The 59,867-nt window shown below is 31.7% G+C and overlaps 5 protein-coding genes across 8 annotated transcripts; 3 read left to right on the forward strand and 2 right to left on the reverse strand.

Annotated features, from left to right (window-relative positions):
• Nucleotides 1–2,698: 2,698 nt before the first annotated feature.
• Nucleotides 2,699–5,139, forward strand: LOC21406297 (alanine--tRNA ligase). 2 transcript variants are annotated; one of them, XM_010099988.1, is made up of 8 exons: nt 2,699–2,782; nt 2,959–3,105; nt 3,636–3,748; nt 3,846–3,938; nt 4,415–4,508; nt 4,595–4,669; nt 4,787–4,882; nt 5,080–5,139. In XM_010099988.1, the coding sequence occupies exons 1-8, from the start codon at nt 2,699–2,701 to the stop codon at nt 5,137–5,139; spliced, it is 762 nt and encodes a 253-aa protein (XP_010098290.1). The 2 variants fall into 2 exon arrangements, with proteins under 2 accessions (XP_010098290.1, XP_024022653.1); XM_024166885.1 differs by having other exon boundaries at nt 4,787–4,876.
• A 6,962-nt stretch (nt 5,140–12,101) lies between these two features.
• On the forward strand, nt 12,102–16,593 carry LOC21406298 (probable protein phosphatase 2C 40). 3 transcript variants are annotated; one of them, XM_024166859.1, is made up of 4 exons: nt 12,102–12,592; nt 13,769–14,962; nt 15,200–15,464; nt 16,289–16,593. In XM_024166859.1, the coding sequence occupies exons 2-4, from the start codon at nt 13,811–13,813 to the stop codon at nt 16,414–16,416; spliced, it is 1,545 nt and encodes a 514-aa protein (XP_024022627.1). In that variant the 5' UTR covers nt 12,102–12,592; nt 13,769–13,810; the 3' UTR covers nt 16,417–16,593. The 3 variants fall into 3 exon arrangements, with proteins under 3 accessions (XP_024022627.1, XP_024022625.1, XP_010098291.1); XM_024166857.1 differs by having other exon boundaries at nt 13,784–14,962; XM_010099989.2 differs by having other exon boundaries at nt 13,787–14,962.
• A 3,455-nt stretch (nt 16,594–20,048) lies between these two features.
• On the reverse strand, nt 20,049–21,570 carry LOC21406299 (heavy metal-associated isoprenylated plant protein 35). Its single transcript, XM_010099990.2, has 3 exons — nt 21,472–21,570; nt 21,307–21,382; nt 20,049–20,944 (listed from the first exon to the last, which is right to left on the reverse strand). Exons 1-3 carry the CDS (start codon nt 21,517–21,519, stop codon nt 20,121–20,123), a joined length of 948 nt encoding a protein of 315 aa, XP_010098292.1. The 5' UTR covers nt 21,520–21,570; the 3' UTR covers nt 20,049–20,120.
• A 12,053-nt stretch (nt 21,571–33,623) lies between these two features.
• Nucleotides 33,624–37,106, reverse strand: LOC21406300 (ankycorbin). Its single transcript, XM_024166872.1, has 9 exons — nt 36,737–37,106; nt 36,569–36,607; nt 36,426–36,485; nt 36,261–36,296; nt 36,085–36,138; nt 35,891–35,944; nt 34,270–34,323; nt 34,113–34,184; nt 33,624–33,981 (listed from the first exon to the last, which is right to left on the reverse strand). Exons 1-9 carry the CDS (start codon nt 36,773–36,775, stop codon nt 33,856–33,858), a joined length of 534 nt encoding a protein of 177 aa, XP_024022640.1. The 5' UTR covers nt 36,776–37,106; the 3' UTR covers nt 33,624–33,855.
• Nucleotides 37,107–41,059: 3,953 nt separating this feature from the next.
• LOC21406301 (vesicle-associated membrane protein 724) lies at nt 41,060–45,182 on the forward strand. Its single transcript, XM_024166867.1, has 5 exons — nt 41,060–41,404; nt 42,620–42,761; nt 42,862–42,982; nt 44,246–44,308; nt 44,832–45,182. Exons 1-5 carry the CDS (start codon nt 41,215–41,217, stop codon nt 44,979–44,981), a joined length of 666 nt encoding a protein of 221 aa, XP_024022635.1. The 5' UTR covers nt 41,060–41,214; the 3' UTR covers nt 44,982–45,182.
• The last annotated feature ends 14,685 nt before the right edge of the window (nt 45,183–59,867 follow it).

Genomic DNA, 59,867 nt, shown 5'->3' on the forward strand with positions numbered 1-59,867 from the left:
AAATAAAAATATTGGGCTTGGAATTTGCCCCAAAAAAAAAAAAAAAAAAAAAAACCTAGTATTTGCCTAGCGAAAAGACCACGTGTCCATTTAGTTTATTAATTGAGTTTGAAAAAATACCAAGTGTCTGTTTAATTTATTAATTTGAGTTTGAAAAAAGACTAAATGTTCGTTTAGTTTGTTGATTTGAGTTGAGATGTGATTTTATGTGAGTTTTTTACTGTAGAGAAAAAAAAAAATTAAATGTGATTATTTTTTAGAGTTTTTTACTGTAATAAAATTTAGAATTTTATATTCAAATCGGTGAAATAAAAATAGAAATAAACGCAATGAATACTGCTGCATATTGTGTTTCTACTATCATACGAAGAAAAAATAGAAATAAACGCAATGAATGCTGCTGCATATTATTTGGCTATTGAATTATCAGTTTTCTTGCCTTAACTAACACTTGTTAGCTGTTTTATTTTGATCTAAAATGGGTACACTTGGTTCTCCCACTTGTCGTTTTTAGCCAATTTTGTCGTTTGCGGGAAAATGTATACCTGTTGAGACTCATTTTAATGTTGTCGTTTCTATTTTATTATCGTTTAAATTGTGTCGTCGTTCATTTCTCCATCTGTACTATTTTGTCGTTTCTTAATTATTATCGTTTTAAAACAGAAACCTATATGATGTTGCCAATTGCGTTTATGAGCTTTCGTCATTTATACTGTCTATTGTCGTTTTCTCGTTTTTCAATGATACTAATATCAATATGTAACAAGTAATGTTCATGGAGATTTCTAAATTTTTTTCTGAAGCATTGTCGTAAATATCCTCTTGAAACCTACCGTCGTTGTCGTTTTTTGGAGAATTCTTGTCTGATGATCCTATAAATCGGTTGTCATTTGAAAGATATCTAGTTTCATAAAGTTGCAGTTGTTTGAATGAGAAGCTGTCGTTTCAGATCCTGTCGTCTTCCTCTTGTGAGACAAAGGGTGTGTTGGGCAGCCTCAAAATTAAAAAAAAAAATGCAATTCAAGTTCCAACTTTATTTAAGTTTATGTTCTTTTAAGTTTGAACTCGAGTTTAGGACTAAAACTCAAGTTCAAGTTTCATTTTCAACTCGAGTTCAAATTAATGAACAATATTTTTATATTCTTAAAAATGTTATAACTTTTTCGTTTTAATCATGATTGAGATGATTTTTTTCTACACAAGCCTTTTCTTTCTATGGACCTATTCTGATCTTTTTTCTATATAGAAGGCCTGGGGTCTTGGAACAGTGCCGAATTGTAGTCAGGCTGACTTCGTGAGTCTTGTTGTGATGATGGAGGAATAGAGGCGAATGTTGGTGTGATTGATGGAGGAGTTGTGTCTTGCTCGAAATAGCGACTGTTGCTGATAGTGAAAATGTTGTATGGTTCATAGATCTGAGTGGGTGGAGCTATCGCAGAACTGGTGCATGGTTGTAGAGGAGGATCGGGCTTGTGTCCGATTGACTGAAGACCTTCATACATCCTTCGTACTTCTGCACCAAGACTGTCAAGCCTCTTGTCAGCAAGGCTGGCTTGAGCTATGCCTTTGTCAACCTTTGTCTTGATCTTCTGTAGGACCTAGTTTTGTGCCCTGTCATTTTGAGTCTGACAGTTTAGAACTTCTTCTGCCTAAGTTGGTTGCTTGGTTCTTTTGTCTGGTTGAATTTCTGTTGGCTGCACGTATGGTCTGGTAACCATTTTAGTTGTCTGGTTCACATGTCTTTCAAGAACTGGGAAGTCTTGATCGTACGATGAGAACATCATGCATGGTGTAAGGTTTTGGGCGGATGAACTTTCAGGGTTTTTCTTAAGAACCCATGGACTATCCGGATCATCCGAATGGTGCTGTCTTCTTCAGCACTGTTCCAAGACTGACAAGACCCAGACTACCTTCCAGATGGCCTCAAAGAATACATACCACCTTCCACTAAAAGACATAAAGTGTGGTACCCACATGATAAGCCATACGAGCAAGGTTCAACGAACACAAGCTCATCCTTGTCAGACTATACTTCCATCTGCAATGACTAGACTCTCCCAGCTGTCCACTCTGTACAAAAGTTTGTTCTCTTTCGTCTTAATCAAAAGTAGAATAGTAGCTTGTCTACCACTCCATTGAAAGTGACCTTATATTTGTTTAATTAGTCACAAGCGGAATAGTTAGGAATCCGCTCGACCTAAAATCTTTTGTTTTCTTGTAACATAAGTCAAAAGGTTAATAATGTAATTTTTATCTTGTCAGATAAGATCAGAGTATTTTGTGTGCAGCCTCAGCTATATAAGGCAAGGTCATTCTCTTGAGGAGGCAGAAGTTCTCCAACCAAGAGAACTTACAAATTCAAGTTTTGATTCACTCAAATGCAAACTCAAAAAGATTATTATCTTAAATCATAACTCAAATATACATAATTAAACACAAATTCAAGTTATAACTTCAACTCAAATTATAACTCAAATTTAACTAAAGAACTATACTCAAGTCACACTCCAAAACAACATGTCCAAAGTTTCGGTTACTCTCTTTCGTCTGTACAGTTTCGCGCCAAAAATATCTCATCACACTCGCTCACTCTCTGCAGCGATCGCCCTGCAAAACCCTAATACTCGAGAAAAGTTGTCTGGAAGATTCTTCCGAGTTACGAACGAGTTAACTCAGCGCTTTGAAGTCACTGGAAGCCATGGACGTAGGCCCCACGAAGCTCGATTACTACGAAGACATGTTCAAGCTCCAATCCGAGGCCACGATCCTCTCTTACGTCAAAGTCAGCACTCTGCTCTTTGAAACCTTACAGTAAATCTGAGCTTCCATAGTTTACCGATTCATCTCCGTTTGGTTTACGAGAAAATGGAGGAAAATTATCTTCAATCTGCAATTAAACTCCTCCAGGTCCTCCATTTTGCCCTAATTTTCTTTTCCTTAAATTTTCTTTTTCTGAAGGGCGATGATGGTAGGCACGCTTTGGTATTAGATCGTACGGTGTTTCACCCGCAAGGTGGAGGTCAACCTGCGGATTTAGGGTTCATCGCCATTGCTGATTCCGACTTCAAGTTCGTCGTCCAAGATGTACGGTCCAAAGACGGCATTGTAAGTTGATCAAATTAATTAAGTTCACTATTTCTTTTATTTTATGATTTTAAGGATGTTTTCTCTCATAAAAATTTAAATTTAATTTTTTTATTATAGTATTTTTTTTCGGATTTAAGTTATGACTTGAGTTTTGTAAATACACGTACCCTAAACTTTGCTAGTATTTTGTTCTTATTTTGAAATAAATTTGTGTCTGTGGAAACAACGGTTTTTATAATTTATAAATTGCGTCAGAAAATTCTTGTGGGTTCATATCTGAGTATCTTTTTCGTATTTTGTTTTGTTTATTGGTTCTTACTTTCTTTGTTTTTGTTTTTTTCTTCCTTTCTTGTTTTGAGTATTTTGTAAATAAATAAATAAAACTCTATTTGAACATGGATTTATTTTGATGTAATTTATTATTCAAAAGGGTTGTATTGTTATTCTAAGAGGACAGAGTTATAAACAAGGGAAAAACACGTGGGGTTATTGTTATTTAACCAAATTTTTATTTATTTATTTTTTTTTTCCACGCCGATTTTTCTAAGTTATTTCACTACGGGTTCATCAAAAATTCGACCGAGGAAGCAGATTCTATGTTTGAGAAGGGGAAGGAAGGTCTGTTGTATGTTGATGAGTCAAGGAGAAAGCTAAATTCCAGGTTCATAATATTGAAACAAAAGGGACTTTATTATGTAATGACTTTTGGGAGCTTTATATTGATTACAACTTGCATATTTTTTGTCCTGGTTTTGCAGGCTACACTCAGCAGGTCATTTGTTGGATGTGTGTATGAAAAATGTGGGATTAGGACATTTAGAGCCAGGAAAAGGCTATCATTTCCCTGATGGGTATAATTTTTCATATCAAATTAAGATTCTTGGGGCTTATTTTTAGGCTTATTTTTATTCTTTATATGTTTCGTGATCAGGAATGTAATGCCTTCACTTGCTAATCATATATACAAAATGCTTTTAGAAACTGGAATTGCCAGTGATGAGATATGAATTTTAGTGGTAACTTACACTAAAAGCTAAAAGAAGGTTTGGGAAGAAAAGATTACTCTTTTGTATTTTGTTTTTTTTTTTGTTGTGATGAGCCTTCACTTGCTAATTGCTATCATATCTGAAGTTATTTGCTAGTGATGAAGTATGGTACTAATCAAATGATTTTATTGAAAGATCAGAAAACTTTAAGCTAAATAAGTCGTTTGGTTATTGAAGTTATCAGATATTGCAATTTTACCTTGGTTATATGTTCAAGACTACGCACACTTTTGCCGTGGAAAGTTGTATGCAAAGGCACTGATATATTCATTTGTTGGCAGGCCTTTTGTCGAATACAAAGGCACGGTTCCACAGACTGAATTACAGAAGGAACTGGAGCTAGACATTAATAAATTAATATCAAGAGGAGGGAAAGTGAGTTCTAACATTTTGCATTTTTGCTCTCTTATATAATGTCAAAAACTAGAAAAGCTGAAGTGATTTTGGCATGTTTGTAATAGGTTTGTGCTGCTGTTTTACCATATGAAGAAGCTGCTGAAATGTGTGGTGGTTGCCTTCCTGATTACATTCCAAAGGTCTGTCTTCATATTAGTCTAGTTTCCTTTATATGCCTATACAGGCTGTTTCATTTTTCAGCTCTAGTATTAGATAATCTAATGGTTCCACTCTCTTTTTTCGGCTACCTCTTGCAGGGCAGCACGCCTCGCATTCTGAGGCTTGGAGACTACCCCGGCTGCCCGTGTGGCGGCACCCATGTTTCTGATATTTCAGACATCATAAGTGTTACAGTAAGAAACGTTTTGCTTCAACTTCCCTAAGTTCATTGTTAGAGAACTTTGATTACTTGATGTAAAAAATGTTCATTTATATGATGTCCTGATTTCAGTTTGTTTCATTTACTTCATTGTAGTGAAGCCATGTTTTTGTTTTTGCGAGTTTTGGTAAGGATTTGCGGATCTGATTTTATTGTTTTATTATCCATCAGGTATCTCAAATTCGAACGAAGAAAGGACTTACAAAGGTCTTTTACAATGTTGGATCGTAAGTCCTTTGGTGCTTTGATTGATATGTGAAAAAGAACTGTTGTACTATTAAGATTCATTAATTGAGTATGAGTAATAATTATGGCACTTGCTTATCCTATGAAGATAAAGTAATTTTGTGGATATGTATTGTCATCTTGTGGAGAATGGATGCATAGACATGACTGAATTATAATGCCTATGGATTTTGGATTTGTGTTTACTTGTTGGTATTTATACATGACATCTATTTCAGAATAGTGGTAACAAAAAATGCTCATTTTCATGCTTTTGAATGCGTGTGAGGCTGTGAGCTGCTTGGTGCCACCTGTCCGTCTCGCATAATGCCCCGCCCCACCCCGCATAAGCACCGGCACTGCAATAACCTAAAAATGTTCATTTTCAGAATATTGATAATAAAAAGTTACTGGTTAGGTGTTGGTTGGAATGATCATACCTTTGGTTTGCTCTATAAGGTCTGGGGTTTGAACCGCCTAATGGACACCTACATGACAAAAGTCAATAGTTTTTTGCCTCCCAAAAATTATATGATTTGGTGGAGAGCTCCAGTTTTTAATTCGGATTCACAAAGTGGCTTCTGGAGATTTGTGGGTATAAAAAAAAAAAGTTCGTAGTTATATAATTAATCGCTAGATCAGGACACCTTTGAACTTTGCATATGATTTGTAGACGTTTGGTTTATAGGTTCAGAATTATGATTTATAATTATTCTCAGTTTACGTGTATTTTTTATGAGAGAAAATAATGTAGCGAGTCACGAACCATAATCTGAATCATGACACAAATTCTTACTCCAAACACAATTTTCAAATAAACATAAGCTTTTGTGGTGTGGGATTGTTATATTTTAAGTCGTTCCCTTTATAGCAGATCAATTCAGATTGGATTTAGAATATTTGTCAATTCTTCCATTCCACTCAGAATCAAATGGACAGTATTAAATTTGCAGCTCAGACGCAACTTGTGAAGAATATGATTATATTGTAAAGATTTGTGTGTATTTGGGTAATGTCAAGATTTGTGTTTATGTCATGTTAATGAATTGTATATGATGCTTTTATTGAAGAACTCACTGTTGGGGCAAGTGAAGACATAGAATGGTTGACCGAAGATATCTTGTAAGCATCACAATCCTTGTTATTTTTTTATTTTTTATTTTTTATTTTTGGTAAATGGCGTCACAATCATGGTCGATTGAATATTGTTGTTGCTTAAATCAAATGGGTAGCAAACAAATAGTCATGTCTTGGATTGAGACAGAAATGTTTACTATTACCCTCACACGTGTCATTAAATTTTAAGGTTATTTCTATTTTATTTGTTGAATTTTAAAAATTTTTGTTTTATTTTTTTAATTTTGAATTAGTTTCATATAACCCTTTTGAGTTATATATACACGGAGTCTTCTTGTTATAATTTCTATCAAGAAAAAATAAAAAAGACCACATAAACGCACTTCTTTTATTTGATATGTGTTTAATAAAAGTTTTAACAAAAGAGATTAAGTAAAATTAGAGATTTTTTCTGATAGTCTCTATAAAAGTAGACTATCGGTATTTTTTTATATTTCAGCCGTTAAATTTATATTAAAACTTTTCATTTTATGTACTTTTTTAATTTAATATGATTTTAATAAATTTAACGGTCAAAAATTGACACTATTAATAAGGTGGACTACTGAAAAAACTCCCATAAAATTAATGAATTGTATATAATGCTTTTTATTGAAGAACTCACTGTTGGGGCAAGTGAAGACATAGAATGGTTGACCGAAGATATCTTGTAAGCATCACAATCCTTGTTATTTTGTTATTTTTTATTTTTGATAAATGGCGTCACAATCATGGTCGATTGAATATTGTTGTTGCTTAAATCAAATGGGTAGCAAACAAGTAGTAATGTCTTGGATTGAGACAGAAATGTTTACTATTACCCTCACATGTGTCATTAAATTTTAAGGTCGTTTTTATTTTATTTGTTAAATTTTAAAAATTTTTGTTTTATTTTTTTAATTTTGAATTAGTTTCATATAACCCTTTTGAGTTATATATACACGGAGTCTTCTTGTTATAATTTCTATCAAGAACAAATAGAAAAGATCACATAAACGCACTTCTCAAAAGTTTTAACAAAAAAGATTAAGTAAAATTAGGGATTTTTTTATAATCTCTGTAAAAGTAGACTACCGGTATTTTTTTACATTTCAACTGTTAAATCTGTATTAAAATTTTTCATTCTGTGTACTTTTTTAATCTGATGTGATTTTAATAAATCTAACGGTAAAAAATTGACACTATTAATAGAGTGGACTACTGAAAAAACTCCTATAAAATTAATTTAAATTCAAAGAGATGAATAATTTTTAAAATTTGAGAGATAAATTAAAAATGACCTAAAAATTTTGAGACAGAGTGAGATTTATCTGATATATGCTTGCTTGTATCGATGTGGTCCACATATAATCTGCATGAAGGGTATAGTTTTGGGCTCCCCTCGAACGCAATTTTCAAACACTCGCCCAATTTTGTCTACAAAAGTTAGGCAACTTTCGTTATATTCAATGTGGAATTTTTGAGGAACCTTTAAAAATACAAAAATATCACGTAATATATTCACACTTCAGACTTTTAGCCACTAATTAACAAGATAAGATAAGCTAACTACGTTCTACCCATCTTCCGGTTACAATTCAAAAGACCAATTCAAAATAAAAAAAAATAATAATGACACTTGCCATGAAATCAATAGTTTGGCGTTATCCTTTGTTTTGATCTAGAAACATGTAATCAATATATCATAATTGTGGTTGCAGAAATAGTTTTAAGGAAATAATCCCACACTCCATTTGTGCCTTAAAAATTAAGAAATTTTTTCTAGTGTTCTTTTTTTTTTTTAGAACACCAATATTTTTTTTAACTGTTGAATTTGTATTATTTATTTAATTTGATTTGATTTTTAATCAGATTTAATACAAATCTAACGGCTGATAAATAGAAAATACTGTTGTTCTTAAAAAAAAGAACATCAAAGAAAGTCCCAAAAGTTAAATTCCCGAATAAAAAAAGAGAGTTTTTATGGTGTTCTCTTTTTTTTGAGAGTACCAGTGTTTCAAGTTAAATTCCCAAATAAAAAAAAGAATTTTTATGGTGTTCTCTCTTTTTTAAAAATATTAGTGTTTATTATTTATTTAGCCGTTAAATTTAATCAAAATTATATTAAATTAAAAAATATGTAAAATATATAAATTTAAGGATTAAAAAATAGAAAATACAGGAGAAAGTCTAAAAAAATATATTATCATGCTAAATTACGTCAAATATTGTCCATATCGCAACACCAAAGCAAAAACAACATCATTAGCCAGGTCATTAATGAATAAATATCTATCAGCCCTTTCAGCTAAACTTCTACTCCTAGCCTATCTGAAAGGGCATTTTTTTTTTTATAATAAAGCAAAGATAATATCCTATTCACTTTGCTTGCGGCGAAAAGAAAAGTGAGCAAATATATATATATATATATATATATATATTTTTTTTTTTTTTGCTTGGCATGTGATATACATGAAGGAACCTTAGAAGGGTCAAATCTCTTAGGACGGGTAATTTTAGACATGATATAATAAAATGATATGAAAATGACACAAAATAAATGAGTTTAGATCGCACAATTATTAATTAGATCGTTACAGATTGACACGAATAACTAAAAAAAAAAATAGGTTGAATTCGTGCCAGACCATTTAACACACTTAACCTGTTTAGTTATACGAGGCGTTATCGAGCCGACCCGTCACGGCCCGGCCCGACCCGTTTATTAAGCCCATTTATATATATTGAGTCTCTGAAGGCTTCTTTTTCTCTCATTCTCTCACCCGCCGCTGTTTCTTCTCTAGAGTGTTATCTCCCTTCTCATTCTGCAATATCCTGTCAAATTGGGAAAGTCTTGCGCTTCTCATTTCTTTGTCAGATCGGCCTTCGTGAAGTCTTTTTCTTCTTCGTCAAATTCGGCCTTTGGAAAGTGAGATTCTCATCTCCGTTTCAAGTATTTCTCATTTCTTTAGTAAATAAATTTTTTTCCTCATGTTCAGAAAATCCACTTCTGTGTGAATTTTTGATTTATGTGTATATGGTTTGATTTATGAACTTCACATGATATATGTATGCTAATTCTTTGCTATGCTAACTAACTAAATTTATTATTTTAGTTAGTTAGTTACTGACTTGCTATGCTAACGTTCTAATATTATTTCTAACTTGCTTGGTTTGGAGTCGTGAAAAGTAAATATATAGCTTCAATTGTGAAATAACTTTTAACTTTATAATTTTCTGATTTTCTAGGATGACATTTGTGATGTCGTTCTGCTTGTTTTTGCTAAGAACCAAGATGATCTTCCTACTGCAATGATTGTTGTAGTTGGGTATAATATGTTTTTCCATTTATTTTCTAGAGTTTGACATGCATTATTTTCTAGAATTTTTTGCTCTTAGATTTGTCTGATTGATTCTTTGTTTTTTTCCTCAAATTTTAGATGGATGATATGTAAAATGGTGTTGAATTAACTCTAGAGTCATCGCTACTTGAATTTGAGTTTTTAGAGTTTTTGTGTCTATATCATAACCCAAATAGAAGTCTGATTAATTCTTTATTTTTTTCTTCCACTTGGAAGCTGTGGATGAAATTACTGAAGACGTTTTTACTTTGACTATCAACGAGCCCACTTCTGGTTCATCTCAAAATTCTCACAACCTCAACATCTCAAATGCAATGTAAGGTAACATGAATTTCCTTGTGACATGCTCAAGCTATAAATTTCCTTTCATTAATAAAATATTTTCTTTTTCTATGACTAGGTTAAAGCAACTGGAAACTAATTTTAGTTTTTAGAGCGTAGTTGGGCATTCAACCTCAAGGCTCAAAGAAGACATTTTCCTATATTTATTTTATGTTTTATGCACTTAAACATTCAAATGTTTAGTTATGTTTTCAAACTTCTTTGGATGTTTGGTAATTGGTATGTTTTGAAACATATTACTTGATAATCTAGTAGTATCATGTGTGTGTGTGTGTGTGTGTGTGTGTTTGATATTTGGATATTTTAATATGTGTTGGCTATTATGCATGATTTTAACTGTAAGTGATATTAAGTAGTCAATTAATATAGTTTTGAATACAATATAAAATTCCACTATTTTTGTTAGTTGGGTCATAAACGTGTTTTTTTTCGTGTCTTACGGTACGTTTAGTAATCGTGTTCACGTGTTGTCTTAACCATGTTATTAGCGTTTCGTGTTCATATTTGAGTTTCTGACACGTTTATTAATCGTATTGTGTTCGTGTTTACTATAATTGTGTCGGCTCAAACACGACACATAAATCTCTCAATTATCACCTAAAAAAAAATCTCTCAATAGATTTTCAAGGAAGAGGGAACAGAACCGTGGGAAAAAGTAGAAGGAATCGCATGAAAAAAAGAAAAAAAAAGTTATTTGCCACTTCATACCTTATATTTTGAGTTTATAAAAGAGTACAATCTATTAAATATTTTTTTAATTTTTCTGGTAGAAAAATATTTTTAATATTGTAATAGCTTAAATCTGTAGAAATGTTTACCTTTTTAAATCAATAACAGATGGCAGGATTTACAAAAGTTACCATTTATAGTTTATAGATAGACGTATAACCAAAGATTAATTAGGTGATGTATTATGTCTAATTTGAAAAGGATAAATTAGGTAAGAAAGAACAAAAGGAGAACAACAAAAATTTATTATTTTGAAACAATGACAATATTTTCAAGCTAATTTGAAAAGGATAAATTATTTTATTAGTATTTCATTATAGATTTATTCATAATAAAAATCGAGTAATTTCATCAAAATTCATAGATTACGATCACTTTTTATCTAAGAAAATTACAAATTTTACATTAAAATTTACTTCAGATAAATTTAAACACTCTCCTCTAAAATATAACGTATAATTAGAGGTAAAAGTTCGAGCCGTCCTATCTGAATAGAAATTTTAGGCTGGACTGCCTAAATGAAATAATGAAGAATTTATCCTTGAGAGTTCATAAGTCTGGATCTTTATCTCTTACTCTTGATAAATACCCTTTTGTTAATGTAATTATTTGACTAAAAAAGTTACAATCAATAGTAAAAAATAAAAATCCTGACCCATGTATTTCAAGGGGCATTTGTCAAGATTACTGCAGAGAGAGACGGCCTGGCCCAATTGAAATTGATAAGGTATTTTATTAAAAAAATCTTTAAAAAGAGGACGTTTGGACCGGGTTGGCTCGGTCTGAATAAACTTTTAGGCTCGAAACTTTGGCTCGTCGTAATCTGATTCAGAAGTTAAGACTGAACTCGGACTAATAGTGACGGGCCCAGACTAACAGTAACAGATCTCAGACCTGCTCATTTTGTCCGGTCTAAACTTATAATACTACTAACAGTGACGTGCCTAAACCAACAGTGATAGATCTCAAACCAACTTGTTTTACCCCGTCTAAACTTACAGTTTTACTACGTATGTCCACTCAAAAGGTAAAATATAGGGTGCGTTTGAAACTTATTTCAAAATGATTTTATTTTTTGTATGAAAATGTAAATGAAAATGTTTTCAATCTCATATAGAAATCATTTTTAAAAATGCGTTTGGTAGTTTTATTAACAGATTATTTTCAGTATAAAAAATCCATTAATGTCTCTCTCTGTACTCGAGAGAGGAAAAAATAAAAAATAAAAAATGAAAAACAACTAAAAATCGTTTTTTATTTCTCTACTATTTTATACTAAACTAAAAAATCATTTTAATTTTAATTTTTTATTTTTAATTTATACCAAACACTATTTTTCTCATATTTTTATTTTTTCTTTCTCTAAAAACATGAAAAACAAAACCGACTACAAAGACAAAGACGGTCATAAACTTTTACTTTAAAAAAACAAGGCAAAAATACCCAAAAAAAAAAAAGAAAAAAAAAAAGCTCAAGTGGGATGATGGAAAACGGCTATACCGATAACAGTGAAGAGTGAAGAGGGACGAACGAGGAAAGAAAGAAAGGCCAATCGAAGCAAAAATTCCTCCGAGCTTAGCAAAAACCCTTCCTAACCATCCATTTATTTTCGCCTTTTTCACGTACCACCCAGATACAGATTCTCCACTAAAATCTCTCTCTCTCTCTCTCTCATTTTTTTTTTTTGCCCTCTAAGATCCGCTCTTTGCTTGTCCTGTTGTGCCTTTTTAGCTTTTTTGCTGTTCCAAAAGTCGTACATTCACCCCCTCTGGCTCTCGGCTCTCCCCCACAACACAACACAAAAACCCCATCAAAATAATATCATTTTTTTTTATTTTTTCAATTTTTTTTACATATAATTCTGTATTGGGTCGGCGACATTCTACGATAATTTGTTTGTGGTTGTTGGTAGAAAACACCGGAAAACTGAGGTGGGTTTTCGAAATTTTCAATCTTTCTCTTCTGGTTTGGTGCGGTAACGTTATGGGTTTTCTGTTTTTCGTTGTTTTCGTCGACTTCTTTTGGCTTGTTTTACTGATTGCCTGTGTGGGTTTTAAGTGTTTTTTATTTTTAAAGCTTCTTTTAAATGCTTTCTGTGTCGTGATTCTTCATTTCCTTGTATCTGGACATAATTTGATTGTTTGAAAAGAGTAATTTTGGCACCATAAAAATTTGCATCTCTGAATAGTGGCTTGATCACCTTTGTTGGGCTCATGTTGTTATTTCTTTTCATTTCTTCTCTATTCATATTATACAAACTTAAATTGTATTTCAGTAGCTTCACGTTATCATTTGACTTCCCAAATTTTTTTTAATGGACTCACCAATGTTCTGAAGAATCCTGAAATTATATGGAACTTGGAAATGATGAAACATAATTCTAGATTACGATGTTTCCAAATTTTGTTACATTATTTGGAAGATTTAAGTTGTTTTTTTATTTGTTAAAGTTGTCATTCGCTGAAGTACTGATTTATTCAACATTGTAGTTGTTTGAGTGATGTAGGACAACATGTTAGCATAGGATTCTATGTATTATTAAGATTTATTTATTATGTTTTAATCTTTATACTTTTGTTTTAGTTGGCGTTTTACTTGGATTAGGACCCTTTTATTGTATGGTTTTTAAGAGTTTGAATATCACTAAGAATAAAATACATATGATGGTAAAATTAGCTTTGTTGAGATTTTTCAGAACTAATAGAAACTTAAATTTGGTGTTACTTTTCTGCTTCCCACTTCCCTGCTGCATCACTGAGGGCCTGAATTTGTAATGTACTATTCTTGTTATCTATCTATAAAAACTCTTAATTTGGTTTATATGATTTTTATTTTCTCTGTGTACTGTGCATAATAAGGTTTACACTTATAATTTTTTTACTATACGTTGGGACTTGAACCTGTAACTCAATACGTTGAAAACAACTCAAACACTCACTGAACACCAATTCAGTTATTGCTTCACAACTATAATTTTTCAATCTTTTTATACCCCATTCATCTGTAGTGTTAGTACCATCACGAAACATTGAAATCTTAAAGTAAATGACTTCCCTAGGCGTGTTCAATGATTTACATCCATGCTATATGGTATTTATGTATAACAGACATTTTTGTTGTAGAAGGCAATAATTTTGTAAGTAAAAGCGATGATCAAGCCGGAGGGAGAACTCAAAGTAAGCTTTGGCTATCAATGCAATGGTAACGTAGGCAGCTCTGGCGAGGTCTCCAGTGGATCTTGTTTCACGGCTGGAATACAAAGGGCTAGTAGTTTCTCTTGCTTGTCTGGTGCTGCTATAAGCGCCAATTGTACGCTTGTGAATACAAATATTTGCAATGGCTTAATAGGAGCAGAAATACTTCCTAGCTTGGACTCCCCTACTTCTTTTCGCAAAGTTTTCTCTTCGCCAAGCCTTTCAAAGTTGGATTTATTATCATCTTCTCTCCAAAATAGTATGTCGAACTTGTGTTGTAGCCCATCTACACCAAGCGATTTGGCTGACTACGATTCGTATCTGTTGAACTCCTCGAGTGCTCCATCAAGAAGTGAAGGTTTTCTCAATTCTATGGAAGTACAGGTGGCTGGAGGAGCTGCTGGTGAAGATAGGGTTCAAGCCGTTTGTTCTGAAGAAAATGGATGGCTCTTTTGTGCCATTTACGACGGTTTTAATGGACGTGATGCAGCTGATTTTCTTGCGGGGACCCTGTATGATACCTTCATGTATTACTTCAACTCATTAGACTGGGTACAAAATCAAAAGTTTGGTGTTGAATGTTCAGATGGTCTGGGTGATAGTAAAATTGTAAACGAGGAAAAATATCCTTTTGAAGTCAACTCTAACAAGGGTACATCTTATGATATTTCCAAGAATAGGCCATATGCTAGAATACAAAAGTCACCTGATTCATATAGGCAAGAAGTGCTTGATAGCCTCGAACGAGCGCTTTCTCAGGCTGAGAGTGACTTTCTCTACATGGTTGAACAGGAAATGGAGGATCGCCCTGATTTGGTTTCTATAGGGTCTTGTGTTCTGATTGTGCTTCTTCACGGAGAAGATTTATATTCGTTAAATTTAGGCGACAGCAGAGCTGTTCTGGCAACAGATGGCGACAGCGCTGATGGGAATGGGCGTGAGAAACTGAAAGCTGTCCAGCTTACCGAAAGTCATACAGTCGACGATGAAGGTGAAAGAGCTCGAATTTTGCATGAGCATCCGGATGACCCTAAGACCATTGTAGCTGGAAAAGTGAAAGGGAAATTGAAGGTCGCTCGTGCATTTGGAGTTGGTTACTTGAAAAAGGTCATTACTCTTTGTCAATACAACTCTCTTATTATTCTTTTTTGTTTGGAGGTTTATATCTCACGCATGGTTCACTAAATGGAGAAATTAACAAATGAATGAGAATAAGTTATAACTTGACATGCTGGAGATGATCAGTAGCTTGGCATGTTTCATCTTTTATGTATTTATTCTTTACTGTCAATATCCTTGTTTTCTTAAGTAAGGATTCTAATTCTATTTCCTTCTCTCCTATAGAAAAATCTGAATGATGCGCTTATGGGAATACTTCGGGTTCAAAATCTTATAAGCCCCCCATATGTTTCCACACAACCATCACTAAATGTGCGTACGATTTCACCACGCGACCGTTTCGTTATAGTTGGGAGTGACGGTTTGTTCGACTTCTTTAGCAACAATGAGGCAGTAGAGCTTGTGCATTCCTACATCTTGAGCCACCCTTACGGTGACCCGGCTAAGTTTCTAGTAGAGCAGCTTGTGAATAAAGCAGCAAAGTGTGCAGGTAAATCCTTGGTGGTTAGATTGATATTCATAAGAAGCAAAGCAACTCATGATTAAAGTAGAAGTATATCTTAGACTGATTAACATTTCTCCATTATTTGCTCTGGTTTCTAATTTCATTTTTTTTATGTTTTCAACTTTTCATCTATCAGAAATGAGTCTTTTCATTTTCAGATGATTTTCATTTAGAACTTGCTTGGTAGGAGGGAAAAGTGGAAGGAGGGAGAGGGGTGAGGGAATTAGTGGAAGGATTTTGGGACCTCTGTTTGGTAGGAGGGAAAGGAGGAGGGAATGGATTGGGTGAGGCAATCAAATCCTTCGAACAACCCCAATTTTAGAGCTCATTTGGCTCATTGGTTCAAATGAACCAGCGTTTGACAATATTTTTGAGGTTTGTTTTAAAAGTTAAAACCAAAAAAGTACAAACCACCATGTTTCGAACCAACGAGTCAAATGGGCCCTTCATCGCTCGAAATTTAAAGAGATTAGAGTAGGAAATCTATACCGAACACAGTAAGAGAGTGGTCTTCTCCTCCCTTTTTTATTTTCTTTGCCTAGGCTGTTCGTCTTTCTTTCTTTCTCACCGAACATAGCCTTACTGTCCACAAGATGTCTTCCATTGAGGTCTATGAAGGAAATTTAGGGAGTGGTCTGTACAATACTTCTTTTTTTTTTGGGGGGGGGGGGGTGAAATATCATGTTATGCCAAATAGTCTCCAACATTAACACTGACACATTAAGTTGTTTTCTGTAGCCAATAATTTCTTTAAAAAAGACATCTTTAATCATATCCATACATCTTAAACATAACTTTTATAACTTCAGGCTTCAGTATGGAAGAGTTGATGGATATTCCAGCAGGTAGGAGGAGAAAATATCATGATGATGTAACTGTAATGGTGATCATCCTTGGTTCACACCAGCGCACCACAAAGGCATCAACCTGCATATGATTTTTTTTTTTTTGTCATTTCAGTAAAAAAAAAAAAAGTAGCTATTTTTTTTTTTTTTTTTTCCCCTAGTTTCAGGTTTTGTACATAATGCAGTTTCAGGTTTAGCACATTTTATTATGCTTGTAGCCTTCTGGTTTTAGTTATCCAATTGTATATAATAACAGATGAATTGAAACACTTGCTTTTGTTCCTTCCATAAATTCATCACAACCCATTTGTTATTACTCGCATGATTGCCGCGCTGCAATGTAGCTTGTGCTTTATTACCCTTCAATAGAAAATCTTAATGAAGTGTGATGATATTTGTTACTAACCCGTAATATAATATATTATTATTTAAATAGAAAATGAGATAAGAGAATTTACGTGTCAAATAGTAAATTCAAAAAGTGATAGAGTGATACTAGCGTTTCTCTTTGAGGGAACCTCGACCTCCATAGATAAAGGTTTTCTAGCCAAAAGTTCAGACGTCAAAAAATCAAAGACAAGTTCAACCAAAAATTAGAAAAGAAATTAATATTACACATAAAATAACAAGGTTCATGTTAAATCAAGATCAATAATGTGAGTTAATCTGGCGATTTAAAGATTTTCTTGTGAATGTTTAAGGGGTTGTTCTTTTACATTCTTGAGTTAGGGTGATTTGAATGATGATTTTAAGTTGAGTTTGAGTTATAACTTGAGTTGAAGTTGTAACTTGAGTTTGTGTTTGGATGTGCACATTTGAGTTATGATTTGAATTGAGAATCTTTTTGAGTTTGTATTTGGGTGGATCAAAACTTAAATTTGTATTTAGATAGTATTTTAATAAAAACTCAATGGTGATGAAAAATTTGAGTAGGGTATATGGGTGTGATTTTATTCATCTTTTCGTTGTGAATACATAGAAAAAAAATCATCTCAATCAGAATTAAAATGAAAAAGTTATGACATTTTTAAGAATAGAAAAAATATTATTCATTAATTTGAGTTCGAGTTTCTGAACTCGAATTGAAGGGAAAAGGCCTCGTTCGTTTCGCTGATTCGAGTTGAGATGTGATTGTATGTGAGAGCTTTTTACTGTAGTAAAAAAGTTAGATGTGATTGTTTGTGAGAGCTTTTTACTGTAGTAAAATTCGAATTCTAAACTTGAATCAGCGAAACGAAAAACTCGAATTTAATCTCAAACTCGAGTTTAAATTCGAGTTCAAACTTAAATTTTACAAAAGAACATGAACTTGAATAAAGTTGTAACTCGAGTTTAAATTTTTTCTAAGTTTTGTCTCAAAAGAACAACCCATAAATCTCCCAAACAAACGAACGGAACGAGATATGCAAAATTGTTCTGCTTTTCTTAAGATGATTAAAAAAAGAAAAAAATCTCTTCCTTGACCGAGTAGTCCAACAACCATATTGCGTCCCGCCTTTTAAATTGTCATTCCACTTATTGGCTTATCAGCCTCAAAAGCTTCTGAAAGTGGACATATAATTGAAACATAGCTTATTCTTTTGTGCTTTTCTGTTCCCTAATTGATTTATGCTTTCAAGATTTTGGTCCACAAGCAAACGTTTGCACCTCATGAGCACACTACGTGCTCAAGATTCTTACATTAATTATTTGTAAATCTTTGGATAGATATAAGCAATAAAATCACATGTATGAAACTCTATTCACATAAAATATGAAAAGAGCTTTACAGGACATTGATGGCTTTGTCTTGCACTAGGAGAGATGGCCCCTTAGATTGAAATTTTGTGTGCCAATATGAGTGGCCTTTAATCTAACATAGAATTGGCAAAAGGGTAATAATCTTTTATAAATTTTAGCAAAAATCATATCATATTACTTTGATATTACAAGGGTCCACAATACCATAATTGCATTTGACACAAAATTATGTCTCATGTGCCAAATGATTCATTAGTGGAAACATAAATAAATAACATAAATAAATATACATATGCTCATGTGTGTGTGTATATATATATATATATATATGTATGTATGTATATGCATACTATGATGAAACAAACAGCAAGTACTAAACACATTAGTCGTGGTGTTGTTCTCCTGTGAGGCTGGTTTAAGATGCTGAATGGGTTTTCAGATTGAATAACTATTTGTTTTGAAGCAAACCTCTAAGGCGAGTTTGGTTTTTAGTGATCAAAAGAAAGCAAGATAATGACAAGGCAGAACTACAACATCAACAGAGGAAACAAACAAAAAGACAGCTAAACAAAAGCTGAAAAGTAACAACAATTACTGAAGGGTCGCTAGTATATTCTTTAGTTCTTACAGCAGATTTTGCCCCTGTCAATATCCTTCACAGGGAAAAGGTGAAATGAAGCAGAAGAAAGATTCCATTTTCTTCTAAATTATAGTCTACACTATATACAAATATATGTTTCTGAATCATTTGTCATCGATGGCTTTTTAAAATTAAACAAGAGAGTGGACCTTGAAACTTTAGGTTGGTAGTCTAGGGGTTGGAAAAAAGTTGAGTAAAAAAGTTTGAGTAAAAAAGTTGTCATCTAATCGATCTAATCAATCCAACCAACAAAAATTGGATATTGAAAGATGGTGGGGTTGAATTTGATTTCATCCAATTTGATTGGATTCAATGTTGAATCTAATAGTAACCAAACCGCTCCAATGTATTTTTTTTATGTGCATACATAGTATATAAAGAAACCAATAGAGCTCTTGGATTAATGGTTGGATTTGAATGAATTTGTACATGATTGGGTTGGATGATGAACGATGCAAAATTATTGGTTTTGATCAAATGCCCACCCTATTAGGTACCATGAGCTAATTTCAAAACGTTTTCTCAATACTTTCCTTTAGGACTTAATGCACGCAATGAAGATGCTCTTCTTCCTAACAAGTTCATTTCTCCTTTACTTGACCACCAAACCATTCTAAGCATATGATTATAGATCAGTCTTAACTTAGGAGTCGTTTGGTTGGAGAGTTCAAAAGGTTTAAACTCATATTCGGATTCAAATCAGTGTTTGTTTTGCCAAAAGTAAAAAGGATTTAAACTTGATGTGATGTTTAAACCCTTAAAATAAGGATTTTTAAACCCAAATTCTCTTAGGTTCTCAAACCGTACAGTTCAAAACCCTCATGGCTCAAACTCAAGGTTTAAACTCACCTGATTTGAATCCTCTTACTAAACGGATCCTTAAGTTTTTCTTTGAAATTTATTGACACTGGTGTTAATATAGTGCAGGAACCTTCAGTCACAGGCTTATATAAGCATGTTACAGAAGGTTGCCTTTTCAAAACAAAATCCACTTGACAAGAAGCTTATAAATTGCTTATTTCTTTGTGTATTTTGTTTTAAGTGTCATATATATATATATGTATGTATATTTGTAATGAGATATAATTTTGACGTGATCTAAAGATTTAAAATTATTTCTTGTTGAAAGGATTTTATTTTTACCCAACCAGGAAATTGTCAGTTTATTTTAATAGAAACAAGGGAAAAAAATAGATTCTACTATTCAAAAATGCCCTTTTTCATAAGAAAATTCTTACTAGCATCCAAAGAGCACCAACAGAGTCATATTCACACAACACGCTCTTGTGAGCTGCGACTTGATTTTTAACAAAACTATACAACAAGCATTCTAGGCCTCGCCTTTCTTGTGTCACTTTTGCAAATAAGATCCCCTATTTTCCATGCACTATTACAAGCAAACATTTTGTACTCAATTCACATGATAAAACACCCATTTGCATTTTCATCACTGAAGATCTCAAAAGAACCCAAAGACATTGCTTGCAAACCATAAATCTCGTGGTGGCCATTCGCACACGTGTACGGTGGAGATGGGACGTAGAGGAACGGGCCCGGGGCTATGCTAGGATGTGCTGTGCTGTAACTTGAAGCGTACACAAGAGGAGGGTAATACTCATGTGGATAAGGGTATGAATAACGTAATGTATGGCTGAGATTAACCGAACCACCACCTTGATTTTGACCGTGATCATTAGTCTCCGATCCTCTGCATGCCGGTGCACCAGTATTCCCTGTACCCAAACCACCATTACTGCTTTTCTCATTACCTTTTTGCCCTTTTCTTTTCTTCTTTTTACTTCCACCACCACTACCCCTTTTGATCTCTCCACCAGTCTCCTTCTCTACAGAATCCTCGCCGGCGGGTGACTCCTCCGGCGAATTTTCCTTGACCGTTGACCGTTGACTTTCCTCTTTTTTGTCAAACTTTTCAGTGGAGGTGTTTATGTGACGATCAGAAGTAGAAGTAGTAGAACTAACCTCATTAACTTCCATATTTTTGGCACTTGGATTAGTAGCAGCAGCAGTAGTAATATTTCCCATATTGCTTTCTGGGTCTTTGTCTTTGTTCTTTGCTTTTCCGTTCATGATCATTGCTTTCTCTTTTCCTTGGAGATTTTCTTGCCAAATCTCTGCGTGTTTTCCAGTCTTTATCAGCTTCTTGATGAGAATCTGAACGTCCACGTTTGCAGTGACTGTGACTCTTTGTTGTTGTGAATCTATAGTTGTGGTATAAACACCTATATATACAGAAACAAAAATAATGTAAAAAAAAAAAGGAAGATATATATACACACACATATATATATATACACACACACATACTTTTAGGTGTAAAAAATAGTGCATGGGACAAAGGTGGTGCATGAAAATATGGAATGAACGAAATCTTTGTTTATTTGCCACTAGAAAACAACATTGTGTATCGTTTAGTTTGGTTTGGGAAATTAACTTGTGTTTTCTTTTTTTTTTTTTGGTTAGCTTTTGCTTGGCCTTTTTAATATTTCACAAGATTTTCTCTGCAACCAAATGTACGGTTAAGTATATGTAGATATTTTGTTTATTCTTCAAGTACGCTAAAAGTTTTAAATGATATAATTACCATCTATTTTCTGCAGAACTTTCTTCACTTTTCTCTTGCAACCTTCGCAGTGGATGGAAACTTTCAGCACCCATGTCTGAGGGGAAAAAAAAAAAGGTTGAAAAGTCCAAATTAAAAAAGAAGAAGAAGAAGAAGAATATATAGTACCATTGAACTAGAACTGACCTGGTATTTGAGTGATTCTTGGGATTCTTCAGTTGACATTGAAGCCATTATAGAGAGAATAAGCAAAGGTTAAGGAAGGTTAATTTCAAAGGAGGAGAAAAAGTTAGCAGCTTTGAATTTTTTTTTTTTTTTTGGAACTAGGAAAGAGATGAGAGGGATTTGATTGAGAATATGAGTGAGAGTGAAGAGTAGTAAAAGAGCAAGCCAAGCAAGTACTGAATATAGTCAGCAGTATGTGTACACTCTATGAGGTGCAAAGTGCCAAGGGCAACCATCAAAGCATAATGTGGTAATGACAAAAGAAAGGGCGTGTGATGATAAAGAAACGGTGCGTTTGGAACTCGTTTTAAAATAATTTTATTTTTTTATATAAAAATAAAAATAAAAATATTTGCAAAGTGCCAAGGGCAACCATCAAAGCATAATGTGGTAATGACAAAAGAAAGGGCGTGTGATGATAAAGAAACGGTGCGTTTGGAACTCGTTTTAAAATAATTTTATTTTTTTATATAAAAATAAAAATAAAAATATTTTTAATTTTAAATATAAATTATTTTTAAAAATGTGTTTGGTAGTTTTATTAAGAGATTGTTTTCAATGTAAAAAAATTCATTTATGTCTTTCTTTTCTCTTTGATCGAGAGAGAAGAAAATGAAAGCAAGAAATGAAAATAAAAACGTTTTTCATTTATCTCTCATTTTACACTAAATTAAAAAATCATTTTCATTTTTATTTTTATTTTTATTCTGCCAAACGTCATTTTGAAAACGTTTTCATTTTTTTTTTTAAAATGTGAAAAATAAAAACGAGATCAATTTCAAACACGGCCAAACTTGCACTCTTGTTTTGTCCTTAAATTTTTTAAATTCATACAACAAGGAAAAAAAAAAAGAAATGAAAATCAAGAGAAAACAAACACATGTGCTCCTTGCATTTCTTTTGAAAATGTATTTCTAAACGATAGATCATCATAATATATTGAATTAAAAAAATATATAAATTTAACAGAATTGCTAAGATTTAACAGTCCTAATAAATAATATAAGATTACCATAAAAAAATCCTTATATTTATAATATATGCATGCGGAAGTTTGATTTTAGTGGACGTTTAGTTCATGAATTTAGAATCATGATTTAAAATTATTCTCAATTTATGTGTATTTTTTATGAGAAAAAATACAATAACAAATTACAAATCATGACACAAATTTATCAATCAAACGCACACTTAATCTCATAGGATATTCATATACACAAGATGTACAGTTAAGTGAATCAAACATTCGTACAAATATGTTGTCGCCCCAATATGGACCACACTCGTGTCAAGGCTGACCTGAAAACGACAACATATACTGTTAGATCTGCATATTTCATTCCTTTTTCTTTTTCTCTTTTCACTTTTCCATTGTTCATTTGCCTTCCTTTTAATATGATTTCCTTTTTTTACTTGTTAGCCTCATCAAGAAAGATTGGTAAAGCTCTGAGTAAGGCCTATTTCCTTACACTAGTTGTCATTTAATGCAATGAAATTAGGTAAAAAGAAAAGGAAAGACAAAGCTCATAATTAATCTCATTTCTCTCAAAACGAAGAAAGATTTTCCATTATTGTAGAATACAAATTGAAAAAGAGAGAAAGCGAAAGGCTGACCGCGTTTCGCACATTCAAGTTAAGAATTTGAGTAAAAAAATTAATTTATGTAAAAAAAATAAAGTAATAAAAAAAGTTAAATTTGAAATTCTAAAGAAAAGATACTGTAAAAAGAACCTATTTTGTAATTTAAACTAGCGAAATGAACGGGACTCTAAACTTACGTCAGAGTACAAATAAGGCTTAGTTTCTCTCTCTCCATGCCCAAGATTTTAATGGCAGTGGGCAAGTATTACATTTATGGCATGTTTACTTACCGGGAGTGGGGAATGAGAATTAAGAATCAGAATTAACCCCATGTTTACTTATCCATTTTTATCTTGGAATGAGAGTGAAAATGTATGGATCCCACACCAATTTGGGGTTGAGGAATGTGATTGGCACTCCTCTCACTCCCCATCGGATTGGCACTCCCCATCCTAATAGTAAATGTTAATTACGATTTTACTCTTAATTCTACTAACAAATTTGTGAATAGAAAAGTAAAAAGTAAAAAATTAAAAAATATCCTAATTTACTTTCACACATCTCATATCTTCTTGCTCACTTCCTATGATGTATATATTTTTTTTCTTTTCTATCTTTCTTACTAGTGCCATGGATGAATTCATATCAATGCAAATAATTAAATGAAACTAAGATAGTTTTTTTTTCCATGCTTATAATTTGATTCTTGTATTATGCCTATTGCTTTTCATTTTTCAATCTATATCCTAAGCTGATTTATGTTTTCTATAATATGCAATGTAATGCTAAATTTAATTTTATATGTTGATAATGTAGAGTAATCATGTCTCAACTTTTAGCACGAAAGAAGAGAGTAATTAATAAAATCTAATTACTAATTAGTTATTCTAATTATTTAGATGATTAATTAGGTGTGATTAAAAAATCTAATTACTATTAGTTATCATAATATTAAGATAGTTAGCATAATACACAATTTTTTTTAAGTTCAACACACAAAAATCTACTAAAAGGATATGTAAGTAAATTTATAACAGTTTATTCCGATTCTAGGCGTACGTAAACGCATGAATGAGATTGGGACTGATTTCGACTCTAATTCCTGAAACTTAAGTAAACAGTTTATTCTAATTTTAATTCCTGTCCACTCTAAATCTTGTCCACTCTGAATCTTGTCCACTTCGATTCATGTCTACTCCGATTACGGATAAGTAAACATGCCATTAGTAACAACTCAAGCATTGGTCAGAAAGAGTGCAAAAACTGTGAGTCCATCTTCTTGAATATGAAATCCAAGTCCCTTGATGAACCATGACATAAATCAAACCAACAGCCTTTTTTTTTTTCTTTTCTTTTGGGAAGATAATTTCTTGGAAAATGTAGTTATGAATGCAAATGAGAGGCATACATCACAACACAACTCCATTAATGATGAAAGACGTTGCATGTCATAGCATTAACACATTACCAATGTCACAAGCACCAACGTCACAAGCACCAACAATATTAATTGCATCAAGAGCTACATCTACCAACCGACCCCAACCCATCCACTTGTTTCCCCGGAGTCAAATGCTAGTGTTAAACAGCTCAACTCACTCCTTTTACCAAAAAAAGAAAAATAAATAATAAAATAAAATAAATAAAATCAAACTAAATAGTGTTTTCTAAAACGTGAAAATAGTATTTGTTATATCAGTTATAAGTGTACCAATTTAAATAACCACAAAAATGTTCACAAGGAAAATGAGAATTTACACCATTAATAAGGTAGTGGTAAGATTTACAACAATGCTAATACTAATAGGTTAGTGCTATATACATTCTGCAACACCCATTTTTCTAACTGACAAAATTTTTAAAAATAAATATTAGGAATTAACTTGAATCATGGTGTATATTTAGGGAATTCTAACATCAAGTTGAGTTATTTGTTATGGATGCACGCGATGAGGACTCGAGGTGCTGAGAACAAATTCATGTCATTTTATAGAAGTTATATATATGTTCATTTTTTTATGATTTGATAAATGTATATATGTTCATGATATGATGTACTTCATGTTATAATGCATGGAATTAAGTGTCTTAGAAAAATTTTAAGTTTTCCTTGATTTTTCTTGTTAGACAACATGACTATTTCTATATCATTAATTTCCAGCTCTATTTTGGACCCTTTAAATTCTGAAATTATTCCTTTGGTTTATACAAAGCCATAGATGCTTTCAAAAGCTTTCCAACGCCTTCTCATTTGCACAAATCGGACATTGGAGTAAGAAGATGTGGCCAGTATACCATTCGGATACCCAGAAGTGTCCGATCACGTTACTGCATGTGAACAAGAATGGAAATTCTAGAAGTTGACATAACTCTTTTATTTGTCTTCCACACAATTTTACACCATAATGACAACCATTCTCCCAGCTGTTGGTCATTTAATCATAGAATTAAACCTTAATTAAACCTAAATCAATCATATTAATTTTTATACACATTAAAGAGCCATTCAATTCTCCTTCTCTCCCTCCATCTTCCTCCTTATTTCTCACGTTCAAGAACATTAGAGAAAAACTCCAACCAGCCATCAAACCTCACCTCTTGACTCTTTTTGGATTCTTCATTCATTAGAGGCAAAATAAAGATTGTCGAGGTATGATTCTTTCTTGTTATTTGGTTTGAATTTCTATGAGAGTTTGGATGATTTTACTTTGGGTTTGATTATAATGGGTTGAGAGAAGGAGGGAGGATAGGTATGGGTTGATGAGTGAGGGAGGAGATATGTGATTCCTCTTCTTGCTAATTTCATTAATATTATCGGCCATCGCAAAATTACCTAACCTAGGTTGAGATAGTAGTTTGGGTGGAATATTTCAGAAAGGAATAAAGAGACGAGAAATTGTTTTGGTATGGGGGGGGTGTTTGTGGGTTGTTTCCGCGTTGCTTCTGGTCAAGTATAAATGAAGTCACTATTTGTCGTTGGGTTCAATCATCTCCTCTATTGTTATCAGGGAGAAAGATAAAAATAGGTTAAGATTTGAGATGAATTAAAATTAATAGGTTAATAGTTTACACAAGTTAATAAATATGTCAAATTATTATTTTTGTCAATAACTTGTCTGGTTATGAATCATAACTTAATAAGTTATTATCCATAATTCACGATTTTTGTCTATAACTTGTCTGGTTATGAACCATAACTTGACAAGTTTGTCCATAATTTATCTACTTATGAACCATAACTTGACAAATTATAGCTTATTAATTTCTATAACTAAAAATTAGCCTATATACTTTCTTAAACTTTTCATATTGGCATATTTTTTACTATTTTTGTTGTTATTATTATATTGGGGTTTCTCCTGTCAGACAAAAAAATAAAAGTCATTGATACTTTTATTTTTTTAATTGTTTTTAATTGTTAAATTTATATTAAAATTACATATTTTGTATATTTTTTTAATTTTATTTTATTTTTATCGGATTTAATCATCAAAAAATTAATCTGATTGATAGCACGGTATTTTTCTTTATCTTTTAGGTTTTTTGTCAAATGACCAAGCTGTCATGCCCTTAGCTTCGGTTTATTTTTCGAGCCCATTTATTTTACCGATTTAAATTTAAAATTTAAGTTATATTATAATAAAAATTTTTAAAAATAATCATATTTAATTTTTTTATTATAATAAAAAATTTTCACATAAAATTAAATCAATATTATTCTCACCAAGTCCCCAGATTAAAAGGTGTTTTAGGGAATTTATGTTAGGTAGGGAAGAATCAGTGACGTCAACTGATGACCCTCCTATGCGAATCTGCATTTGCGTCATCCACATGTAACTTGGGCGCTGTTTTCGTTCTTTGTTTTTGGGAAAATATTATACAAAAGTTAACTTCGTACATTCGGGGTTCTCTCTTTATTCTAGCTTTATTTTATTTATCAGAATAATTAAGAAATTATGGTACACCTCTACCAAAGAAACATTTTGTACGCGTGTCAAGTAAAAGAATTATTTTTTTTTATATTTACAACTTTATACACGTGTTGTATTTGTAATATTTTTTCCCTAATTTATATTTCTCTAAGATTTCTCTTTCCTTAGTTTTTTTTTTCTACCTTTCTTTTCTTTTCCACAGGTTTCCGTGTACTGGATTCTATTCAGCAAAAGATGATATGGACTGGATTCCAGCCAAAAAAGGAAAAAAAAAAGATTTGTACTGAAAATGTATAATATTGATCTCCTACCTCATCTCAATTAAATATTTTAAGAGAATATAAGAGAATTAGAAGAAAATAATGGTTTCTTTGAAACTCATTTTAAAATAATTTTATTTTTTATACAAAAATAAAAATAAAAATATTTTTAATTTTAAATATAAATTATTTTTAAAAATGTGTTTGGTAGTTTTATTAAGAGATTGTTTTCAATGTAAAAAAATTCATTTATGTCTTTCTTTTCTCTTTGATCGAGAGAGAAGAAAATGAAAGCAAGAAATGAAAATAAAAACGTTTTTCATTTATCTCTCATTTTACACTAAATTAAAAAATCATTTTCATTTTTATTTTTATTTTTATTCTGCCAAACGTCATTTTGAAAACGTTTTCATTTTTTTTTTTAAAATGTGAAAAATAAAAACGAGATCAATTTCAAACACGGCCAAACTTGCACTCTTGTTTTGTCCTTAAATTTTTTAAATTCATACAACAAGGAAAAAAAAAAAGAAATGAAAATCAAGAGAAAACAAACACATGTGCTCCTTGCATTTCTTTTGAAAATGTATTTCTAAACGATAGATCATCATAATATATTGAATTAAAAAAATATATAAATTTAACAGAATTGCTAAGATTTAACAGTCCTAATAAATAATATAAGATTACCATAAAAAAATCCTTATATTTATAATATATGCATGCGGAAGTTTGATTTTAGTGGACGTTTAGTTCATGAATTTAGAATCATGATTTAAAATTATTCTCAATTTATGTGTATTTTTTATGAGAAAAAATACAATAACAAATTACAAATCATGACACAAATTTATCAATCAAACGCACACTTAATCTCATAGGATATTCATATACACAAGATGTACAGTTAAGTGAATCAAACATTCGTACAAATATGTTGTCGCCCCAATATGGACCACACTCGTGTCAAGGCTGACCTGAAAACGACAACATATACTGTTAGATCTGCATATTTCATTCCTTTTTCTTTTTCTCTTTTCACTTTTCCATTGTTCATTTGCCTTCCTTTTAATATGATTTCCTTTTTTTACTTGTTAGCCTCATCAAGAAAGATTGGTAAAGCTCTGAGTAAGGCCTATTTCCTTACACTAGTTGTCATTTAATGCAATGAAATTAGGTAAAAAGAAAAGGAAAGACAAAGCTCATAATTAATCTCATTTCTCTCAAAACGAAGAAAGATTTTCCATTATTGTAGAATACAAATTGAAAAAGAGAGAAAGCGAAAGGCTGACCGCGTTTCGCACATTCAAGTTAAGAATTTGAGTAAAAAAATTAATTTATGTAAAAAAAATAAAGTAATAAAAAAAGTTAAATTTGAAATTCTAAAGAAAAGATACTGTAAAAAGAACCTATTTTGTAATTTAAACTAGCGAAATGAACGGGACTCTAAACTTACGTCAGAGTACAAATAAGGCTTAGTTTCTCTCTCTCCATGCCCAAGATTTTAATGGCAGTGGGCAAGTATTACATTTATGGCATGTTTACTTACCGGGAGTGGGGAATGAGAATTAAGAATCAGAATTAACCCCATGTTTACTTATCCATTTTTATCTTGGAATGAGAGTGAAAATGTATGGATCCCACACCAATTTGGGGTTGAGGAATGTGATTGGCACTCCTCTCACTCCCCATCGGATTGGCACTCCCCATCCTAATAGTAAATGTTAATTACGATTTTACTCTTAATTCTACTAACAAATTTGTGAATAGAAAAGTAAAAAGTAAAAAATTAAAAAATATCCTAATTTACTTTCACACATCTCATATCTTCTTGCTCACTTCCTCTGATGTATATATTTTTTTTCTTTTCTATCTTTCTTACTAGTGCCATGGATGAATTCATATCAATGCAAATAATTAAATGAAACTAAGATAGTTTTTTTTTCCATGCTTATAATTTGATTCTTGTATTATGCCTATTGCTTTTCATTTTTCAATCTATATCCTAAGCTGATTTATGTTTTCTATAATATGCAATGTAATGCTAAATTTAATTTTATATGTTGATAATGTAGAGTAATCATGTCTCAACTTTTAGCACGAAAGAAGAGAGTAATTAATAAAATCTAATTACTAATTAGTTATTCTAATTATTTAGATGATTAATTAGGTGTGATTAAAAAATCTAATTACTATTAGTTATCATAATATTAAGATAGTTAGCATAATACACAATTTTTTTTAAGTTCAACACACAAAAATCTACTAAAAGGATATGTAAGTAAATTTATAACAGTTTATTCCGATTCTAGGCGTACGTAAACGCATGAATGAGATTGGGACTGATTTCGACTCTAATTCCTGAAACTTAAGTAAACAGTTTATTCTAATTTTAATTCCTGTCCACTCTAAATCTTGTCCACTCTGAATCTTGTCCACTTCGATTCATGTCTACTCCGATTACGGATAAGTAAACATGCCATTAGTAACAACTCAAGCATTGGTCAGAAAGAGTGCAAAAACTGTGAGTCCATCTTCTTGAATATGAAATCCAAGTCCCTTGATGAACCATGACATAAATCAAACCAACAGCCTTTTTTTTTTTCTTTTCTTTTGGGAAGATAATTTCTTGGAAAATGTAGTTATGAATGCAAATGAGAGGCATACATCACAACACAACTCCATTAATGATGAAAGACGTTGCATGTCATAGCATTAACACATTACCAATGTCACAAGCACCAACGTCACAAGCACCAACAATATTAATTGCATCAAGAGCTACATCTACCAACCGACCCCAACCCATCCACTTGTTTCCCCGGAGTCAAATGCTAGTGTTAAACAGCTCAACTCACTCCTTTTACCAAAAAAAGAAAAATAAATAATAAAATAAAATAAATAAAATCAAACTAAATAGTGTTTTCTAAAACGTGAAAATAGTATTTGTTATATCAGTTATAAGTGTACCAATTTAAATAACCACAAAAATGTTCACAAGGAAAATGAGAATTTACACCATTAATAAGGTAGTGGTAAGATTTACAACAATGCTAATACTAATAGGTTAGTGCTATATACATTCTGCAACACCCATTTTTCTAACTGACAAAATTTTTAAAAATAAATATTAGGAATTAACTTGAATCATGGTGTATATTTAGGGAATTCTAACATCAAGTTGAGTTATTTGTTATGGATGCACGCGATGAGGACTCGAGGTGCTGAGAACAAATTCATGTCATTTTATAGAAGTTATATATATGTTCATTTTTTTATGATTTGATAAATGTATATATGTTCATGATATGATGTACTTCATGTTATAATGCATGGAATTAAGTGTCTTAGAAAAATTTTAAGTTTTCCTTGATTTTTCTTGTTAGACAACATGACTATTTCTATATCATTAATTTCCAGCTCTATTTTGGACCCTTTAAATTCTGAAATTATTCCTTTGGTTTATACAAAGCCATAGATGCTTTCAAAAGCTTTCCAACGCCTTCTCATTTGCACAAATCGGACATTGGAGTAAGAAGATGTGGCCAGTATACCATTCGGATACCCAGAAGTGTCCGATCACGTTACTGCATGTGAACAAGAATGGAAATTCTAGAAGTTGACATAACTCTTTTATTTGTCTTCCACACAATTTTACACCATAATGACAACCATTCTCCCAGCTGTTGGTCATTTAATCATAGAATTAAACCTTAATTAAACCTAAATCAATCATATTAATTTTTATACACATTAAAGAGCCATTCAATTCTCCTTCTCTCCCTCCATCTTCCTCCTTATTTCTCACGTTCAAGAACATTAGAGAAAAACTCCAACCAGCCATCAAACCTCACCTCTTGACTCTTTTTGGATTCTTCATTCATTAGAGGCAAAATAAAGATTGTCGAGGTATGATTCTTTCTTGTTATTTGGTTTGAATTTCTATGAGAGTTTGGATGATTTTACTTTGGGTTTGATTATAATGGTTTGAGAGAATGATGGAGGATATTTATTGGTTGATGATTGAGGGAGGATATATGTGATTTAGTTGATGTTTAATGTCCATGGCTGCAAGTTTTTATTTTGGATTGGAATACATGACCCGGTTATTGTTTTGAGTGTTTTGATGTCTTCATAATTTGATAAATTCTAGAGAGCCATGTTAAGAATTATGTTATTTTCTTATATTGTTGTTTCTTCTATGTTGTAAATTGTGATTTCATAGAAACATGAGTTAGGATGGTGTGAATTTTGATGGTCATATTGATGTTTCTAACATGCTTTGCCACGAGGATTTTTATTGAATGTATGATTTGAATGTTTTAGGAACATATCTTAGGGCTAGTTAAAGTATGCATGTGGTTGGAGTTGATTTTATCTTTAATGAATTTATTTTTGTATTTTCAGAATTTACTAGTGCTAGAATTTTTCAGCTTATGTGATCTGACTTTAAAATAGTGTTTGCGGGACCAAACGAATTCCGTTTTTAGCAAATTAGATACCGTTGGAAAAATCTGGATGTCTATTTTCAATTGGAACTAGTCTCAATTCATTTTGACTTCGGTGTAATTTGTTATGAATTTTTAAAGGGATAAAGGTCAGGTTTGCCAGTTTTTGTTAAGTTTTGTAATTTTCTATAATTTATGGGTTTTTATGTCTTGACGTTAATGAATGATGAGAATAGTATATTAGACGTTGTTTTAACGTGATTAATGTGTTTGATGAGTTGTTAAGGGTTTTTAGTAATTTTATTTATGATTTATGGCATGACCGGTTCTAGAGGGGAGCACCTAAGGACCTCATTCGTCGCGTCACCGTTGAAAAATTTAAAAAGGTTAATTAATGCGTTTATGTACACATGCAACATGAATTGAATAATTGAGAAGTATATGATTTCGATGTTTATGACGATGTTATGAAACTTTTAATGTTTCTCTTATGATGACGTTTTCTAGAAAAATGTATATATGCATTTTTATGTTTTTAAATGACGTTGTACACTCTTGATGGTGACCAGTGAATGGATTTATTATTACGGTTGATATGGGATTTGCTACCCCATGTTTTCCATGGCTAGCGCGCTATGATGGTGCAACGTCAGGCCTAATATATGATGGATTTATGGATTTTAAAGTTAAAATATGTTCAAAATAATTGTTCTCATGATGACGTTTATTGTTGATGAATAAAAATGTTCATTTACGTTTGTGAGATTTAAGTGTCTTACTAAGCCTTTACTTATATAAGTTATTTCATGTTGCAGACGAACTAAAGGGTAAGATGTCGCCATGGAACTTTAGTTTAGAGTGGTTTTGACTTGACGAATACTTTAGACTTTTTTTAAGTTTATTTCACAGTATAAATTTTAATAATTAAGTTGAACCTAAAGGTTATTTTTCTTTGACGAAGTTTAAAATTTTTAAAAGTTATAATAAAAAAAAAATTCTAAGATTTCTTTAAGTTATTCAAAGTAAAGTGTTTTAAGTTTAACTATTTTCTATATTCTTTAAGAGGCAAATGTTTAAAATTTAAGACAACTGTGACGGCCTGAGGAATCGTTACACATTCCCTAACTTCAAAAATTTACAAATGAGATTGACAAGAAGGAAAATGAGAATTCAGTTGGTAATGATGCAAACAAAAATCCCATTAGATGGATACAACATAGATAATGGTTTAAAAGCGTAACTTTCAGAACGGAACTGCAAGGACGAAAAAAGTATGTCAAAGTTAGATTCCAAATGTAACCAAGTGCACAACAAGATAAACCCCGGAGAAAATTCGATGTAGGTTGTAAATCTCCATAGAATTGTAATCTTCCTAATTTTCTAATTTGAGGAAGATGAACAAATATATTATCATTTGAGGAGGGTCCATGATGATCGACCGTGGACTTCATTTGAAAAGGATTGTTGGCTTTAGCCTTAAAGAGTTCGTTCATTTTGCTTATTTGAGTAAAAAACTTGACTTAAAAATGAATGTGTTAAACAAAATACTGTAACAGAAAAAGTTAAATTTGATTTTTTATAAGAAAATACTATAATAAAAACTTAACGAACGAGCCTAAAATACTTAAACTACTACTAATTGGTTAATCTTTTATGATTAAATCCTAAGGACTCGATCAACAAACTAGTTATAAGCTTCTCTGCTTTTAAACCAAGTCCTTTTTATTGATTATTCTGTTTTCAAACCGTGGAAAGTCTTGCATTGTAGGTTAAAGTAATACCGGGAATCAATATACGAACAACTGAAAATTGCCAAGAACGATGCTTTCACTGAAATAAGAGGAAAAGTTCTCCAAAAATTGCTTTAGACAAGAGTCCAATGATTTGGAAGACAACAAGGTTGTGGCTTTGAATAAACTGAAAAATGACTCAAAAGAAGCTCATTAACTCTCGAGGCATCAATTGAAAACTGCGTAGAAAGATAGTTTAATTGAAATAAGAGGAAGAGTAATACACAAATCCCTTTAGATAAGAGTTTTATGTTCTGCAAGACAACAAGGTCGTGGCCTCTTCTAACTGGAAAATAACTTAAAAAAGCTCATTAACTCTCAATGGCATAAACCATACTCATGCATGTTCCACATTGTGGCCCGTCAAGTCTTCGGCTTCTTCGCCATTCTCCTTAGGCAATTCATTTTCTTCTTTGTCGCCGTTCCCTTCAACCTTGGAAACATCTTCTGAGACATCTTGTAGCTACAGAATTGATGATAAATCAATCAAGCATCTCCTTTTTGATTTCTCATATTTAAGTATGTTGCCAAGGGACAATATGATAGTAATACTTTCAAGTTAAGCAAAGGGCAATTATTTAGATCAAAACATACCCCCAAGTTTCTGAGGCTGGCAGTAACATCCTCTTGTTGCTGTTGAAGAGTGGTCCTCAAATCTTTGAACTCCTAGAGGATATTAATAATAAGTATTTTGTAATAATCACTTCAAAAGATAAGAGTAGAAACGATTGGAGAATGGAGCACCACTTACACTTCGGAGTTGGTCCACTTCAGTGTTGAGTGATTTCTTGAGTTCTGAAAGTTCCTGCATATACGATGAGAAATTTCCATTAATAGCTCATATAGCAAGATTCGTAGCACGCATAAGGTGGAGGCAATTTAAGGAAAAAAGACATAAAACTGGTACATCAAACCAAGGGTCCAACACATACAAGAAAGACAGAAATAAAGCAAATTCTCATACGAGTAAGTTGCAAAAATTACAAGATGGAACGCGCTTCAGTTAACCGCTCTAAAAGGCAAAGCCTTTACTAGCTTTATTTGGTTGTCTTATTACTATATATATATATATATATAGAACTTGCCAGCATTCAATCAGAAGTTCCAGATCCCAATTTATGCTTATACAAATCCTTGCTATCAGAACTCTACTTAAAAAACAAAAAATCCAACATGAACATCATTCATGATTATGAAAATCCCGTGCCTCACAGTTAAAACCAACTTCACAACAGTCATCATCATACTCACTTCCAAAATAACAATTCTGAGCAAGCTTGAAAATCATACAACTTAAGCTGCTTGCAGTCACGAGGTTTCCAAAATAATAACGGCAAACCTAAAGTCTAATGCTTTTGTCAAAGCATGATAGTTGTACACTTCAGCAAACTAACAACAAAGTTTCCTCTAGGAGAATGCAGCTCAAGCTGACTTTTGTACTCGACCTAGCTCTCAACTCGCAAACACTAGCTTACTCACGCATTACCGCTCTTGAATTGACTTCAAAGTGGTAGTATTTATACGCCAAATATGCTTGGACTACAACATTAAAAGATCAAGTGGCTCCCACCCTAGCTATAAGTCATCTGCACGCCAAGCCTAACTCCAAAGATCTTCCAAAGGGTGAACCCGTAACTTTTCAAACTTCCGTGTTATCTCATTCAATACTCCCCCTCAACACTAACTTATCTTGCCACGGAACAAATTGAGTTACTGTTCAAATCTTGCATATTCAACTGTATTGTGTGCCTTAGTGAATATGTTGTGAATTAAGTGTTAGCATAAACAGAGTAGAAGTCAACAAAATCGGATTCACCTATTTTGTCAATGTTGAAGGGTGGAGTTGAGCAATACAACACAACCCCTTGAGAAGTTTCGAGATTGAATTGCGCCTTGGAAGAACTTGGCAGCCACCTAAATTGCCCCTTTGTAGGAACACATTAGCCACCAGGTTTGAGGCAAGTTTTAATGGCTGATCACTTCGTTTTCAAGCCTGACACAATCTATAGGCACTTGGAGTCTAAGCACAGTTGACCTATTAATACAAACCACTTCCTCCCATTTGGAGCACATAACACGTGTAGTGTGAAGTGCAAGCGGGCCCTTTTTTCGCATGATTTTTAGCTCGTATCCAACAAGTATAAGTAAACTAGTTGTGGGTCTTCTTCCAAGAGTCTTGAGTTTATTTTCTTTCTTTTAGGGCAATTGGGGTCTTGATTTCTCTATTCATACACTTTGTACTCAACAGTAAACACATTTGAAAAGTGGAATGAGAAAGAAAATACCATATAACGAGCGCCTAAACATCACATTATGCTATATAAGGTGATAAATGAGCAAGAACTAATTACAACAAAGGAAGCTACACTTACATCGCGATAGACCTTCACTTGGGTATCCAGTTTTGACCTCCAACTTTGCAAATCCTAACACAAATTGAATAATTTTTTGAAAAAAGAACCTTTTTTTTTTTTTTTTTTTATGGTTTTCTTTTCAAGAGGAAACACTTTGTAGTCCAACTTTAAAAAATAAAAAATAATTAGCGAAAGTCACAAAGAAATAAAACCTGTTTCAGCCCTTGAATCCTATTAAGGAGCTCAGATCTCGATTCGTTTAATTCCTTGACAATAAAAAATCATAAAACTGGAGTTAATAGCAATTAATTAAACAACATTCTAAGTTATTTTCCCCTAATATTCTCAACATCCAAATATAGATAGGAAAAAAAATTCACAAAAATACCGCGATCTTTGAGGCAACCGGAGTCAAGTTCTCCTTCTGCAAACATCAAATGAAGAACACAATAACACATTTGCAATAACAATTATAGGAAAAAAAAAACAAAAGCAAAATCGAGCAACAAAATCACAGATTAAAAGAAAAGGGTATTTGAAAATGAGAGGTTACGGATGAAGAGGGAGGAGTGGAGGAATCTTTGTTGGCCATTTCCGATGAAATTTCCAAAATCTAGAGAGAGAGAGAGAGGATTTGAAATGGGTATTAACGATTAGTTAAGAGAGCTTCGTTGAAAAAAAAAATCACAAAAATACCGCTATCTTTGAGGCAACCGGAGTCAAGTTCTCCTTCTTCTGCAAACATCAAATGAGAACACAATAACACATTTGCAATAACAATTATAGGAAAACAAAAAACAAAAGCAAAATCGAGCAACAAAATCACAGATGAAAAGAAAAGGGTATTTGAAAATGAGAGGTTACGGATGAAGAGGGAGGAGTGGAGGAATCTTTGTTGGCCATTTCCGATGAAAGAGAGTGATCCGATGAAATTTCCAAAATCTAGAGAGAGAGAGAGAGAGAGAAGAGGATTTGAATTGGGTATTAATGATTAGTTAAGAGAGCTTCGTTGAAGTGGTGGGTTTTGTTGTGTTGTGTTCATTCACTGTGGCTGGCAGCTGTTGAGTTGAGACCTGCGAGAGTCGGAGGCAAAGGAAACAAAAACTTAAAATTTGATTTTTTTTTTTTTTTTTTTTTTGTGTGGTTTAAAAGTTTGTGTTTGGGCGGGTTATGGGGAAATAATGAGGAGAGTTTTTTGCTAAGCTCTGGTGGGGATCTTATGTAGATGTATGATTGAGATACGAGAACTAGGATCTTCTTCTTTTATTTCATTTTATTTCTTATATTGTTGTTAATAATAATTATGTTATTTAAAATAATAAAAAAAGTAATCTCGATGAGTGTGGATTTGGTGGAGGGGTAATTTGGGTTTAGAAGATATGCTTGGAGCTACTAACGAGCTGAGACTTAGCCCTGTTTGTTTTATTGATTTAGTTCAATTTAATTCAGTTTAAACAGTGAGCACAGTTTAAATTAGTGTTTGGCAAGCATGCAGTTATTTTCGGTTTGAACTGAGAGTTAAATGGTCCAATTAGAGTTTAGCTCTCATTTCAAGTTTAACCGTTCAAATCATTTTTAAATAGTAAAAAATGTGTCCACTCTCTCTGTTTTTCACTATTACCAAACACAAATTTAAATTCGAAAATAGTAGAAAATAGGCCAATATGAAAAGCTTAAGAAAATATATAGGCTAATTTTTAGTTATATAAATTAATAGGGCATAACTTGTCAAGTTATGGTTCATAACTAGATAAGTTATGGACAAACTTGTCAAGTTATGGTTCATAGTCATACAAGTTATGGATAAAAACCGTGAATTATAGACAATAACTTGTCAAGTTATGGTTCATAATCAGACAAGTTATGGACAAAAACATTAATTTGGCCTATTTATTAACTTATGTAAATTATTGGCCTATTAATTTTAATTCATTTCAAGTCTTGGCTTATTTCCCTCTTTCTCCCATTTAAATTTTATTTCATGTTTAAATTAAAACTTTAACTACACATCCAAACATTAATTCAAACTACAATTTAAACCACACAATTTGAATTTTTCTATTCAAATTAAAAAGTATAAATTAATTAAATTTAAACTAGCGAACTAAACGGGGGCTTAGTTACTCTTGTAGAGAAAATTATCAATATTTATGAGTCTAAATTTTTATCCATTTTTTATTAATACCCTTTTAACAAATATATAGTTACGTAATAAAAAAAAGATATTAATCAGTAGTGAAAGATAAAAATTTCTTTTTTCCTAAAGTGATTGAACAGGCTTGCGGCTTAACTCTAGTGAAATAATTAATTCTATTTTTCAAGGGATGAAAAAAAAATTGTGCATAAGTTGTAATATTTATACATAAGTTTGTAAATTAAACCGTAATGACATTTTTATCTCTTGTCAACTACTTTTAAAATTAGTTATACAAATCCATAACCACGCATATGAATAAGGGTACATTGGAAATTATATTATATCAATAATTAAGATGTTAAAACAAGTCGGGCCTAAATGACACGTTAAAAAGTGGCACGACGCATCACGACATTATTATTAAATGGGCTTAGCCCATCCCGTTTATTAAATGAGCTAGGTTTGACGTAACTTTTAGGCATAAAACACGCTAAGAGCACAACACGAGCATGAACACGTGCACGTTAAAAGCATGATAAAGGCCCAATTAATAGGATGAAGTATAAAACTAATTTTATTAATATATTTGTACACGTCATAAAAATATTTATTTTATTAAGAAGTTTATAAAAATGAAAATAATAATTAAGTTAATAATAATTTAGGAAGATTTTTTAATTAATTGTATGCTTTCTAAAGTTTAATGTTTTCATTATGTTAAAAGTTTATTTCCTTGTATTTGTTATAAATATGCTATTTGGTATGATAAAGGCAGGTTAAAAGCACGACAAAAATACGAGCACGATCCAAGCACGTTAATGACATAGCCTACATATAAATGAGTTATGGACTAAGCTTGACGCCATAAAAATTAAATGGGTCAAGCCTAACACGACACGATAAAAAATGGGCCCGTCTAGTCACGCTTAGACAATCTAAATAGGTCGGGCCAAGCTGGGCCGACACAATTGACATCTCTAATAAAAAACTATAAAATAGACATATTGATAATATTATTAAATTAAAGACATATTCTAAACATGGAGTTTAAAAATTATCATTTTGTGTAATTACTTCTTGAAATCTTATAATAATAACAAAATATAATATAATTAAAATAATGACGAAATAATAGGTACTATATCCTTTTTATTATTTTTCTAATATTTGAAAAATTTTACTAAATATCAACTCAAGGCATTACATTTTGTCATATAGGGTATCTCAAAACTTTTTAAGTAAAAAAATTAAAATATAACAATTTTTGGAAGTATTTTAAAAATGGAAAATATTTATATCAAAATAATTACAATATAATTATAAAATACAAAATGTGACATAATTACAATAATCATTGAATGTTTTTTTTTTTTACTATTTTTAAATATTTTAAAAATTTTACTAAATTTAATTTCAGACATGAGGCCTCGTTCATTTCATCGATTCGAGTTTTTAGTTTTAAGTTTTTACAGTAAAAAACTCTCAGACAATATCACATCTAATTTTTTTTACTACAGTGAAAAGCTCTCAGAAAATGTCACATCTCAACTCGAATTAAAAACTCAAATCCGCAAAGTGAACGAGCTTATATAGTATATCGGCATCTTTTTTTATTTATGTTACAATTTATTTTTGTTATTCAGGTTTATGGGACGTTATATTGATTTTTTTAATATAAAACGAAATTGAACCCACAATTTTTCCTTAAACTGCACCTCATTCGAACACCGCGGTGTCATTAGATCACGAGGCTTTACTGGACCTTTAATTTATCCATTTACATGGGGTTAATTTTTAAAGTTTCCAAAAGTTCAATTGAATACGAGCAAAATAAAAAATAAATACAAGCATGCAATTAACAAAAACTGCTCGACGGAGATTACCCTAAAAAAAAAAAAAAAAAAAAAAAAAAAGAAGAAGGAGGGGCAAAACATAAATCCGCATTCTGCGGTTATTGTTGACTCCTTTATTTCTGTTTAATAATTGTTAATTATTTAAAACCCTGACTTCCAACAGTGCCCTTTCGCAACAAGCAATAGAGAGGTTCTGATCGACCAAACCAATCGTCCACTTGCGGAAAATCGGGGACCTTGTTGTAATTTCATTGGAAAAAGTACTAGAGGCTAATGATTCTGGCTCTCTTTTTGGTCTCTTAGTCAACAGGAATTTCATTATTATTTATAATCACTTCCATCAACTTTTTTTTATGTTCTTAAATCAACTTTTGTAATTGAACTTTAATTAATCGCCGGCATGAGAAAATTACCGATCGTATTTAGAATTGATTTTATTTTTATTTTTCACATTTTTTAAAAGAAAAATGAAAACGTTTCGTTTGACGTAATAAAAATAAAAAATAAAAAAAAATGATTTATTAATTTAATATAAAATAAAAGATAAATAAAAAATAATTTTTTATTTGTATTTTTTCATCTCTAAAAAAAAAATATTAATGAGATTTTTTATACTGAAAAAATCTCTTGATAAAACTATCAAACATATTTTTAAAAATAATTTCTGTTTGAGATTAAAAACGTTTTCATTTTTATTTTCATTTTAAAACGAGTTATCTCTATCTTTCAGTTTAGCCTAAAATATAAATAAAGCTTCAATTAAAATTATTGTGTATTATTTTTGTGATAGGATTATAAATGCATTATTAAAATGTAACCATTAACGGCACAAATTTTGTTTTTAAATGTAATCTAAGTAGAGCTATATGTTTATCTTTAGTAACCTTAGAAAGACTAAAGATAATACTAGGTAATGATCCTTTAATTTAAGAGCTCTTTTATAATTATAATATTAGTTTAAAAATAACATTATAAATTAATTGGAATAGAGAATGGGAAAAAAATACTTAATATTAATGCATTCATATTTAATTAATTTAATTATTATAAAGCACTATTAAATAACAAATCTCGATTAATTTCTTTTTAAGGAATCGAAGTAATGAGCTTAAGTACGAAGATAATAAACAAACAAATTCTTTCTTCATAACAAAGGAATAAAAGAAAAACAGCCATATGTATTAGCAGTAGCGCCTAGAAATTGCTAACGTACAACCAGAGCAAGCTCTCTCTCTCTCTCTCTCTCTCTCTCCTCCACTATCTCTCTCTAGTTTCCGAGCTTGCCAATCTCTCCTCTTTCGTCTCAACTGAATTAAGAGAGAGAGAGAGAGAGAAAGAAAAGGGAAAAAAAAATGAGTCAAGAAGCGTTCATATACAGCTTCGTGGCAAGAGGGACAATGATATTAGCAGAATACACAGAATTCACAGGCAATTTTCCGGCGATTGCGGCTCAGTGCCTTCAGAAGCTTCCTTCTTCCAACAACAAGTTCACCTACAACTGCGACCACCACACTTTCAATTTCCTTGTCGAGGATGGCTATGGTAATGCTCTGATCTCTTCGGTTAAGTATATTTTCCTTCTTGTTTTCTCGGAAAACAAACGGGGTGAGAGATTTTCAATTGCATGTGGAGGTTGTTGGATCTGGTTTAAAACACTGAGATATGAGCTGGGTTGTGCTTAGTTCGAGCTGAGAACCCCAAAAATGACGAATTTTTTTACCGGGCTTGGATTAGCTTTTGGAGATTTTTTTTGACTTATTTGTAAGGAACAATGGAATAAAAAAGGGCAAAAACCTAAACTTTATTATTGATTTTCATATTGATGGAGCTCATTGATACTCAAGCATTCGATATAGCTGGCTTTAGCTCAATTGATTTGTGATTATGTTTTTCAAGTAAGCTAGAAAATTAGCTGAAAAGTGGTTATTGTTGCTGGAATGGTGTTTATTGGACAATTGAAGTCCCAATTATTGCATAACTAGTTATTTCCGTGCTTGAGCATAGTCAATAATCTTATTTTGTTTTGTTTGTTTGGTAATCCTTTGATGGGTTGATCTTTGATTAGCATTATTACCTTTCCTTTTCTGCTTATTTAGTAGAATGATCTCTTACACTTGATTGTATTAGTGTAGTTTATTTGTTTAGGTGCTGCCCTGATTCTGTCATACTTGCATAAATAGAAAAACTGACCTAATAAAATGATGCTCAATATAGTAATTCTGTTGCTGTTTCGAAGTAATTAACTGGACAAGGTTGTGGCTGGTTTGGCACAGCTTCTTAGAAGCTGTTTTCGGCTTCATGGGTACAAAAGATGCTTCTTATGTTTGAATGATCTCTCAGAAGGTGAAAGTCACATAATGCGGCTTGATACTGTTAGGTTCAAACATAAAAGTTTGAATATAAATTTAAATTTTGTAAGAGAAAATATTGTAGCAAAAAAGTTTGAACAGTAATTTGAACCTGTGAAACAAACAGCTTGATTTTAGAATTTCTCTTCTTCTATTCTCAAAAGCAAAAGCAAAAGCAAAAGCAAAAACTATGCGATACTGGCTTTTAAATATGCGGGCAATTGTTTCTTTAGTTCCAGTTCTTAATGACTGATATTGGATGATTACTGAGGAAAGTGGTAATACAATGCTAATTTTCTGTTATTGCTCATGTACATGTTTTTAAAAGTCTTATTTTGAACAGTATAATTTTGAAATTTCTTGTGACTAGACCTCATGCCAATCATCAATTGCTTTATGAAATCTACAGCTTACTGTGTCGTTGCGAAAGAAGCTGTAAGCAAGTACATATCAATCGCATTTTTAGAACGAGTGAAAGTAGACTTTAAAAAGAGATATGGAGGAGGTAAAGCAGATACAGCTGTTGCAAAAAGTCTTAACAAGGAATTCGGGTATGTGTGTTTCTCCTTGATAGACGCTTTGGATGTGCAAATTTTCCCTTTTGTTTGTTTGTCACCGAGTCTCAAACAACATAAGTTTTTAAAATTGCAGACCAATAATGAAAGAGCACATGAAGTATATAATTGATCATGCTGAAGAGATAGAGAAGTTATTGAAAGTGAAGGCACAAGTTTCAGAAGTTAAAGGCATAATGTTGGAGAATATTGACAAGGTAATCAGCTGTCTTGAAGAAAAAATATGCCTCCTAGTTTTTTAGATGACATTTTCACTACTGATTTGACCATCTACCTCTCTACAGATTTGATATTTTTTACAATATTTTGGCTAACAATAAACATTGATTTTTGACTGCTGAAGTCACCACTAGGAATTTGTGTTTTGCGCTTTGTTGTTGGTTTATTTGACATGGATTGGCTGGGAAACCATATTAGACACGGACATTTTCCTTTTAACTTTATGAACAGAGTTTTTTAGATAATAAAATGAATAAAAAGGGAAGTCTTCTTGGATGAGCTTTATTATAGTAGTAGACTATTCGGTCTCAATGATAGAGGCATCAAGAGTTCTGATATTAAGGTGCTTCCTCTTACTTGGGAAACAAATTTGCAAGAGCATACTATGAAAAAAATGAAGCAGGAATGGGTGCAGAAACATATCTCTTTTTATATCCTTTTAAGGTTGCAAACTTTTGGTACTTATAAGAATAGACCATCTTTCTAGAAACCTCAAACTTCTCCCAACTTGTCACTGTTTCATGTGAAATCAATTTGCATTTTCATGTCGGTGTTGATGAACTAAATGGCTGATGGAAACCTCAACTAATTGACAAAGAACAGGACAGATGAATATGAATTTTATTCAAATGCAATCGATCACTATAACAATGGTGATATTCGAGAGATCACCGACTCTCCTCTCTAAACTCTATACATCCAAAAAGCTGCCTAACCTCTCGAGCCCCCTCTTATTTATAAGCCACTCAATCCCATTCACAACCCACCCTCTCATGCTAACAAACTAACTCTCATGCTAACAAACTAACTGAATTCAGTTACAAGCCACATCAGCCTAATTACTAACGTAGCATTTCTTCTTTTTGCTACCCCTGGCTCTGGTTCTTATCAATGGCTTTAATATTTCAAAACATTGGCCAAGTTATTTATGGCCTGTTTAGTTCACTGATTCAAGTTTTTAATTTGAGTTGAGATGTGACTTTATGTGAGAGCCTTTTACTGTAGTAAAAAAGTTAAATGTGACTATTTCTGAGAGCTTTTTACTGTAGCAAAACTCGAATTCTAAACTCAAATCGATGAAATAAATGGGGCCTTACAGACTAATGTAAAGCTTGTTTCACTTTTAAACTTCTCCAGTTAAATGTATATTAGCATCCATGAATTCCTTGAAATCACTTGCGTGTATAGGCTATAAATGTTGCAATTTACTCATATTAATTCCATAACAACTTGCTTTTCAGGCTATTGATAGAGGGGAAAACCTTACCATTCTTGTTGACAAGACCGAAGACCTGCGTTCTCAAGTAAGTTTAGGAAAGAAAAACTATTTTCTTCACAGAATTCCACAAGGGAAAAAAAAAAAAAAAAAACCTACATGTAGTGATCTGAACCATCATATCTTCTTCAAGTTCCATTAGATTTTCGTACTTTCATTTGTCTAATCTAATATGCCGGTGAAAAAACCGCAGTAGTAGTAGGGTATTTTGCCATAGTCTAGTGCAAAATTCTTCATTAAAGTTTTTGAGATGTTGTATTTACACTTGTTTTTTCAGAAATACTACACCTATCCCCTATGTTGTACAAATCGTGTTAAAAGTTGTCTCCTATAATTTACAAATCATGTTAAAATTCTCACTTATCTTTTACAAACTGTGTTAAAAACCTCGACATGGTCTATAGAATAAGGGGATAAGGAGAACATTTCTGAAAGCATTAGGTGTACTGCAACATTTCGATAAAATACAAAGTAGGTTTTTGTTATTATCCCTTTTCTTTTTTCTTCTCTTAATAACTACTGTTCACAACTTGCTTCTTTGCAACATTTAGGCCCAACAGTACAAAAGCAAAGGGACGCAAATCAGAAGGAAGATGTGGTATCAGAACATGAAAATAAAGCTGGTTGTGTTTGGAATCTTGTTACTTCTAGTACTCATAATCTGGCTCTCTATTTGTCACGGATTTGACTGCACAAACTAGCAGTAAATTTTTACATTTTAGACCAGAGAAGAAGAGTAGTTGTTTCAATATATACAAAACCATGGGCTTGAATTTTATAGCTTGTGCTGAGGAGAGAGAGAGAGAGAGAGAGAGAGAGAGAGAGAGAGAGAGAGATTTCTTACGTTCTGGTGTTTGTTAAATTGAACTGTAACATAGATTCTTGTGTCAATTTCAATATAGCAGCAATTGGTTTACGTTGAGGATTTTTTTTCCCCCCCCTTCCCCAAACCCGACTGCTAGATGATTTGAGAGACACTGAGACAGGACCTGCTCCTTCCAGCCGAGTTAAACTACAATTTTACGTGCAGTAAACTAATTAGATTTAGTTTACTACACGTAAATTGAACTCGTGTTTGAGAAAAGTTATAGCATGCCATGAGAAAATTGAACTCGTGCACATTTAATACATTCACTTAGGCACTTAATACTATGTATCTAAGGTCTCGTTCATTTCATCTATTTGAGTTTTCAGTTTTAGATTTTTACAGTTAAAAGTTCTCAGAAAATGTCACATTTAATTTTTTCTGTTACAGTTAAAAGCTCTAAAATGTCATATTTCAGCTTGAATTAAAAACTCGAATCTGCGAAGCGAATGAGGCCTAAATGTCTAATCACTTTACTCTAATAACAACTAAATAGTTACTATTTTATAATAACAACTAAATAGTTACTATTTTATATTCATGATTAATCAAACAACTAAAAATTTACTCATTTTAGTAACCAACCACACCCTTAGTTTCTTGGGCATCACAATTATTTATCACTTTCTCACTCAAGACAAAGTTTTCCCACCCTTATGGTTCTCTCTATTAAAGCTGTGTTGAGAACTTAAAGCTTTTTACATTCCACAATCGTATACTTTCCTTTCTTATTGTTTTGAAAAGGATATAAGGGTAAGTATATACTTGAGGAGGCCGAAAAAGGGAGTAGAAACTTACCCTCTGCTATTCTTTCCTTTTATTATATTTATACCTCGTTCATTTCACCGATTTAAATTTTCAGTTCTAGGTTTTCACAGTAAAAAACTCTAAAAAAATATCACATCTAATTTTTTTTGCTACAGTGAAAAGCTCTTTAAAAATATCACATCTCAATTCGAATTAAAAATTTGAATCCGTGAAATGAACGAGGCCTTATTCTTGTTTTTTTACAGTTTAGACCTGTTGCCATTCAAATAATGATATAACAATCAAAAGCAAAGTATATATTTAGCTTGAATTTGTTTGTCTTTTAACTCCAGAAACCGTAATAAGCCTGGAAAGTTCTTTTTATTAATTCGAGAAAACAGGAATTGTACTACGAGCTATGTTCAGTTGTATCAGTTAGCAGAGTCCACAAGAACTTAAACAGAATGTTGCAAGGTTTGGCTGCCAAAACGATGTTTATTTTGGGTCGCATTATCCGGCATTCTACTGCTGCAACTTAGAGGAGGCTTTTCTGAGCCGCAACATGCTTCCAAATTTCTGCGTCTTCTCAAATTTTCTTTTTCGGTGATTCCATTGTACTAGTCATGTGAACCGCCCTCTCCTGAAACAAAGACAAGTCACGTATACAAACATAAGTTGTAAAGACCTGGTTCAGAATCGATTTCGTTTTTGTTTTTTTTATTTTTTTAAAAAATAAAAACGTTTAAAAAACAGCGTTTGACGTAATAAAAATAAAAAATAAAAATAAAAATAATTTTTTTATTTAGTGTAAAATAAGAGAGAAATGAAAAACGATTTTTTTTTTATTTTCATTTTCTCATCTCTCGAGCAGAAAGAGAGAGAAAGAGAGACATTAATGAGTTTTTTTACATTAAAAATAATATCTTAATAAAATGACCAAACGCATTTTTTAAAATAATTTATGTCTGAGATTAAAAACGTTTTCATTTTCATTTTAATACAAAAAATAAAATCATTTTGAAACGAGTTCTAAACGCACCCTAGGCCTCGTTCACTTCGCGGATTCGAGTTTTCAATTCGAGCTGAGATGTGGCATTTTCAGAAAGCTTTTCACTGTAGCAGAAAAAGTTAGATGTGACATTTTCTGAAAGTTTTTTACTGTAAAAACTTAAAACTGAAAACTCGAATCGGTGAAATGAACGAGGTCTAAATAACTTTGGTTACATTTTCAAACTCTTCCCTCAGCAACGATATGGGATAAAACTTATGGCTAATATAGCAGCAATTGGTTCACATTAAGGTTCTTAAACTGTGTGTCCTCGAGAGTCTTGTAGTTTGGTACTTTAGATCCCTGAATTTAAGGACTTAATTGCCGGGAAAAAAATTGAAGGATGAAAGTTATAAACCATGAAAAGTTATGGGAAACAAGTACTTAAAACCTAAAAAGAAAAAAAAAATCTGAAAAAAACCTAAAAGAAAACATGCTGTGTGAGAGCGACATGTCGTTTTATTTGCTGTGAAATACAGGCTTGGGCCCTTACAGGCCCACTCCTCTAAAAAGCCATGTCGTTAATTACTCAACGCCAATTACATGTCGTTTATCCTCAACTACATGTCCTTAAATAAAATGACGGGTTGTTAAGGATGACTGTCCTTTTTTGCTGTAAACATGCCGTTTCATGTATTAGCCGTAAGTTTTTATAGGTAATTTCTTCCCCTTTGGAATTGGAGGTATTGGATGATCAATTGATCTGTATTCTTTCCATCTCTTTTTTATTCTCTCAAATCTCTCTCCATTGTCAATGTTGATGATTAATGACTACGTTCGTCTATAATAAGAGATTCAATTAAGAATGTGTACGATGTTTTAGTTTTAGTTTGGTGGGGGGTTGCAAAATACTCAGACGAACAAGTAAACTGGAAACGACAATAAGACGCAAACCACAACAAGCTCGAGAATGAGAGCAAAAACGACGACAAACTCAGAAATGACATTTGAAAGAAAACAATAACAAAAAGTGAACGCCAATAATTCACTATTGGCTAGAGGTGTAAGTTTGGGCTACCGGGCATTCACTATTAGCTAGAGATGTAAGTTTGGGCCACTCGGCCTGTGTTTGACGGCCCAAAAAAGGAATTTCAGGCCGGCCGGCCGGCCCTAAAAGAGAAAGGGTCAAGCTGGCCCAAAAAGTTTAGCGCCTGCCGTGAGACGATCCTAACTAACTAGTCGTCACTTAAACTCACTAAACATATAATCGCTTAAAATACTTGAATTATTTAAACTAAGTTTGCGGAATATATATATATATATATATATATATATATATATATATATATATATATATATATATATATATATATATATATATATATATCATATATAACAAAGGAAAATAAACTTAACTTTAATATTAATTAACATATATTAGTTTTTAAATTATATAAGAATTCTCACTCTTCTTAAAACCATACTGCATACATATAATTAAAAAGTCTTATCATAACAAACATATTGCGGAATTAAAATGTGAGCGGTATCCATTTCTCATTCTCTACACTGTCCGCCTGCCGCTTGCGCACAACCCATCATTCACCTTTCATCGGTTATTTTCTTACAGTATAAAATACATCCTAGGGATGAGTTTATACTCAGTAAGTAGGAATTAAGTCTCACTAATTAAAATAGAGCACTTAAAGTATATGAGTAATGCATGTACCAATTATGCTCTTTTATGAACCTGTTTTATTATTCTTTTGGGCCGAGTGTATGTACCAAGATGTGCACACGATCAGCAGGTAGAGAGGGTTTACAAGGTCTCCAACTACACCATGACCCTAATTTACCTCTTCAGGTACTGAATGATTGCCCTTAGGCCTTAAATCCTCCCCACAGGTCAAGAGGTTGCTACGACACTCTTAAATATTCTTATTAGTCATATAGATCTTAATAGCGAGCATGCGATATGTCATGGCATAGTATACTATAACTTTAAGCATAAACATGTACATAAAACATGTATAACATTATGTTATTAAACTTATTCATACTATAGATTCTCACTTACCTACTATCAGCCAAGGTCGGAACTATATTACTCGTCGATGTTAACCTCTATTGTTGTGTTCTGTAAAGAAACCCCACTGAGGATGTGAGTTTGACTTATTATAAGCTAGTCTATTAAGCTTAGTCTATTTAGGAATTTATTCTAATACTTAGCAAAATATTTTCTTTTTAAATAAGGACTGTTTCACTTCTTACATCTTACATATTATAAGGATTATTTTAATAAATCCTTATCGTATAATTTTCCTTATTTGCCTTTGCTTATTCGGTCCTAGGTTGATAACTTTAATCTTTTAATTAGTTATCTAAACCATTATTTATCTCTAAGTTACCAATTCATATTATTGCTTAGTTTGGGCTTAAAATTGTATTAAGGCCTATTAGTCTACAACATGTCTACAACGCTCCTAGACACAAATTTGTCAAACTTAGGCTCAAAAAGTTGCGGGCCTAGTACGGTGTTGGGCTTGTATCTAGTGTCGCAACGTTTTTGAAATTCTCAATCCATTTCTATTTGGAAACTATTATAGTAAACTGCATTTTACTGTTACTCATAATGTTGGTTACTTAAAATTAGTGCCGAAAAACAAATAAAGATTAAAAAAATTACCGTAAACTTGTAAAACGTTATTAAAATACTTTTTTAGGCATCGTTTACTAGATAGTATATTAAACACTCATCTTTTGAACAACTTTAATTAAAATTTAGAATCATTTATAAACTTTACAGGTTAAGTTGACTGATTTTCTTAATTTGTAAATAACTCTGTCATAGAGTTGAATTCTTAAAATCTGAGCTCTATGAAGTTTTTTCATCTCATCACGATCTAAAAATTTCGTGTTTTGCATAAAAGAGGTTCAGCCTCAGAACGGCCTAAAATCTTAAAAATAGTGGTTGCACAAATATTATTTTACACAATTTTAAAAAAACGGTCCTAAAACGTGTCCTAGATTAGGAATTGTGATTTTTTACGGTCATGGAAATTTGTCCATAACATCTAAACCTTTAAGATTTGTGCCTCGAAAATCCCAAATTGACAGTTTTGGACAGTTGTTATGAAATTTTGGGCAGTTTTAGAAAAAACATCTAAAAACACATTTTAGAGGAAGAATTGAGATTTTTCTCAGTCATTATGAAATTTTCAGCACAGTGAGATCTATAACTTTTGTGAAATAGTATTTTTCTCAATTTGGACATTAACAAAGTCAAAGTGGACTAAAATTTTTAAACCAAAAACAGACTCTTGTCAACTTAATTTTTTTTTTTTTTTGGCATCTTTAACCTCTTAAAATTAACTTGTAAAGCTTAGATCTTGTTATAAACACACAAAATAGCAACCTTGGACCATAAAATACAAATTCAAAAATATAGATCTAACATTAAAACTCCATGCATGTGAAGATCTAACCTTTTAACACACATAAAAACAAACCAAACTTTGTTCTTAAAGTTGAAATGATCAAGATAAGTTTTAAAGAATCTTACCACAAACCTTAGGAGAGGAATTGTTTTAACCACCAAAGTGAGAAATTCTTACAAAGATAAGGGTGTGCTTAGAACTCGTTTCAAAATGATTTTGTTTTTTTGTATGATAATGGAAATGAAAACGTTTTCAATCTTAGACAGAAATCATTTTTAAAAATAAGTTTGGTAGTTTTATCAAAAGACTATTTTCAGTATAAAAATCTCATTAATGTCGCTCTCTCTCTCTGCTCGAGAGAGGAGAAAATGAAAACAACTAAAAGTCATTTTTCATTTCTCTCCCATTTCACACTAAACTAAAAAATTATTTTCATTTCCGTTTTTTATCTTTAATTGTGCAAAACGTTATTTTGGAATCGTTTTCATTTTTTTTCTCAAAAAACATGAAAAATAAAAATAAAAATAATTCCAAACACGGCATAAACTTTTAAGAAAAAGTTAGAACTTTGAACAAAGAAAAATCAAAGAAGAAAAGGTTTGATCTTTACCCATGAAAGTGTTAAGAAAATCCACACAACTCCTTCTCCTCCTTCTTGATTATGGCTTGAAGATCTCTTAGTGTGAGGAAAAGAAAAAAATTGAGAGAGAGAGAGCTAGAGGGGTTCGGCCAAGAGAGGGGAAAAGAGAGAGAAAGTGTAGGAAATTTTGAGAGTAAAATGGTGAAAAATAAGCTCAACTTTAAATGGTGGTATATATAGACAATTGAGTAATTATACTTAATTATAATTCTTAAGCTTCTTAGACTCACTAATTGGACTAAAAAAATTGATTAACCATGCTAATATTAGGCTGCCCATGGTTAGGAGAAAATGAGAGAGGAATCTTCTTAATCATGACTTGTATTACTTTTCAACACAAAGTCAAATCTAGTTTCATCCTTGTCTCCTACTAAAGTATTTTTTTATTAAATTAAGCTTGTACTGACAGTAATTTCTAGATTAGTTTTCCGGATAAATATTTTTTGACGGTTTTCAGTCCATTGTTTAAAACCATGGTCTAACACAATTCTCGTAAGGAATCGATACCGGTTTAGATTGCAAATCGCGTAGATTATTCGGGCTGGTTCAAGACTTTAAAATTTGTTTTAAAATAAATACTTGTCTTAAACTCTCAATAAAATATAATAGTCAACAGTGTCGATTTCCAGCCTGATTTTATGATTTTCCAGTTTTACCGAAAACGCAACTTACGCAACACTAATTTTACTAATAAGCAATTAAGGACTTCTTTAAATGTTAGAGTGTTTTTCAGAGCACTGCTAACATTGTACAATACTCAGAAATTCTTATGAACAGAATTACGAGTCATAGTCGAATCGAAAATTTCTCCTGTCTTAAATTGTGATAAGGATTATCGATCGAGTCATAACATGAAAATTTTTAACATAAAATGTTTTTATATAGAATTTTAGAGTAATATTATTAATTCCATAAATCCTTCATTACAAAACATGTCATTATATGGGAAATTTATGATTTAATTATGTAAATTCCACTAATTAACATTAAAATTTTCTCGGCCTGACCCTAAATTTTATAAGGTATTTTAGAAAAAAATCTTTAAAAATATGATGTTTAGGCAAGCCCAACCTAGCCCTAAAAGAGTAAGGGTTAGCCTAGCTCGACTCTAGCCTAAAAAATTTAGGACCGGCCGGGGTCAACAGTAGCGGGTCTCGAGTCGACCCGTTTATCCCCACCTAAACTTGCAGCTCTACTATCGGCACAAAAAATAAAAGAATAAAACGACATAAAATGACGAATAGAATGCAGTAGACAACAAAACATTAAAACTATTCTCAATAACGAATATGAATGAAAAAAATAAAATGACAAAAATAAAAGGATTAATTTCACTGGTGCCCTGAACTTTAGGGTCATTCTCATTTTGCCCCATAAACTTTAAAAACTCTCACTTTGCCCCTTAAATTTTGAATTGTTCCCACTTAAGCTATTCTCTTGTAATTTCTGTTAAAAACATAAGAATTTAAAGTTTAAGAGGCAAAATTAAAATTTTTAGAGCAACCCTTAAGTTTTGGGGCATCAATCTTAATAATCCTAAATAAAATGTTAAAAACGACAATGGAAATGGACATGACAAAAAGCATGCCAAACAACATTAAAGAATTAAGACGACAATGAAAGTAACAACGACATAAAAATGATAACAGTATAGTACCGACATGAAAAACGACAAGAGAAGAGTAAATGAGAACAAAATTTAAAATGAAGGTAAATAACTCAAACGACAATAAACACAAGGACAATAAAGAGTATAAGTGGCACGTAAATAAGACTGCAATTGGATCGAACCACAACAACCTTAAGCGATAGTAATTTAATGGAACGATTACAAAACTATACGACGACCTAAAATTGTAAAGCGGCTCACAGGTAAAGAGTTAAAACGATATATGAAAGGGAAACGGCAAAAATAATATTAAGTGACAGTTAAGAAATAGAACGACATCAAAATGATAAAATGACATGAAATAAAACACGAATGCAAACAAGGTGAATGACAAATATATATATATATATATATATATATATATATATATTTAAAAGAACATCTCAAACACAACAAGTTTAAGAACGAAGATAAAGCAAAACGACAATTAAAAAACCAACAATGTAAAAGACCATTATTAGATCGAACGAGAATGAAACCAGAAAACTACAGGAAACTAAAAAAGGACAATGGTACAAACTAGAAGCAAAATGAGTGCTAGTGAGGAATACGAAGTTATGAACGATAAGAAATAAAATAAAATAAAATAAAAAGACAAGGAACGGAAAACAACAAAATTGTTAAACGGTAGTAAAGAAACTGGAATGACAACGAGATAATTAAACAACATCAAATTATAAAACCGATCGTGGAAAAATAACGACAACGAGAGAAATGTCAACAAAATGTAGAACTACGGGAAATAACTCAAAACGGCAACATTTTTCTTGAGGGGAAAAAAAAAAAACTCAAAATGTCAACAAATTCGAGAATAACAATTGAAAGAATAACGAACACAAACGAGAGCAAATGTAAAGAACAAAAAAATAACACAAACGACAATAGAAAAATTCCTTTTTACACAGAACACTGAAAACGACAATGGAAAGCGAACGGCAAACAAAAAAAAAAAAAATGAGTATATAATTGGATGGGCGTCAAAAATAATAAGTAATAACCAAGCAACATTCCTTTTTTTAATATATGAAAAAGGGGAAAAGATAATGCCGACAGATCGATAATGGAAATTGAAAAAGGTAGATGACAATAAAAAGTAATATTACGACGGTAAATAACTCAAACGACAACAAACAAAAGGAAAAGGCCAATAATAAAAACAGTAAACTGTCAATTATGGAAATGACATGTAATTTCACCCAAAAAAAAAAAAAGAAAAGAAAAGATGGCTGGGTTACTTGTATCAAAAAAACTTGTCGTATTCAGAGAAAATTTTTTTTTTTGTTGTTGATAAATACAAGTTTCGTATCATCTTTGTTCGATTAAGGCATATCGATAGTTTTTGGTCAATATAAAGAAATACGGTCAATTATGTTGTTGTTTCTGCTTCTGTAAATAGACAACATGTAAAGTTTCTGAAAGTAGTGATTACATTTTGGACTCTTTTTTTTTTTTTTTTTTTTTTTTTTTTTTTAAAAAAATTTTTTTTTGTTCTTTTAAGAAAATTATGTTATCGAAGTGAACATTGTTGTTTATTATATAGATGATGCATTATCACATATATACGTGGTGGAAGGTAGAAGTAAACAAAAAGGGCAGTGTGTTAATTGGATGGATTTCTATTATGTGATAATTTTGCTAGACGTTCAAAAGTAATTTTCTCATTAATAAAATAACCTTTTTTTTTTTTTTGTTCTTTTGATAAAAAGAAATCTTATAAATTAACAAAAAAAAAAAAAAAAAAAAAAAAAAAAAAACATCCCTACACAAAAATTGTTGAAAAACATGTTCATGTGCTAATTGTTTGTCAGATAGTGGAAATTTTTTAACGTCAATGATATTCCTAAATGCTTCAATAATGTGGTAAGTTGGGTTCATGCTTCTTTGTCTCAAACACTAGAACATTAGACCCTAAAACCTATTTGTGCCTTTAGTGTTTAGACGCATTATGGGTGGCACTTATATCTATGGTCATATAATTGCTACAGAAAATTTTTCCTAAACTATGTTTTTGCTCGTATTAAAAAAAAAAAAAAAAAACATTTCCCTTCTCCCTCTCTCTCTCCTCCTTTTTCCAAAAAAAAAAAAGAAAACACTAAAAAAATCTCTCTCTGTTTTTTTTTTTTTATCATGTTTTTTTTTTCTCTTACCGTACAACACAAAATTATTATTTTTTCCATGCAGCTTCTAAGCATGACTTATACGAAAGATCATGTGAAGTATAAAGAAGAAGCTAAAACTCTAGGGGTTCAAAAAGTAGTAAATATGGTCGTCAGTTGAGCCACTTTAAAAGCTTACATACATCACAAAAAGTCATGACTTGCCAAACTCACTAAAATTTATATTACACAACACCTTTGCTTCAGAACAGAAGTCCTAAATGTCCCATGAAAATATGGTAGGCGCTGACGAGAAAGCACAATTTTAATTAGCAAAGTGCATACTTTTCATGAAAAGGTCGGTGGATTTGTAGAACTTTTGCCAGGGAAATAATTCCAACCATTGGAAAATGATTTGTAGCAAAGAAAAAACCCAACCTATTCAAATAACTTGGTACCACGTTGGCAATAAAATATTTCCCGCATGCTTGGACTATAGCTAAAAAGCCAGCCTAATTGCACTGAAGAAATAACTAATTTTAGAAATTACGTTTCTCTTAGTCTATACGAAAAAGCTATTTGCATGCTATAACTCAATTTTTTGGGATATATTATATGCATCCCAGTTTTATCTAAGAAAAAAGATATCAAAACTAAATGTTTTTTAAGCTAAATACTGAGCCTTATGTCATCTAGTTGTGTTTTAGAGTTATGTTATGTGATATATTCTATATCCCATCTTTAATACATTCTGACTAATCAATATCAACAAGTTAAAAAGTACTTCTGGCAATGAGAGACAAAAATTCAATAATAATATTGGTACAATTGTATCAATGAAATCAACTATTCTATTAAGAGTTCTTGCTTCTTCTTCTTCTTTTTTTTTTTTTTTTTTTTTTTTTTAATTTATGATAAAAAGAGTTCAAATGTTGTTAATAAAGTAATTTGTTAATCAATTTCCATAATAGCTAGTACTAATCATGCTTAGTGTAGTTTCGCCTTAATAACATGTGGATGCCTTTTTAATTTAACCAAATAACTTAACTTTGTGAGTCTTAACATGACTATGCTTTTGACATTTAGAAACTCTACACTCCACCTATGGTCATCCTATAACTAGGGGAAAAGAAAAGGTATGTGCTGATCTAAATAGTTGAAATTCAACATTTCGTGACAGGTTCTCCAACTCATAAATATTCAAGAATTAACAACCGTAAACGTGTCCTGTCATGTCTCTAATTCAACTGATTGGACTTTTTTTTTCTCTCTCCTTTTATAAGATAATGTATTCAATATTGGGATTTGTTACATTTCCATTCACAAGCTACAATGATGAATTAAGTTTAGATTCAGACATTTTACTAATTGTTGTTTTGACTTTATATTACATAACATAAAATATACTCAATATAACACTGACTTAGAAAACTAAATTTAATCGTGTTACACTTTTCTAACATCAATATTATTGATTAATAATTGTCATGTCACGGCTCCGTTTGATTTATATACGTAAACTCATAATTTTGATTCTGCTATAGTATTTTTCATCTCACAAAGAATTTAAATTCAAAAATTTTTTCTCTCACAAAATTTCCGCTAATAAATCAAAATTATTAACTTCAACGTGTGAATTAAATGGACATTTCTTAGGAGGACCATAGCAATGACCATATTGGTACGCATTATGTGTCTTGGCCTATAGTAAGTACTATCTGAGTTTTAGGGGATCAGATGTCTTGTTAAAGATATGATTTTTATTACTATAATTTAACAATATATTGAATTTCAAAAAGGAACAAGGGCAGACTCATGCAGAGAGATGAAAGAGCTAGAAGTACTAGAGAAATAGTGAATAATGCATGGCAATATTGACAAGACAAAAGCTTTCTGGCCAATCAAAATCAAAGTCACGAGAAGACAAAATGGGATCTCTCTTGGCCAATCCTTTGTGGATAGAGTGAAAGAAAGAGATAAAAAAAGATTCAATATATATATCGCTTATCTGCCTTCTTCTCCATAACCCTTTATACATTGATCATTTCCATTTTTTTCGTAGCTTTAAATGACCATTTTGAGGAACTGACTACTCAATGAAAAAGCTTTTTGCAGCCCATACTCCACAGGATCTAGGGATGGGCTCGGCAACTGGCATATACATATATACATATACGCAGATATATACACATTTCTCATCTATATATGAAAGTGTTGAAAGAAATTATCCACAACTCTTGGGACCTATATTTTCTATATATATTATCGGCTTTTGCTCTAAACTATCCAAACGTGTGTTGATAAGACTCCTATCCACACAAAGTTTGGCCAAAGGCAGATAAGAGTAAGATTATGTGTGTGTATATATATATATATGTATGTATATATATACACACACACACACACACATATGAGTGTAAAAAGGCCACACAAAATTAGAGATTGGGAAACGGTTCTACAAACCTTTTGAAGCACATGTTAATTGCTTTAAATATGCATCACGGGGATTGGCCGTAAAGTCTGGATATATCTCATATACATTCTTAGCTTGCAGACTTGATCAGTACTATCTATCTCTTGGGAAAATATACATATACGTCCATACAAGATCGCTTTCAGCTCTACAAGTCACATTAAATATTATACCCTTCACATGTATATAGGACTACAAGATAAGAAAAATATAAAAAGAAAACTTATAGCTCGAATCAAGGTCGTTGTATGATGGATTGTCATGAGTTCCTCACTTGAAATGAGTTTGCGAGTTACATAACTTCCTAGAGTAAAAAATCTATCATACCTAGCAAAATCTATCGCTAAAATTCCTAATTAAATGGTTAAAAAATTGTTGTCGCTAAAAGTTTCGTCACTAAACAAGTTGTTTGTTAATGCAGTGGGAATCGTTGTAGTAATTTATCAACTTCATTAAGTCGTCTCCCTTATAGTAAAACATTATTCAATTTTGAAATTTTATGTACATTCTAGTTACTTGTATCAATGAAAGGGGCATTGTGTTATTAGTCCATTTTGGCGTGGCTTGACCAAGTTTCTTTCGGCCGACAGAATCCTACCAATCCAATGTTTGACTCTCTCTCTTGTAGCTAAAGGAGGCTATATCTTTTTTGAATTATGAGAGAGAGAGTGATAGTCTGCTAATGCTAATGACGGTGCAAGGGACAATTATCCTTTATACTTGCTTCACAAGTGGCAACTGGTGTATATATATATATAAACCAAAGTGCATGCAGAGATTTAGCCATGCCAATAATATTATTAGGACCATTCTTTCTCGTGGCATCTTTTGCTTCGTCCCTTAGGGTTGTGCAGAGACGTGCTTGAGTTGGAAACTTTCTTCTAAGACATTAATGGTTATTTCTTAATTAGATATATAAGAAAGAAAAAATATATATAAATGTCCAATTAATTTTCAATGATTTCTTTGGGGAAAAATTTCGAAAAATTTTCTATTTGGGGTAAGGCTGCTTGAGTAGTATTCGGATAAAAAGTTTCTATTTCAAGAAAAATCTCGCCTATTTGTCTCAGACGTAAAAGATTGTCCCCCTTATCTGCATGTACATGTATTTGTGATTTGTATTCCATTTCTGACCTAGCATAGCCTCACATTATTGCCTTTTGCTTTTGGTGTGTCTAGGACTATTTGGAAATTTGTTATGCTTTTATTCAAATTGAAGAGAGAGAGAGAGAGAGAGAGAGAGAGAGAGAGAGTCATAAGGAAGAGATCTTCCAAAAGCCAAAATATCCTTCCCCATACAAATTGGATAGACTGGCGGCCAGTAGTAGTACTTGGGCATATTGTTTACTTGGCAGCACCAGAATGCTCCAAAAGCAAAGCAAATTAATGGTTTGGCTTAAATCTTTGAACAACTTTTTGCATTCAACTATATATATTGTGTGTATATATAATATATATATATATATATAGAGAGAGAGAGAGAGAGATTCACATTTTAACAATTTGAATAATGGCTTCATGTCTAAGCAACTACTATATTAATTTTTTGTTTTAAGAATAAGATAAAAAGAAAATTGCGAGAATACTAACAACATTTTCATCAATTCTACAAGATATTTTCAAACTTGGTGACTGTGAAGTAACCCTTCTTTCGCTCTCTCTACCAATCATGCAAGAAAAAGAGCAAAAATCGAATAGACAGAAAGTCTTTAAAGACTTTTTTTTTGTTTTGTTTTGTTTTGTTTTGTTTTGTTTTAAACAGCTCGTTCGTCTTTAATTATTTATTTTCATTAGTTTCTCAGTCTGTTCTCTGGGAAAAAGAAAGTAGTGTGATTTATAAGACTTGCAATCAGACAGTACTTATTTTTGCTACGAACTTCTATTTATGTTTTAATTAACATTCAATTCACATGAGCTTAAATTAGTATGGATATAATAATAAAGCACATATTAATTAAAGTGCATAATAAATTTTAGTTTTTTTTTTTTTTTTTTTTTTTTTTTTTTTTTGTTTTTTTGGATGAATCAATTTTGGTTTGATCATGCGTGTTTTTTCTGTTTCCCACTTTATTTTTCTTTTCGTATATAATCCCTTATTGTCGTTTTTACGATGTATATATTAAGATCGAAACAAACAATAAAAAAGAGATCATCAATTTTCCCAAATATATAACATATAACATATACAAACACATATAAGTACTGCATATTAATTCTTTTCTAAATTAATTAAATAGCTAATAATTAACTTGATAGTTTGGCTAGCTGTGCACCATTGTAAGGTCTTATCATAATTCGTACCTCAACAGTGAGAGCTGAATAAATGATAATATGTGTGTGTGTGTGTGTGTGTGTGTGTATATATATATATATATAGTACTGACAATAACTATATCTATATGGTAGCTAGTAGAATAAATATATTAATTGCCATGCTTTTTGCTCGTGGCTGAACAGAAACTTCTAATTAAACTCGGGTTTTTAAGTTCTCAAAAGTTAAGCTTCGGGATTCTATACACTCAACGAAAATCGTATTGGATGATCATGGAATGATTCTATCATATCAGCCTAACCATATACAGGAAGACAATATTATTGTTACAATCTGATTCCGGTGATATATATATATATATATACATATATATATATATATATGAAATTAATTTTCCACG

The sequence above is a fragment of the Morus notabilis genome, unplaced genomic scaffold, assembly GCF_000414095.1.
Source record: "Morus notabilis unplaced genomic scaffold, ASM41409v2 Scaffold156, whole genome shotgun sequence".
NCBI lineage: Eukaryota > Viridiplantae > Streptophyta > Magnoliopsida > Rosales > Moraceae > Morus > Morus notabilis.

What these genes read in the sequence shown, in the direction of transcription:
- LOC21406297 (XM_010099988.1), top strand. Translation starts at nt 2,699, where the DNA reads ATGGACGTAGGCCCCACGAAGCTCGATTACTACGAAGACATGTTCAAG. An exon ending in CGATCCTCTCTTACGTCAAA is followed by an intron (nt 2,783 to 2,958) that starts GTCAGCACTCTG and finishes CTTTTTCTGAAG; the next exon opens with GGCGATGATGGTAGGCACGC. An exon ending in TAATATCAAGAGGAGGGAAA is followed by an intron (nt 4,509 to 4,594) that starts GTGAGTTCTAAC and finishes TGTTTGTAATAG; the next exon opens with GTTTGTGCTGCTGTTTTACC.
- LOC21406298 (XM_024166859.1), top strand. Translation starts at nt 13,811, where the DNA reads ATGATCAAGCCGGAGGGAGAACTCAAAGTAAGCTTTGGCTATCAATGC. An exon ending in GAGTTGGTTACTTGAAAAAG is followed by an intron (nt 14,963 to 15,199) that starts GTCATTACTCTT and finishes TCTCTCCTATAG; the next exon opens with AAAAATCTGAATGATGCGCT. An exon ending in TAAAGCAGCAAAGTGTGCAG is followed by an intron (nt 15,465 to 16,288) that starts GTAAATCCTTGG and finishes TTATAACTTCAG; the next exon opens with GCTTCAGTATGGAAGAGTTG.
- LOC21406299 (XM_010099990.2), bottom strand. Translation starts at nt 21,519, where the DNA reads ATGGCTTCAATGTCAACTGAAGAATCCCAAGAATCACTCAAATACCAG. An exon ending in AAGAATCACTCAAATACCAG is followed by an intron (nt 21,383 to 21,471) that starts GTCAGTTCTAGT and finishes TTTTCCCCTCAG; the next exon opens with ACATGGGTGCTGAAAGTTTC. An exon ending in AGTTCTGCAGAAAATAGATG is followed by an intron (nt 20,945 to 21,306) that starts GTAATTATATCA and finishes CTGTATATATAG; the next exon opens with GTGTTTATACCACAACTATA.
- LOC21406300 (XM_024166872.1), bottom strand. Translation starts at nt 36,775, where the DNA reads ATGGCCAACAAAGATTCCTCCACTCCTCCCTCTTCATCC. An exon ending in CGGTTGCCTCAAAGATAGCG is followed by an intron (nt 36,486 to 36,568) that starts GTATTTTTGTGA and finishes CTCTCTCTCTAG; the next exon opens with ATTTTGGAAATTTCATCGGA. An exon ending in AAGTGAAGGTCTATCGCGAT is followed by an intron (nt 34,324 to 35,890) that starts GTAAGTGTAGCT and finishes TCGTATATGCAG; the next exon opens with GAACTTTCAGAACTCAAGAA.
- LOC21406301 (XM_024166867.1), top strand. Translation starts at nt 41,215, where the DNA reads ATGAGTCAAGAAGCGTTCATATACAGCTTCGTGGCAAGAGGGACAATG. An exon ending in AGTCTTAACAAGGAATTCGG is followed by an intron (nt 42,762 to 42,861) that starts GTATGTGTGTTT and finishes TTAAAATTGCAG; the next exon opens with ACCAATAATGAAAGAGCACA. An exon ending in CCGAAGACCTGCGTTCTCAA is followed by an intron (nt 44,309 to 44,831) that starts GTAAGTTTAGGA and finishes TGCAACATTTAG; the next exon opens with GCCCAACAGTACAAAAGCAA.